The sequence below is a fragment of the Ictalurus punctatus genome, chromosome 7 (assembly GCF_001660625.3).
Source record: "Ictalurus punctatus breed USDA103 chromosome 7, Coco_2.0, whole genome shotgun sequence".
NCBI classification, from domain to species: domain Eukaryota; kingdom Metazoa; phylum Chordata; class Actinopteri; order Siluriformes; family Ictaluridae; genus Ictalurus; species Ictalurus punctatus.
Window position 1 is genome coordinate 18414197 of NC_030422.2, and position 58403 is coordinate 18472599.

The 58403-nt window shown below is 37.5% G+C and overlaps 1 protein-coding gene across 1 annotated transcript; it reads left to right on the forward strand.

The window, feature by feature from the left end:
- The first annotated feature begins 9196 nt into the window (after window positions 1-9196).
- Window positions 9197-45575, forward strand: znf638 (zinc finger protein 638). The gene is made up of 25 exons (XM_017471595.3): window positions 9197-9595; window positions 24595-26110; window positions 26887-26948; window positions 27065-27103; window positions 27241-27611; window positions 27751-27962; window positions 31352-31504; window positions 31966-32064; window positions 32145-32200; window positions 32304-32497; window positions 32602-32633; window positions 32910-33044; window positions 33155-33286; window positions 33448-33489; window positions 33851-33988; window positions 35808-35936; window positions 36048-36073; window positions 36239-37691; window positions 37809-37868; window positions 37955-38890; window positions 38972-39278; window positions 39438-39743; window positions 39893-40015; window positions 40805-40926; window positions 45169-45575. Exons 1-25 carry the CDS (start codon window positions 9474-9476, stop codon window positions 45235-45237), a joined length of 6834 nt encoding a protein of 2277 aa, XP_017327084.1. The 5' UTR covers window positions 9197-9473; the 3' UTR covers window positions 45238-45575.
- Window positions 45576-58403: the final 12828 nt, after the last annotated feature.

A 58403-nucleotide genomic window follows, 5' to 3' on the forward strand; every position in this document is an offset into this window, starting at 1 on the left:
GCACTGCTATTTGTCCATTGTGTAGAGTAGAAAGACTTTAGCTTTAGTGCCTGAACTATACAAAATGTATACCAAATGAAGGAAATATTTAGCATAAATAAATATAATATAATAAAATAAAAACAACATAAGTGACAAAAACAACAATATCAACATTAAAAGTAATGTTGAAGTCTCTTACGCACAGCTGACCTATTCTGGGCCACAGTGTTTGATTTATTGTTCACCTACTAAATTGATAACATAGATAATAGAAAGACATGCTGTATTTTTCATCTAGTGCATCATTTATCATAATGTTCTATAAATATATTTGACCAATTTGCATGTTTACAAACCCAAGTTTTGTTTCCTACAGTAATCTCTTTAATAGTTATTTTGTAAACACTTTTTATATTGAATGTGATAGCTAGTTGTGTTGGCATACAACTCATTACTGTGTATGTTTAAGGCACAAATTACTTTTGTTTTTACTGTCTTCTGATGATTTTTCATCTGAACAGATAATTGTGTCTTAATGAGGCAGAGAAGCAGAGCACTAGTTCATAGATTTGTTCATTATGGTAAATGGTCTGCACTTATATAGTGCTTTTTTAATTTTCGCAGTTCCAAAGTGCTTTACACTGTGTCTCATTCTCCCATTCACACACACACTCACACACCAATGGTAGCAGAGCTCCCATGCAAGGCACTAACTTACCATTGGGAGCAACTTGGGGTTCACTGTCTTGCCAAGGACACTTTGGTCATGTGGGCCAGGAATCGAACAGCCAACCCTACGATTAGTGGACAACCCGCTCTACCACCTGAATCACAGCCGCCCACAATTAATGTGCCATGCTGCACAGTCTTGGATTACATTCACTTTACAAAGTAGACTTGCACATTAAATAGCTTAAATGGATGAGCAAAGTGATTCAGTTATATTTACATGACATGCACACTCAAAGCTTTTTAAATATAGAGCAAGGTTTCTAGACTCTGCCATACCATTCCTTTTTTAGTATGTAGATGTTCTTATGTAATAATTTTCCCTTATGTTCTGAAGGGGCGTAAGATGTAGACTACTGACTGAAACACAACTCCAGGCAAAAGGAAAGCAGACACAATAGATCGGGCTATACACAATACTTTAGGATGTAGATGTTCCCATAATATTGTTAAACATATGTATGGAAAGTAACTAATAAGTAACACCATCAGGCTCAATGTAATGTTTCTAAAAGCTGTAATTTTCTGATGGTGCATTTTTCTCCTCTCTCCCTCACCTGGATTAGGTTTCTTTAGCTTTGCTAAAGTAACCACACCACAGAACAATATTAATACAATCAACCCAGAAAAAGGTATAATAAATAAAATTCTAGCAATTTCTTTTTGAATAAACACATACAGTCCTCCAAAAGCATGGGATGTAACCCAAGTGAAACTCACCCACACTATTTTGTACTGGAATTGTTTCAGCTTCAAGTAGAAGATGGGATGAACTACAGCCATATACTGTTCCACACAGATCCAGGTGTGGAATTGAGCTTGTGCCATTAAGCTAAGTGTCCAAATGTAAGCTTTGATAGAATATAAATAGGAGTTTGGTATGTAAATTATGTATAGGCTATTAAGAAACAATCCTATGCAAAAAATAACAGATGTGAAGATCAAGTTAAAATGCAACAGGTCAGAGAATGCAGTGCCTCTCTGTGTGGTTGTTGCCTTCTTGATTAGCCAAAGAGACCAAATGTTGATGGGGAGGATGATAAAGACTATCACCACCATCATAATGTGGGTGCCATAAAAGCACAGAGGGTCATGGTATGCAGTTTTCATTAAAGTGTTATTGGAACAGTTGGTTGAGATGGAGGTGCAGTTGTCTACACTGAGTGCCATGATAATTCTAGGAGTCTTTTTTCCTGTAGATGGAAAATAGTGAGAATATATATATATATATATATATATATATATATATATATATATATATATATATATATATATATATATATATATATATATATGTAAAATTGGGTGATCTGCATCAAAAGGTGCCATGTTCTAAGTTGTTTAACACATTTGTGTAAATATCAGGAAATAAATGCTGAAATTTTGATCTATCATCTTATATTTATCTTTTGATCTCAAACCCAAATGTCTTCAGTGTACAGCAAAAACAAACAACTGGTCTTGACGTTACAATACTTTCAGAGGGGACTATATAAAGAATCATATTTGTGTTATGGTAATTGGCATTTCTAAAACATGTTTAATGCATATAAGCATATAATGCACACAGCTTACCCACATTTTAATGCAGTTTGTGATACAATTTCTTGTTTCTCTTGAATTTTTCATAGATCTAGGACCTGTACCATGAAGCCAGTTTAGGTGGCTAGCCAGGTAAGTTTCATTATAGTTTGTGCCAACTCTGGGTTTTAGGTACCATGAAAGTGGCTCGACTTTTACCGGTGTTCATCACCATAGTAACTACGCTCCATGGCTGACCTGCTCCGAGGCAGGTTATGTTCTGGGTAAGAGAACTCAAACCCAACTTGGACCAAATGGCTGTGAGCAATGTGACATACGTGACGCAATTAGTTCATATTCCCAGTGCAAACTGTAAGAAGAGCACGTCACAGAGAAACATTTATTTAAAACAATTTACATTTATATTAAATGAAATGATATGAGGTGCATGGTGGCTTAGTGGTTATCACATTCACCTCCCACCTCCAGGGTTGGGGGTTTGATTCCCGCCATGGCCCTGTGTGTGCGGAGTTTGCATTTTCTCCCCATGCTGCGGGGGTTTCCTCTGGGTACTCCGGTTTCCTCCCCCAGTCCAAAGACATGCATGGTAAGCTGATTGGCATGTCCAAAGTGTCTGTAGTGTATGAATGGGTGAGTGAATGTGTATGTGAGTGTGCCCTGCGATGGATTGGCACCCTGTCCAGGGTGTACCCCGCCTTGTGCTCGATGCTCCCTGGGATAGGCTCCAGGTTTCCCTGTGACCCTGAAGGAAGGATAAGCGGTATAGTAGATGGATGGATGGATGGATGGATGAAATGACATGAGAGAGATTGTGGTTATAAGTTTTCAATCTGTTTATTCTCATTGTGAGGCTATAAAAGTAAACTTATGCATTTACACAATCAGCAATTTTCCCGAAATTTGGCAGCTACAACAGTGTTGCTTTTTGCGGGTAGTGTTGGTTTAAATTCCTCATATTTCTGTAAAACAACTGTTTGGTTTTCAACCGGAAGTATGCACACATGCTTCTTCCCCATGTTGAACACTATTGGCTGTTCGGTGCCGATATCACGCATTTATGTGCACACACTCATGGACTAATCATAGCTTAAGGATCAAAGCCTGAGTATGTTGATAACCAGCATCAAGGTACCAATAAAGCCTGATTGGATTGGTTTGGTTTTGTCAACTCGAAACTAATCCCGTAACCCTGAGTTTGTTCAACTATCTTCATGGTACAGGACCTTGATGTTAACTTTTGTAAAGAAAAAAAAAAACTACACCAGTGAAAAAACTCATCATGATATGATGAACGACTTCAAAAAATCAGTAAGGAAAACCATTAATTAGCTCAGTGCTATGTATCATTCTTAAAACTGAAAATTAATAAATTAAGAAAATTTACAACAAGTCTCACTTTCACCCATCAGTGTTTTCTTGTAATAAAAAAAAAATCTGTACTACTGTAAAGTATGTGAATAATGAATAAATTCAGTGGTAAGTTCACCATACCTTAAGTTCGATCCTTTCTGGGAATCACAATACGACCATTGTGACTGGTCCTTTGGCATAGAAACAAAATTCAGACCAGTCATCTATAAGATTTGTGTATACCTACAATGTAAGTAGTAAACAAAGTTCACATTAGGTCTAAATATTTAGAGAAAAATAATAAAAAGCTTACACACCGTCCAGTTACCCCACATTTAACTTCAGCTTATTTATTGAAGAAGCATGAGGAAAGGCAAGCCACTAATGCAAATTAGTGAAAATCATTGCTGTCTTTTTATACAAAGCTGCCAGGCATTTTTCTCAGAGCAGGTGATTAGTTGACTAGTGATATGGACAGATCAGCATTGACCACTGAATGATAAAACACTCAATGATTCAAATAAAACCTAACCTCATGCACATTTGTCATAACTGTTTTTTTTTTTCTTCTTGTCTATAGTTTATTTCTGTTGTTTTTTACTAGTCCTCTCCATTACTGCAATCACAAACACCCACCATGTTTTGATGGATCAATGTTTCTGAACAGTTTTAGATTTGTCACGGCATTTGAAAATATTAAAGATTTTATAAACCCTTTTATTACTGTGATTGCTGTAAGAAATTAATTATAGAATGTTACTTTTGCCAACAACTTAATATGTGTTCAAGTCCTGTTATTGAAGTTGATTTATTGATGCCATAAATAGGTATGCTACAAATACCTGTAGCACAAGTGCAGCATATCATCCAAGATGAAAGTAGAGGCATGAAAACATGTGTCCCAAATTACCAAACATGTCACTAAAATGGTTTTCACTGTCTTTACAAAAGGGTAAGCCATGATTCCTTAGAATATGAAGTTATTCTATATGAATTTTTTTTCACATGTAGATATTCAACATATTGAGCATTTCAGAAATGCATTATGTGCTGTGAATTTTGTTTTATTAATGGAAAGAAACCTTAGAAAAACCTGGAAATTAAAAACCTATCCCAAAATATATATTTTTTATGCTTACAGTATCTCACAAAAGTGAGTACACCCCTCACATTTTTGTAAATATTTGATTATATCTTTTCATGTGACATCACTGAAGAAACGACACTTTGCTACAATGTAAAGTAGTGAGTGTACAACTTGTGTAACAGTGTAAATTTGGTGTCCCCTCAAAATAACTCAACACACAGCCATTAATGTCTAAACCTCTGGCAACAAAAGTGCAATCTATCATTCTAAAAAGTGGAAATGAAAAAAATGAGGAAAATTTTTCAGGTTTCCAGAATTGCAGGTTCACTTTCACCCATCAGTGTTTCCACACATTCCAAAAAAAACATTGAATACAATGGTTACGGTAAAGTTAGTGATACAAGGCTGCTGTAAAGTAGGTAAGTGATGAATATAAAGTCACAGGTAAATTCACTATGCATAAGTCCCATCCTTTTTCTGAGAATAAGGTATGAGAACATAATGACTGCTCCTTTAGTTATAGAGACCAAATTCAGACCAAACATCTATAAGATTTGTGTATACCTACTATGTTCACATTTAGAACATTTTAAAGATCTTATCCAGTTATTCCACAACTAAGTTAAGGTTTATCCTTAACTTAGAAGCATGAGTAATTTCTGCACTGTTCCAAGTAGTGTTCCTTTAATATAGACCATGGCCTGAGAAAGACTGCAAAGAGAACAAAAGTCTAAAATAAATAATGAGATATTTATATCCCCATTATTATGCCTGGTCCATGTTGTTGATAAGGAAATACTCTATGGAAAAACCTTTAGCTGATTGCTATGATCACAGTGGTTTCTTAAATAAATACTGCTTATAAGTAAAAATGCTGATGCAAATCAGTGCAGGTCATTGTTGTCTTTTTATACAAAGCTTTCAAGAAAACATTTTTTCTCAGAGCAGGTGGTCATTTGACTAATGATATGGTATCGTTTGACTAAATAATATGCCTAAATGGATTTGACTAAATTGACTAATTGACTAAATTGACATTTGACTAAATGGATCAGAATTGACCACAGAATAACTAAACACTCACAGATTCAAATCAAACCCAAGCTCAAGCAAAGGCATATTTAATAATAAATAAATAAATAAATAAATAAATAAATAAATAAACAAACAAACAAACAAGAAGAAGGATGAGAAGAAGAAGAATACAGCCATATTGATATTTTGTTGTTGTTGTTGTTGTTGTTGTTGTTGTTGTTGTTTTTACTAGCCCTGTATATGATTTCAGCAATGGAGGGGAGTCCTCTCTCCATTACTCAAATCAAACACAATCATATTACAAATTTATAATAATAATAATAAAAATCTATATATGAATATAAATAAAATCCTTCAGTGAGTATCTTGTACCTCTAGTGTGTATCTTTTATCTGGGAAAATAATTTAAGGTACCTGAAAAAAAAATATTTAATTGGACCTTAAGGACCAGTAGTTTAAAAAAAAATAATTAAAGGTACATCATATACACTTTTTTTACACAGATTTTTTTTAAAGGTACAAACCATGCATACACTTAATGGTACCACCCCAGCGACAAGTAAAAGTACTTGCTGTTTTCTCAGGCCCTACAGGAGTCCATAACTATATAGTACAAATAATAGAGAAAATCATTTTTTTTAAATGTATAAAATACAGCTAATTATATCGAAAACTCTTACAGATCCCGCCAGATGGCGCTGTCCGACCAAACGTTGAGAGCACTATAGCTTCTGTTAGGCTTTTTTATTTTAAATTAGAAATAGTAGAGTAATCTGTTATAATTTTGGATGATGTGAAGTAGGGTGAGTTCAGGTATACTGGAACATCAGGTAAACTGGAACAGTTTACTTATTTATCTTTCTGCAGCAATAAGTGAAAGTGAAGACTTACTAAACCCTTGCAGTAGCTGACAAATAACATGACATAATTCATGTGACAACAATTAAAAGGTGTGGTCAGCATCAAACCTAATATACATACAGTGCCTCCACTCCCATTAATTAGTTCTCTTTTTGGTGGCTTGGTGGTTAAGGCTCTGGGTTATTGATCAGAAGGTCAGGGGTTCAAGCCTCTCACAAAAGTGAGATGCATTGCCAAGCTGCCATTGTTGGGTCCTTGAGCAAGGCCCTCTCTGCTCCAGGGGTGCTGCATCATGGCTGACCCTGTGCTCTGACCCCAGCTTCCTGACATGCAAAGAAAAGAAAAGAATTTCACTGTGCTTATAAAGACTCATTATCATGCCACATTGGATTTAAGTCTGGGCTTTGACTCAGCCATTACGAAACATAAACCTTCTTTTTTCATTTGTAGTTTTTTCCCTGTGCATTGGCTCATTGTCCTGTTGAGACATATAGTTTTGCAGATAAATGCATATGTCTGGCTGACTGGAAAAGGTTCTTCTCAATAATTTGCTTATATTTTGCTCCATACATTTTACCTCTTATGGCAACAATTAAGCTTTCCAACTGAAAAGCAACCCAAGAGCATGATGGATGCTCAAACACCAACGTGCTTAATCACTGGAATGGTGTTATCTGGATGTTGGCTGTATTTGTCTGCTTTGGCTTTAGACCAAATGGCTCAACTTGAATCTCATAAGACCACAAAATCTGTTTTCTAACATTTCTAACATGGCCTTTTGCAGAAGTGGCTTCCTTTTGGCAAGTCTGCCATAAGGGCTGGATCTGTGTAGCGCTGATGTGAGGAGCTCTGAAAATTGCCCAAAGGATACATATTTGAACATCGATAAATTTATTGTATGTTTTTAGCTATCTATCACAGTATATTGGAGTTGTAATTAAATAATGAATATGAGGTCAAAGTACTGACTTTCAGCTTTAATTCAAGGGTATTTATGAAAAACTGCTGGAAAACTGGTGAAAGTGACACAAGCAGTTTCAGCTATGAAAAATCCATGGCAATACTGCTGTATGCGCAGTATATACAAGGATGACATTTTTAACACAGCCAGTAAACAGCTTCTGTTACATAGTTAAAAAGAGCCAACAAAACCAGCAAAATATAATATGGTGCAAGTCTGAATGAAAAATATATACGTGAATTGAGATTAATCTCCTAATGTAAAGGTCGCATGTCTCAGCCCTGTGAATTAAAGCGATGCCAGCCTATCGTGTCTCTTAGCTCAAGCATAATGATAATTACAGTTAGTGCTCTCCTCCAAGCACATTTGGCATTCTTATGATGCTTCAGTGGCAGTTCTGTAAGAGACCTCCCATATTGGTAGCTGCTGTGCGAAAGGAAGGGGAATAAATAATGAGGTAGAAATTGACAGCAACTAAATTAAAATGTGCAACCTGGAGGGGCATGGAACAAATGTTAAACTATATTAGTTAGGAATTTAGTAGACTCAGGGGACCCAAGTACTTATGACATATGTCATATGATATATCAGTCTTTAATATATAAAAAAAATTCTGTGGTATTAGAGGAGTAAAACATTTAGTGGCATGCTGTTGTAGACAACTGATTTTCATTGTGTCACGCTGCATCACACCATCCCTCTGTTGATTTTTTACCCAATCCAATTTACACCCTTCATATTTAATACCATACACATACAACATTGATCGAGGTTAATAAAGATAAGCGCAGCACCAAGAAGCAGTGAAAGACATAGCTAATGTAGAGAATGGGGATTAGCCTGTGGAAAAACTTGTCAGTGGGTTTGTCTCAGTGGTGGTCATTGTGCTGGTGGGACAACGATAATCTTTTGCATCCCCAGTGACAGCTGGGTGGGATTTTACAGGCTTTATCATTGTACACACTGGGCATGAGTCCAAATGAGTTAAAATTCAACTAGACCAAATATTTACTGAGAGAATGAGCAGAAGGATTAACTCAGATGAATAGTATAAAGCTAAGCCAAGGTAGAGGAAAAATATAGGGACCCAAGAAAGTGTACCATGTTTGACTCTTTAAATGGTCTATTACTGCCAGAACCCAGTCCTCTATAACTCTGACATAAATAAAAGGACAATGTGAAGTAGAGTACAGTAACTTTTTTCCAGTATTTTCCTTCATAATATTTTATGCTTATTTCAACTTACATTCCATGTGTACTAGCTTTTGAACCCCCTCTCTATTTCTCTCTCTCCTTCCCCCTCTCTCTTTCCTGCCCTTCACTCTGCAGGCATTTAGCATGTGACACCCAGCTCCAGCTGAATACTCTGGGTGTCTGGGGTAGCGAATGATTGAAATGCTCTCATGGCTCTCGCTCAGACTAAGTATGAAATATCCTAGATAATGTACATGAAATGCTACGCAAACTCTTGTTGGATCAATTTGAATTTATTTTGTTCATCATGTAACTTATACCGCATTTTCTGCAAATTAATTCTTATAAATATTTTTTCTTAGTTGAAAAAATGACTGTATTTTGTAGCCTTTTATCTATTACAAATTAATGCTCATTGGATATTCTTCAGCAACATTGTTCCTTCTGCTCAGCAGGTAGTAGATGATGGTATAATGATATATTTTTGTGAAAATCATTAGTTGATTTTTGGGATGAAGTTCATTACTGGATTTTACTACTGAGATCTCGCTACTCACTCTGTTTTGATTGATATATTTAGCTTTTGTGATAAAACTTTCAAGACTTTTGTGGTACAGTTTTCTTTTTTTGGTGGCTTGTTTTTGTAAATATGAAGAGTGACTGCATTGAAACCAGGTAAAAAGGAGTGAGTGGCTGCATTTGCCCATCACATCCCAGGACAGAAGAGAAAAAATGATAAACGGCAAAAAGAAGCTCACAGCCCAGAATGGAGTGGCAAATACAATCATAAGTAACAGCACAAACAAACAAACCAACAACTTGGCACTTCTAATCAGACCTGATGCTCCTAATCGGTAAGATATATAGTCTTGATTCAAACTATCTTTTCCAATTACATGAGTTTGACATGGATTTAAATTTGTTGGGCAAACTAATCCTAATTAGAAATATAAAGGCTGGACTGTTAAACCAAACCAAATAACATTTCCATGAAAGACTAATAATAATGTTGTCTAATAATAATGTTGAATAATGTGTGAGTCCAGTTGTGTATTATAATTTCACTAACAATGTCGGGTGTCTGTCTTTCAGGTATTCTCTCATGTTTCACCATTGAAAAATTTGTGTTTGCTGTTAATGTTGTCCGTGTTTGTGTTAATCAAAAGTATGATGAAGTTCATTATTTAATCTTACTCCTCTGAATAACTATTTATAGTTTAAAAGCTGCGTCTTCTATCTCCTACCATATTTGAGTGCACTGCTAAAATTGTAAATCAGTTTGAAACTGTTTGTACTAGAATAGGGTAAGACTACTAGTATAGAATTATTACTGTACGATGTATGTTTTATAGAAGTATTTCTTTTAAAAGGTAGGCATTTTTTTTGATAGATAGATAGATAGATAGATAGATAGATAGATAGATAGATAGATAGATAGATCATTTTATACATCTATTAAATTCACCTATTACAGCAGCAAAGAGAATTAGAAGAAACATTTTAAATGAAGCAAACAAACAAACAAACATATATGCAAATCAGTGCAGGTCATTGCTGTCTTTTTATACAATATATATATATATATATATATATATATATATATATATATATATATATATATATATATAAAAGAAATAGGACCAATAGGACATGGTGCTGTTACATTCTAAGATTGCATGAAATATTGAGACTATACAGACGGCAGACAGATTCCCAACTGTTGTCTCATTATTTTAGTCTGCCTCTCTGACCCAACTGCATTTTTAATTAAGGGGCAGAATTAGCACCACACTTAATGCTTGTTTGATTGGAAATGTTTGCGTAACTAACAGGGTGGAAAGAGCTGAATCATTTCAACTGAAATATTATTTTTGGGGAACACAATTACCATAGACATTATGACACTGATTTTTACAGTCATAGTTCTGCAAACTTTGATTGTACAAATCTAAAGCACACATTTTATGTCTCTTACACCTTTAACTGTCTGGACTGTGACAGTACATGTCTAGTGCTGAGCATTTAGAACAGCAGAGTAGACAGATCTGTATAGAATCATTTATTAATTATAAATTCTGAATAGATTCTCTCTTTGTGTCACATGACACTGAAGAATTCATTCTTGTTTAATACCTCAGACAATGATTGTCATTTTGATTTAAGAAAGACATTATATAAAAGCACTATAAATGAAACACCTTTTCCCATGTGAATCTGTTGTTCTGGTAGCAGAATGGTGCAACCTGTGCTAGTCTATGATGTGCACACATAAGGCTGTGTTCTTCTCTCTATCTTATTTCTGCCTCACAATAACACAGTTCTCTTCTGCTGTCTCTGTCAGCGACCATCGTTCACTGAGCCTGCGATGTCAAACAAAGTCCTACCATGCACCGTTGTTAGCCTGTAAAATTCTTAGATATATCAAAGGACACAATTCATTGTCACATAATATCCCTGGTTGACTATGACATTTTCTCTGCCAAGCCTGGCCAAGCCTGATGTCTACAGGTGACAGAAGCCATTATAAATAATAAGTACTCTGACCTGTGATGTTAATGGAGTAGTGGTTCTCTTAAATACGGTTGTCTGTAGTTGTAAAGTTATTTAAAACATTATGCTAATTCCATTTTTGGCATGTTACATTTGCTCAAAATGGCTGTGTGGGATACTAGCATCCTGAAGCTCAAAAGTGTTCACCTTGGAATCCTCATCCACACTGTCACTCTAAAACTTTTGACTTTTATTTGCAGTATGCACGAAAATTTTTTGAATGATCAAAAAACAGGTTTTATGAGAATTCCATGATTGCGAGATATTGAGTTTTAAGGTCAAAGCAAATTTAAACTTTTCAACTTTATATTCAGCCTTATTTATAACATAAATGTTTTGTGGGGTTTTTTTTTTCTTTCCTAGACAGGTCAGTTATAGACAAGGTTTCAAAAGATCAACTGTTGAAAGGCCTAGGATTTTATCATACTGATTTTTAAAAAAGGTTAATCTCTTGACACACTCTTTAATGCTATGGTGCTGACTTTAAATACACCCATGAGGTAAAAGGCCAATCATGCCAAACAGCTAAGCACAAACTCAATAAAAGTGTAACATAAACCACACTGTCAGGGCGTGAGTTAGAGGGCAGATGAAATTTAAGCATGCTGAAATGCCATGAACATATGACTTCCATGATCACAAAATGTATCAGCCATATTTCTGGCTTTCTGATGTGTACTTTATAGTGTTTCGTGGCTGCTGATGAATAGTAAATAATAGTTGAGTATATAATTATCACAATTATTAATAATATAGTCGTAATATACAACATTTGCTGTATGTTTCTCTGTCTGTGTCTGTGTTTATGCCTGTAAGAAGCTGTAGTGTGTGTGTGTGTGTGTGTGTGTGTGTGTGTGTTTATGTAATGCAATATTTTGCCAAGATGCATGCATGTGTTGAGACTGATATCCTGATTTATGAGACTGTGATACCAACTAATCTATCTTTAAGCCATCCAAATTAGGCCCTGGCTTCATTATAGCTTTCATAGCAGGCTTCCTAGCATTAAAGACATTGAAGGTATGTCACAGTACTGCTAAAGTGACAAAATATGAGGCAGGTTTTCCACTCAAGTTCCATGAGAACAGCTCAGCATTTATTCTGAGGCAGAAGTATATGTGTTAATTGCAGTCTGGCTTGGTCACTTTATGCAAATTGAATTTTGATTTTCATAAAATAAGCAGATCCAAAACTAGCTCCAGTAATAGCAGGTGTTGTATATCTGAGTATATCTCACAGCACTGAAACATTTATTTTGCATGGTATTAATAGTTATATTGATAACTATTATCAATATGTTATAGTTTATATTTAAACTATTAGAGATTTAATAGAGATTTAAACTTTTATAGTACACTCTAATTTTATGTCACATACATACGTGATCAGCATTTATTTGTCAAACAAATGGCTTGTGTGACCTTCACTTTTTATGACTCTCACCATGACCTCAGATGGTTGGATATCTATATATGGGATCCATCATACCATTTATGAGTTCACCCTGCTCGCATGTGTTTTCGTGTTTGCTTATGGACACAAGAAGCTGTGTGTGTGTGTGTGTGTGTGTGTGTGTGTGTGTGTTCTACCGCTGAGAACGAGCTAAAACTATACAATCTACCTTCTTGCTGTCTGATGCTTCACAATATAATTGCAAATTAGCATGCTGAGGTGATTAACCTTGCTGCATACACATAAATTATGTTCCTAAATTAAATTGGGAGAAAAATGTGTAAATACTTCATCACTTAAAATATCCGATTGCATGTCAGTGAGCCACCTGTGTATTAACTTCTCCTTCTCTATATTATTGTATGGGAAGGCGTATTAAAATTATATATCACTTTTATATCATATGTATTATAAAGAGTATATATTTTTCTGTTGCGATTGTTAAATTACATTGAGGATATTCTATTATGTATTATTTCTTTAAACAAATAGTTATTTTTAAAAATAGATGCAGCTACATTACCTATACAGGGAAATAAAAATTCCCTGTCATAATATCACACTTGCAATTATGTTAAAACAGGCAATTTAGATGTGTGCAAATATTCACTTATCCATAATTAAGTGAAGTATGTTTTAATCATTTATTCACTCTTATATGCGTGGAAGCTAATAATAATAATAATAATAATAATAATAATAATAATAATAATAACATGCTTGGAAGTTAACCAAATTTCATAATTAGTGTGGCATTAAATCTAGCCAGTCATGCTAGTCATATTTTGTGTTATAACGCATATAAAGCTAGGCTGTGCAATTGCCAGCTCAGAGAGTCAACAGTAGCTATAGTTTATGCTACCAATCCAGCTAAGAACACATAGACGGGCACAAAACTAAACAAAACCACATGACCCTTTTGATGTTTGTATCTGGTGCTATTTTGGGGTTTTCTTTGTATATTTCTTTATCAAATCCGATTTGTGTTCTACGTCCTGTTTTTTATCTAATGTTGACAGGCTAGTTTGCTGTTGTTGAAGGCTCTACTATGCTCTTTCAACACTCTCTCTGTGGATGGTCACCCCTGATCCCAGTCCTGCTGGGTAGCAATGTTCACTCTGGTGACAATGTTATACAACTCAGCAGCTCCAGAGCACAGCTTTTGTGGGATCAGCCTTGAATGGGACACTTGTGGAATATGTTTTGATGTGGCTCTGGCAACCAACACATTAATTCATGTGAGGCAGAGGATGTGAAATGTTCTTCTGCAAATTGCTTTCAATAAAATACTTCTACCAATGATGCCTCTAGCATTCAAAACCTGAATGCTAATACTTTTAATGTGAACGTCTACAACATGATAAATCAAACAGTGTATGTAATATCCAAGCGTTTAATTCCTATTCATGTTGTTAATTATCATATTTGTGATGTATCTGGGCAGTATGTCAGTACAGAGCAGCAAAGATTATCTATCTCTTTAATTTTACATGTATAACAACAGTGTTATATGACATTAAGACCAGGGTGCAAACTGCTGTGTTGAGCTGAGTATCCAATGATCGCTATGTCAGCAGGGCTTTACATGTAGCAAAGGATAGAGTCGGGCTCAAACCAGAGGTGATGAGTTCTACGCGTTCCCAATAATTTCTAGGGTACTTTTGTTTTTATTATGTCTGATTATCTGTCTGACTAACAGGCCACAGGAGACCCAAAACATTTGTTCTTAAGCTACTCCTGCCAGACAGACAGGCTGACAGACAGAGACAAATGGCAAATGGTGTCAAGCTACTTCCACAGCATGCTGCCTAGCAGATATGACAAATGTCCAGTGAGTGAGATGTGGGTAAGTGATAAAATGATAGAATGGTTGATGACTATAATACATGCAAAATACTTTTCAACTACCTATATCTCTCTCTGTCACTAGTGCTTACATTCTGTTTACTGATATCTGTTCTTGGCTACTTCAGTGATTACAGTCTGTCACTATGCAGGCCTTGGATGTGTACCACTTAAAGAATATGTACAATCAGGAAGAAGATAACATGATGGAGTAGTAGGGATATTTTATTACTAGTGCTGAGTAATTAGAAATTAGCATGTTATAATAGCAGTCATAGTTCAAATGCGAAACCGTATGTGAATCCATGTGACCTGATCACTTACTTGCACTCACATGACCTGACTCAGTACAGTTAATGAACAAAATCATATTTTAAAACTTCACGCGGTTTTGTCTATTGGAATTGTTTCAGTCTGATTTATAGTTCGTGGTTAATCTTACAATTGTTCAAATCATACTATTAATCTATCATTTATTTTTGTGTACATAGTGATGAAAGGGCAAGTCATGACCTACTCATATGGATGTTAGAGACACCTTCTGATTCATAACATTGTTGGCATGCTTTGGCTTATTTATTGCTGTCTCTGCACTAACATTGACTTGACATTGTCAGGGATATTATTCAGTTTCCCTAGTCTCCGATGAAACATGGCTGTCAGACACATAGGGGGCAAGGGAAGTTGGGCTGACTGCACTTTTGACATTTGGAAATTTATAATATTTGGAGACCTCTTCTTGCTATCAATTCAATAAGAATTCATTATGAAATCCATTTTGTTTGTAATGCCGAGCTCTATCCATCTATCCCGATTCGCTTGGTAGAAATTAAATATCCACAATTTCACTGCTCTCTAGAAAAATGAAAAGTTGCTACTATGCATAGTATATTTGAGGATACCTAGTGAAAGCAGTAGAATGCTGATGTCAGAAAGGGTGGAAATGAATACGACACAAAAAAACATTTTTCCCCATATACAATAAATGCTCTACCGTTACTGCTCATCTGAATATGCAACACTGAGAGGCTTGAAAGCACAGTCGCTTCAATCGGCAGAATCGTTCTTGTCTGGTTTAGTTTGTACTTGACAGACTGTTATAAGATTGCTAGCGATAATATGCATTCACCTTAAAAAAGTATGGTGTCTTACGAGCTTCTGTTTAGGCCTTTGGTCATTCTCCCTTCATGCCCATGCCCTGGAACATGCAATTTCAACATATAAAATATTGGTTTTCACTTCTACACTAATTATGTTTATAATTTTGGTCAGATTCAGCATGTAAGGCTTAAATATATAAAACTTTATATGAATAGAATTGTCATTCTCCTAAATTCTAATAAAAGTACTGATATCGTTTATTAGACTAAAACTGCATTTTATCCAAACATAGCCAAAATTAGAAACTAGTAAATACTTATAGTTTGCAATATTGACTCTTCTCCATTCTATGAAAAAAACCCTACCTGTTACACTGGCTGTCTATTACCTTCATCATTAGCATCTTTACTCTTAATCCCATGGATTACTCACAGCTAAATTGGCAGAAAATGTTTACATTAACCTTAAACACTGAAATAGTGTTCCAGAGTACATATAAATACTAATAAAACAACTATAAAAATAGAATTATGCAATTTCAATATGCAATAATTTCATCCACTAATTTTATTGATTGAATGATTGTTTATTCGTTTGTTTGATTGAGTTATTAATATTTATTTCCTGATTTATAGACTGCAGTTATCAGACAGAAGCTCTAAACCTCCTCAAAACTTCGTTGACCTTAATAATCAGTGCATTTTTTCATGTTTGGATATATTGCATGTTTAGAAAGGATAATGACATATTGGGGCAAGTTTCTTGCCAATATTTAGAATAAGTCAATGGGTATACTTAGCAGTATTTAAATGAATAATACTGTCGATATTCCCTTCATATTCTTAGATAAAAGTTGAGAAGTAATGTTAGAATGCAAGAAATGCAACTAAAATGGCAGTATTAAGACAATTTAGGTGAAAACAAGAAAATCATTATGCACCAACCAAAAAGCAGTCACAATCAGTGACACTGTGGCAGACTTGTTTAGAGAAGAAAACCCTGCCATCTAGTTGACATTATGAGAGAGGCCAACACCTGACTATATCTACCAATGAGTCTACTGTACATACCAGTGGACAACATGGCACCATTCACTAATGTCTGCACAGTAGAGACCTTGGAGCCAAAGCATGCGCAGTAGATACAGCTGGATAGGCAGTGGGTACGCCTCTCACCTGCTCATATTAGTGATGGACACTCGTACGTCTTCACGTATGCTGATATTATACCTCGAGGTGCATTACACTCAACCGGCATCCATTATTTTCATACAACAGCACAGTCTGGAGTGTGATATTCAGCTTGTAGCACAGCGTTGTACCAAAGATTACAATGTTTAATTCATTAATGAATGACGCATTGCACTTTTTAACAGTTTATAGTTAGATTTAATGTTGTGAAACATCCACGAGAGAAGTTAGTTCCCGTTCTCACCTATGTAATAGCTGTGATAAACAGTCTTCACCAATCTCTCGCTCTCTCTCTTAGTGATAGGAAAATTGGATCATTTTACTGACTTGGATCTGTGAATCTCATACAGCAAAATAAATGAATCTTTATTTAAGTAATTTGGGTCATTTAAGCAAACTTAAATTAAAATGTTACATTTTCAATAGCCAACACATCTACTTATGCAAACTTTGGTCAGATTCTAAATAAGGAAAAAATTAGAATACAGCCCAGGACAAATGATGAGAAACAAAAATGACTAATTCACCATTCAACTGGGCCTTCTGGTCTGAGTCGTTTGTTCTTTTGTCACATGACAGCAGCCAGAAAGGTTGTCATGATACCATAAACATTTCTTACCATACTATACCAGCTGAAGTATCACAATATTAAGTAGTGTCACAATATCATGCAATATTGTGTTCATACATAATTCAAATCTACAAAATGAACAAAATTTACAGAAATACACAGATATAAATGTAAACAGACAACCAGATTTTCCTCTAAATACATTATTAATGAGAATGAATAACTGGGTGTTGGAAAAACTGAAGAACAGTCATGCAATTGGGAAGCAACTAATTCAATGTGCCACATATTTAATCTATTATGAAAACATATGAAATCATGCAAATGGAAATTGTTCTCAGAGAAATGAGAATGAACACAAATTAGGAATAAATTACTGAATTTAGAAATTCAGTTTGAATTTGAAACACGGTTCATTTAATTATTAACTCACAGCGGTCAGCGTAAGGTTAGCTTGCTTGGTAGCAAATAGGAAATCTTTAAAGATTAAGATAAAGAATTTGGGTTAAATGAAGTGTCACTAACCTTTGTGTATTCTGCAAAAGCAGTGTGATGTGTCATTTTAGTGAAAATAGTATTAACTGCTGCACATACAACATTATGTACGGTACTACCGTATCGGCAATACTACCGTTTAAAGAATACAGTGACATTGGCGGTATTTGAAGCTTTACTATCTCGATACTTCCGTAGTACCGGTATACCACGCAACCCTAGGCTCCTGTAGCCTCTTTCCTCATACCTTTTGTATTATATGATATTTTCTGAGGAAAGGATAAAAGTAAATCCACTGTAAGCAGGTATCTTTATTTATCAACGTGATTTTCCACATCATACAAATAAAACATTAAACAAGTTTAAAGCATTAACAAACCCTTTATTACCAGATTCAATGTTGTGGAAGAGGACTATCAGAAATTCACAAATTTATAACTTATGAGAAAAAAAACTAACCAAAATTTAAGACGAAAAATGCGTTGTGTAACTGTAAGTGTAAAAATAAAACCTAACTACCGGGTTGGGAATTATGAACTAATTTCTGTAACCAATACGCAACATGCTACGTCACGTGACAAATGAACAAAAGACCAGATGCAAAATAAATGTATCTGAAATGTTGGAAAACAACCAAAGGAGAAATACGAGAGCGTTTTATAATATTTATTGTTTATATCTATATCTCTATATCTATCTATCTATCTATCTATCTATATATATATATATATATATATATATATATATATATATATATATATGTGTGTGTGTGTGTGTGTGTGTATGTATGTATGTATATATATATATATATATATATATATATATATATATATATATATATATATATATATATATATATATATATATATATTTCAGCCACTCGCTCTTCCCTCCGCGCAGAGAGCGGCTCTGCAGCAGACCAGATCAAACAATCCCGATACATGGGGAAGCAGGGGGAGGGGAAGAAGTTATATATTTATCTATATCTCCGTGGTACCCGGTTACATATGTATCTGTGATCGTTTGATCTGGTCTGCTGCAGCGCCTTTCCCTGCTCGGTGTAAGCGGAGGAAAGACTCTGCGCTGAGAAAGGAGCGAGTGGCTGAATAATTCCTGCGCACGGGAAATGTGGATCTTCAGCGACTGCAATTTGGGGAAAATTTCACCCTAACAGGTTTTAAACACGAGGTATGTCTTATAGAAAAAACACAGCGCATGATGGCCGAGCCACCTGTGTGTAGATGTTATTTACCAGCGACGGGAACATAACATGTCCGAGGTCTTGTCCACGGCCTGGTGAAGAGCCTGCCTGAGTAGGCCAGACCTACAGGCCTGCCAATGGTTCAATCTTTCCTGTTTTGTATGAACCACCTCTGGGTGTTTTGTGCCGCCTTGTTTCTGTATAACTTGTCAAAAAATATATATATATATATACGAACATGAATAACTGCTGTCGTGGATACCTGTATTATTGGGTCGAGCCAGCTGTATAGAGTTGCTAGTTATTAAGACGCGAGCTAGCGCTAGCATTAGCCCTGTGACCACGCAGCTTTTCTGTTAGTAGTTCAGTTCAATGACTCGCAATGATTCCACTGCATTTAACATTCTGATTAATTTCCAGATGTTGAGTGTGTAGAGAGTGTATGAAGTGATCCATGTTGTTGCGCATGGAGCTGAGGACACAGCGAGGCAGACAGCTTGGCTGAGTGAAGCTTTTCTGCCTGATACACAATACTGTGCCTCCGGGTAAACTGACAGCGTGCATGTCAAACCCAGCAAGAAACCATTTAACTTGTCACACAGCCTTAAAATCTTACTGGTGGCCTCATGTCTACCTCAAACTGAGACTCATTGTGTTTGAGGTTATCAGTGATTTCTCCTTTACTTCATCTGCGTAGGTGATTGTTTGTGTGAATAAAAATAATCAGTCTATAGTGCAAACTCTCTGGTTACAATAATGTGTCTGTAGCATTAATGTCAATAATGTAAACAATGTGTTATTTAAAAATGAGCCCAAATCTGTTGTTTTTGTATCACTTAAATATCTTACGACTTATAAACTATAGCTTTTTGTGTTTTTGCTTGCTCAGGTTAGTGTTAAGTGTCCATAAAACCTAGTGCATATGACAGGATTTTAGCCCTGAATTTCTCAGTTGTAAATTTTTCCTGACTCGGCAAATACCCGATTAAATATAAATAAACGCGATGATTCCTGCTGGCGTGTGGTATAAAAATAGCTACTTTCTTGTACAATACCACCAGCTCTTTTAACATTTCAGACAGTCCTCACTGTGTGCATGTCGCCTAACAGTATTTTCTCCAGAGTTTTTTATTATTATTATTACTTTTGTATAACTACACTCTAGTGATTGTTGAGGAGACCTTCCCCCCATGTAAAGTGCTTTGAGTGTCTAGAAAAGTGCTATATAAATGTGAGGTATTATTATAAAATAGTGACTCAGTCAAGCAGTCACATGTTCGAGTTCTCACATTTAGTTTTCTGAGAGTGGGATTTAGGGATCAGGTATGCTTCAGTGGGGATCTCTCCAGGTGAAACATGGTGTACTGTGTGACCCCCCTCTGCAAATGATTGTGTAGTGTGTACACCCCTCTGTCCACCAAACAACTGATTAAAGGTGTGTAGTGTGAAAGGGGACAGCAATTTGAGAGTCGTGTAGTGCACACTTAACACTGCAATTTTTAACTGTTAAGACATTGGGGTTTGGAAAGTATTCAGACCCATCCAGTTTTTGCACAATTTATTGTGTTATAGATTGAATTTTAAATGCTTGTAATTTAACTTTTTCGGCCAACAGTCTACGCATAATAATCCATAATGGTGCAAACAAGTTTTTAGAAATTTTTGCAAATGTATTAAAGATCAAAAACTGAAAGTATTTGGACCCTTTATTCAGTACTCTGTAGAAACACCTTTTGAGTCTTTTTGGGTAAGTCTCTACATGCTTTGCACACCTGGATTTGGGCAGTTTCTCCCATTCTTCCTGGCAGATTCTCCGAAGCTCAATCAGATTGGATGGGGACCATCCTCCACAGATGGAGTTGATGTCCGCGCTTTGGCTGAGCCACTCATGGACCTTCAGAGATTTGTCCCAAAGCTACTCCAACATTCATTGTCTTCGGGTTGCTCTCTGTTTTTTTGCTGCATTCATCCTTCCCTTCACTTCTGAGCAGTCTCTCCGTTCCTGCTACTTAGAAGCACCTCCAGAGCACTACCTGGGTTTTTGCCAAATGTAGTGTTGGGGTTCAGCCCAAAAAGTAAATTTTTTTCCTTATCAGACCAGAGAATCTTTTTCTTCAGACTCTCGGAAAATGCCTGCCATATGCCTTTTACTCAGGAGTGCTTTTTGTCTGTCCACTCTACCGTAAAGGCCTGATTGATGGAGTATTTCTGAGAGGTTGTCCTTACTATAGGTTCTGCTGTTTCTGTGGAGGACTTCTGCAGCCGTGTTAGAGTGACCATTGGTCACCTGCATGACCAAGACCCTTCTAGCCCGGCTACTGAGCTTGGCCAGATGGCCAGCTCTAGGAAGTCCTGGTGGTTCCGGAATTCTTTCATTTATACCATTTATACCCTTGCCCATATCTGTGTCTCGACGCAGTTTGTTTGTGGATGTCTGCAAGGGAACAAAAAATGACTTCATGGCTTGGTTTTTGGTCTGACATGCACTGTGACCTTGGGACCTTATACACACAAGCATGTGCCTTTCTAAATGTCCAGTCAGTTGAACTTGCTACAGGTGGACTGCAGTCAAGTTCTATGGACATCTCAAGATAATAAAAGCAAACAGGATGCACCTGAACTCAATTTGGAGTGCCATAGCCAAGGATCTTTATACTTAGTTAAATGAGAAATTTCAGTTTTTGATTTTTAATGTCGTTATGGATTATTGTATGTGGATTAATGACCAATTAAATGTAATAAATTTTAAAGTAAATCTATAATACATTAAAGCATACAAACAGTGAAGAGGTCTGAGTACTGAGTCCAGTGAATATAACTATAGTACTTATTTTACCCTGGTTCTTGTAAACCATGGTTAAGTGGAGTACACTGAGTCAAGTAAGAATAACCTACTGTATGAGGGTATTTGTCCTCACATATAATAGTATAAAAGGGTGATGGAGAACAGACCTGTTGGTTGTTCATTATCATGAATACTGAAACCTCAAAAATGGAGTTTATTGTTTTTCCAAAGCGGTAAAAGATGATGTTTCACTTGTATTAGACTTTGGTGCTATAAAAGGAATGCCTAGCCTGATCCTTAACATTGACCATTCCAACATTAAAGTATGCTGCAACATTTTGATTGGATGGATCATGTGTGTTTGATATGGATTGGAATGAAACACTGGCTGCCATATTAGTGATCAAAGGTAAATAGCATTTTAAACTAAATTTAAGTTTTCAATCAAATAGGTCTTCTCCATGTATTTTTCAGTCTGTCTCTGAGTTACTTTGTCACTCATTTTATTTTGTATACTGTTCTGCTTTCCCCCCCCAACAAATCAGTGGGTGTTTCCGATCAAATGGCTTCCTAAGTTTATTTGTAAGAACATTACCTGGATTTTATATATGCACTATATAGCTTAAAATATGTGCACACCTGAACATCACACCTATTTGAGCTTGGTGTAAATCCCAATCCAGAATCATGGGCATTAGTATGGAATTGGCCCCCTACTTTGCGGCTACAACGGCCGCCGCTCTTGTGGAAAGGCACTCTACAAGAGATTGGAGTGTGTCAGTGGAAATGTGTGCCGATTTAGTCAAAAGAGCATTGGTGAAGTCAGACGTTGATGTAGGATGAGAAGACCTGGCTTGCAGTCAGCATTCTAATTCATCCCAAAGATGTTCATTGGGGTTGAGGTCAGGGCTCTGTGCAGGTCAATGGATTACTCCACACTCATCAAAAATATGACTTTATGGACCTCGCTTTGTGCACAGGGGCACATTCATGCTGGAACAGGGAAAAGGGCCTTCCCACAACTGTTGCCAAAAAGTTGGATGCATACAATTATCTAAAAAGTCTTTGTATGCTTTAGCATTATCATTATCCTTCACTGGAACTAAGGGGCCCAGCACAAACCCTAAAAAAAACACCAGCAGCTGCTCGGCCATGGAAACCCATCTAATGAAGCTCTCAACACACAGTTCTTGTGCTGATGTAGCTTTCAGAGGCATTTCGAACTCTGTTGCGAATGATAACAGAGCTTTAGCACATAAACTGGTGGCCCTGCTCTGTGAGTTTGCATGGTCTGCCGCCTCATGGCTGAACTGTTACTGCTCCTAGTAGTTTCTGTTTCACAATAATAGAACTTAAAGTTGAGTTTGTCTATGGAGACTGCATGGCTATGTGCTTTATTTTATGCACCTGTTAGCAGTGCGTATTGCTAAAACACCTGAACTCAATAATTAAGAGTTGTGTCCACATACGTTTGGCCATACAATTTATGTCCTTATTAGGAGTGTAATGACAATGCATATGATACAGTTTCATTTCATACAAGGCTATTGATTCAATACACCTGGATATTGAACAGTACATTCAACAGGCTTCAAATTAAACTAGGCTATTCATAAAATAAAACGAAACAGCCCTTATATTACATGAGGTGAAATAAACTTTTAAATCAAGCCCACACTCCCATATCTGAAAAAAGGAACTTATTTCGAATTAGGAGAGGTTTAAGGGGTTTTGAAAGAACGAGCTTTTATTAGCTTAGATAAACAGCAATGCTACATTTAGCAGCAAGCAGGAGCTGGAAAATTCCCCCAAATCTTTAAGGTCTGGTGTATGGGAACACTTCGGCTTCCTGATAAGTTACGATGCTAACAGTTTTGGACCAAACACAATAGTATTCAAAACACAGGCCGCTAAGTATGTGTATACAAAACTGGCACTAATAATGCAAACCTACGGCTAATAATGTGTGCGCATGCTTGCACGCAAACTCAATGGACAAAGGAATTCCCTGAAATCAATCCTAAAGATTGGTTGGTTTTAGGCATCATAGATGATTTGCATAGAATTGAGAATCTCAATTTGGCTGTTAATTGTTGTTTTGTCTTCATGTCACACAATTGTCTAGAACATTAATGGTTACCTGTTGCTTGATAGTATGAAGGCAGGTCTAGCACTCTTTCTTAGAATGTCATCATTTTTGAAGCCCCATGGATGAGTGCCAAAATGTCTTCAAAACTACATTACATTGAATATGCTTCCTACTAGACATTCAATGATCTGCTTGACTGCAAAACTTATTTGATTTATTTAATTGATCTAGGGCGTATTCGATCACAACTTTTAAAACCTGTATATTTTCCAGTTAATGCCCTAAGCTTGAGGTCATCTTATTCATAAAATCATGCAAAAATATTCCCCTGTCCATTCTCTGCTTACATTTGGTGTTTTTCCCCTTCAGTGAAGACCAGTAAAAGAGAGTCTACATTGATTCTGGATACAGTGGGAAGATAAAACTTAAATATATGTGACGCAAACAGGGGTGGGGGTAGGGTCAGGGATTACAACCTTCTTTCCGTTACTCTTTCTGGAGTTAAAAACGGCAAGCCAGTAACCCTGTCTGTGTTTGTTTTTTTGTTTGTTTTTTTTCCCTTCAACTTTTTCAGCTTTGCATTGTTCTTGGAAAGTTGTGTGCCCCCTGTTACGAATTCCCTGAGCAGCTTTGGGAGTCTGCCTTTCTTTGGCCTTGTCTCCCTCCAGTTGGCCCATATAAAGGCTCAGTTGGCACTTCACCAGCTGAATGTGATTACTGCCAGAAACTTCACTCCTCCTTTTACTGGTATACCTGCCCTGGCCTTGCTTGACTTGATCAAGGTTACCATGTCCCATCCCATGTATAATCCCCGTGGGGGACCATTCTCCAGTGGCCAGAGGTCCATTCCAGCAGGGCAGTACGCTATTGGGTCACAGTCTGGCCTGGACCTGGCAGGAGCTCGCCTTGCCCCTGACTCCATGTCTAGTCCTCGTGGGGGAATGACGGCAAGCCAGCAGATGACGTTTCCTTTGAGTCAGCGTCAGCCGCAGATTTCCCACAACCTTGATTCATCTATAGATATGAACATTCGTGAAGCTCTTGAGGAAGTGCGTCTGGTCTCCCAAATGCTGCATCAGCCAAAAACAGATCCCCGCCTGAAGAAAGATGTCAGAGATAAAGTACTTTCTCCAGGAGGTGGTGGTTATGCAGCAGCCAGCATTCCAGGAAGGTCTGACGATGGGGACTGGACTGGATACCAGGCTCCCAGCAAAAAATTTTCTTCCCCAAGTATAGGTAATTCCTCCAGTTCTTCACAGCGGTTTCAGTCTTCGGGTTTTGGCAGCAGTGCAGGACAGAGTGGTTTGGACAGCCAATCTCCTTCAGAACATCACCCTACACGTTACACACCAGAGAGTGCCAGCAGCATATTAGCAAACTTTGGACTCTCAAGTGAGGACCTTGAGCTTCTTAGCCACTATCCTGATGATCAACTAACTCCAGACAACCTGCCTTTTATTTTGCGAGACATCCGCATGCGCAAGGCCAAGAGGAACATCTCTGACCGTGATACAAGATCATCTGATCTTCTGGTCTCTGATGCACGACAAGGCCAAGTTATTGATTATGGACATTCTAGTAAATATGATTTTCCTGAGGAGAAACCTGACAGCTATTCACATGAGCACCTTACTAAAGAATCCATCAAGTATGGGAGGGAAGTTACAAGTTCCTCCTTCAGTAATGCTGACAAAAGTAAGCGTCCACAGCAAAACCTGGCTGCTCCAGTTCTTGCACAGGCTTCAATTATGGTTCCAAAGCTTCAACCTCCAGTGATGGCTCCAAGACCTACTTTACAAAGCCTGGACATCCAAGGTGCCAAGACAATTCCAAGAAGACTGCCTCCTTCCACGGCTGTACCATCGCCCATCATTCGGCCACCACAGATTCCACCCGCAGCTGCTGGTCCTCTACCTTCTCTGGTCCCGATGATCTCTGGAAGTTCATTTGCATTTGCTCCACCTCTGATTACTACTTCGACTGCAAAGAGGTTACCAACGCCGACCATGATGAATGATTACTCAGCTGCTAGCCCAAGAATCTTTCCTCATACATGCTCTCTATGTAACATAGAATGTGTCCAGACTAAGGTGAGTATTTTCCCTTTCTGTACTGTTTCATTCTTGAAGGATTTCTATTAAATTTATTGTATAAATTGTGGTTTGTGTGAAGTGACTCATTGTTTTTCAGTATGTTGCATCAAAGTGAGCCCAAAATGTAGTAATAAAATAAATGTACCTTTAAGTTAACTGGAAACATATAAATAGAATTGCTGTGATTTTGCCAATACAAAGTTTGAAATAATGACAGCAGTTAGAAGAGGCCAATGATTGAGGTGTGATCATCCTAAGTGAAATGAAGTTGAAGATACGATTCATGAATTACTACGCTTCGGTTCTTTTTGGAAAGAGGACTGCTACATACTTCCCGAAGATGTTAACGGGCCACTGAACGGATGAACCGTGCTGGAACAGTCTGATCTGAGTCCTGGGTTATTGACTGTATGTGACTGATGATGAAGAACATGCAAACAAGTTGATGACCTGTGAGAAGATCTCTCCAAGGACCCCCCCCCCCCCCCCCCCCCATTTTAAAGATTACAATTAAGATGGGTTTCAGTGTATAAATGTGTTGTTGTTGTTTTTTTGTTTTTGTGGATGGCAATTATTTCTTAACAATATTTGATTTATAACAGTGTCTGTTTATCGTGCTATTGTATTTTATTTATTAATTGTAGATTATTTATTAATTCATATTTTTATTATTAACTTTCTTTTTACTGCTATAATATCTTTCCAAAGCTTTAAGTAGCAGCAGACTATGGCTATGCACTGTATATTGAAGTATACTCTTTTTTTAATGACAGGATTGGATCAAACATCAGAACACACCCCTTCACATTGAGAGTTGTAGACGTCTCAGAAAACAGTGAGTCTGAAATAAATAAATGAATACCTTTTTTTTCTCCAAACTTTCTTTATTGATTATTTTAAAGATTCCTTGGTATTTAGTTGGAGTTTACAAATTTGCATTATTTTTTGTAGATATCCTGATTGGAATGCAGAGACAGTTCCCCTTACAAGGTAAATGATACTGTTCTGTGTCTTCATTTTACACTGATATATTGAGCCATAGTTATATAAAGCCCTATTATAGGACTGAGCCAAAGTTATAACATCACAGTCCAAAACATTAAACTTGTTCACACTTCCTGTTCTAGAACTCCTAGCCCCAAACACCACCATGGTTCATCTAGTCGTCGTCAGCGGTCTCGCTCAAGGTCACGAAGCCCTCGGAGGTATCGCCGCACACGTTCTCGAAGCCGTTCCCGGTCCCCCCCTAGGAAAACCCGTGGCTCACCCTCATACCGACGGAGGTCTCGCAGCCCCCCACACCAGCGATCTCGCAGCCCCCCACACCAGCGATCTCGCAGCCCGCCATGCCAGCGGTCAAGGTCACCGGGCTACAGCAGTAGTAGGCGCTCTCCTCCACGGAGTGCTCGGCGAGTAAGCCCCCGAAGGAGCAGTCCTTCTCGCTTGCAGAGATCAAGCAGCAGTGAAAGACTAGCAAAAAAACTTCTTGAGTCTTCAGGTAAAATGAAGCAGTACTGTCTTGCACATGGTGTAACTGTGTGTGTTTTATTTTATTAGTTATATTACATATTTTATTGTTTTATGTCAATTGTAGTCAATTCTTAATCACATTGACCGTACATCTGCCTTTTTTACAGAATTATCTTCAGTATCGGACAGTAGTACTCTGAAGGCAATGGTGGAATCATTGGCCCCTGCACTGTTGGCTGAATTAGCCAAGAAGAGAAACAGTTCCTTGTCATCTTCATTGAAGAGTAGTAGCAGTAGAAAACGGTCATCATCTCCATCTAAAAGAAGTGAATCCTCCAAGTCAAGCAACTCCTCGGTCGTGAGGACTACTTCCTCCAAGGTAGTCGATGACATTTGTGTATTTTGCCTGAATTTGAATAGGGCTGATTTGAGAGCTCCAAGTTGTGCAACAGAAAATTATCCACCCTGTTGTCAGGAGATCACAGGTCTGAAATTTTGCCAAAATTATGCTGGCTGGGAGTCCAAGAGAGCAAAATTGGCTGTCAATCAGAGCAACTAGTCAATTTCTGAAGGTATCTCGGAGTTCATGTATGCAGAAGAGGTCAAATCAAAAAAGGACTAAGACAATCATTCTTTCTGTCTCTCTCTCTAAAATATATTTACATGTATCTAAATGGATAAATTAATATGAGAAAAATATATTTGGAGTATATTCCCATTGATATTTAAATTTTTTTAGTACAAATATGAGATCTGAGGTAACACAAAGGCCAGATTCCCTTTGTTATTTATCACAATGGGTTAGACCAATGAATATAGAGGTGATGTGCAGCAAAAGGATGTTGAGCTTGACAAAATGGGAAGTGGCTATAAGAAAATAGCACAAGCATTGAAATGCCCATTTCCACCATCAGGACAATAATTAAGAAGTTCCAGTCAACTGGAAATGTTATGAATCAACCTGGAATTGGACGTGTGTCTATATTGTCTCAGTGCACTGTGAAGAGGATGTTTCAAGTGGCCAAAAATCTCCAAGGTTCACAGTTGAAGAATTGCAGAAGTTAGTTGCATCTTGGGGTCAGAAAGTTTCCAAAACTACAATCCGCAATCACCTACATCACCACAAGTTGTTTGGAAGGGTTTTGAGTAAAAAAAAAAAGACAACTCCAAAAACATCTTGAGCATCTTGAGTTTGCCAGACACTACTGGGACTTCAAATGAGATTGGGTTCTATGGTCAGATGAAACCAAAATAGAGCTTTTGGCAATAAACACCAGAGCTGGTTTTGGCGCACTCAGAGAGGTAGCCATTATGGAAAAGTACCTCATGCCCACGGTTAAATATGGTGGTCGCTCTTTAATGTTTTGGGGCTGTTTTTCTGCCAGAGGACCTGGACATTTTGTTAGGATACATGGCATTATAGACTCTGTCAAATATCAACAGATATTAAATGAAAGCCTGACTGCCTCTGCCAGAAAGCTTAAAATGGGCCATGGTAGGATCTTCCAGCAGGAAAATGATCCAAAATACATCAAAATCAACACAAAAATGGTTTACTGACCACAAAATCAAGGTCCTGTAATTGACCATCCCAGTCCCCTGACTTGAAACCCATAGAAAACCTGTGTGGTGAACTGAAGAGAGAGTCCACCAGTGTGGACTTCGAAATGTGAAGGATCTGAGGAGATTCTGTATGGAGGAATGGTCTCAGATCCCTTGCCATGTATTCTCCAACCTCATCAGGCATTGTAGGAGAAGACTCACAGCTGTTATCTTGGCAAAGGGAGGTAGAACAAAGTATTGACTAAAAGCGTGCCCATAATTGTTGCACACCAATGTTACATTTTTTTGATAAACCTGTTTTGTTTGCAATTGTTTATCCATGATAGCAGAGTATTTTTGTGATTAAATTTTTTTTTTTATTTTTATTTAAACAAAAGATCAAAAGGTTAAACAATGACGTTTTCACAGCCTTCTACCAAGGGTGCCAATATTAGTGGAGGGCACTGTATGTGTGTGTCCGTGTAAATATATTTACACAATATATATAATATTTGCTATTATACAGTATCTCACAAAAGTGAGTACACCCCTCACATTTTTGTAAATATTTGATTATATCTTTCATGTGACATCACTGAAGAAATGACACTTTGCTACAATGTAAAGTAGTGAGTGTACAGCTTGTGTAACAGTGTAAATTTGCTGTCCCCTCAAAATAACTCAACACACAGCCATTAATGTCTAAACCGCTGGCAACAAAACTGAGTACACCCCTAATGAAAATGTCCAAATTGGGCCCAATTAGTCATTTTCCCTCCCCGGTGTCATGTGACTTGTTAGTGTTACAAGGTCTCAGGTGTTAATGGGGAGCAGGTGTGATAATTTGGTGTCATCGCTCTCACACTCCCTCATTCTGCTCATTGGAAGTTCAACATGGGATCTCATGGCAAAGAACTCTCTGAGGATCTGAAAAAAGAATTGTTGCTCTACATAAAGATGGCCTAGGCTATAAGTAGATTGCCAAGACCCTGACACTGAGATGCAGCACGGTGGCCAAGACCATACAGCGGTTTAACAGGACAGGTTCCACTCAGAACAGGCCTCGCCATGGTCGACCAAAGAAGTTGAGTGCACGTGCTCAGTGTCATATCCAGAGGTTGTCTTTGGGAAATAGACGTATGAGTGCTGCCAGCATTGCTCCAGAGGTTGAAGGGGTGGGGGGGTCAGCCTGTCAGCACTCAGATCATATGCCGCACACTGCATCAAATTGGTCTGCATGGCTATCGTCCCAGAAGGAAGCCCCTTCTAAAGATGATGCACAAGAAAGCCCGCAAACAGTTTGCTGAAGACAAGCAGACTAAGGACATGGATTACTGGAACCATGTCCTGTGGTCTGATGAGGCCAAGATAAACTTATTTGGTTCAGATGGTGTCAAGCGTGTTTGGCAGCAACCAGGTGAGGAGCACAAAGACAAGTGTGTCTTGCCTACAGTCAAGCATGGTGGTGGGAGTGTCATGTTCTGGGGCTGCATGAGTGCTGCCGGCACTGGGGAGCTACAGTTCATTGAGGGAACCATGAATGCCAACATATACTGTGACATACTGAAGCAGAGCATGATCAGTATGCAGTATTCCAACATGATAACGACCCCAAACACACCTCCAAGACAACCACTGCCTTGCTAAAGAAGCTGAGGGTGATGGTGATGGACTGGCCAAGCATGTCTCCAGACCGAAACCCTTTTGAGCATCTGTGGGGCATCCTCGAATGGAAGGTGGAGGAGCACAAGGTCTCTAACATCCACCAGCTCCGTGATGTCGTCATGGAGGAGTGGAAGAGGACTCCAGTGGCAACCTGTGAAGCTCTGGTGAACTCCATGCCTGAGAGGGTTAAGGCAGTGCTGGAAAATAATTTTGGCCACACAAAATATTGACACTTTGTGCCCAATTTGGACATTTTCACTTAGGGGTGTGCTCACTTTTGTTGCCAGCTTTTTAGACATTAATGGCTGTGTGTTGAGTTATTTTGAGGGGACAGCAAATTTACACTGTTACACAAGCTGTACACTCACTACTTTACATTGAAGCAAAGTGTCATTTCTTCAGTGTTGTCACATGAAAAGATATAATCAAATATTTACAGAAATGTGAGGGGTGTACTCACTTTTGTGAGATACTGTATATTATATATAGTGTATGTGTATATAGATTTATAGATGGTTGATGTATAATTTTTTTCCCCCATTCATGTTCTGTGATGTGTAGAGTGTGAAACCTAAGAAGCCAGCTGGTCCTGGGACAACCTGTCTGTTAAGATTTAAGGGTATTCCTTTTCTGACTACTCACCAAGAGCTAGTTGATGCTGTTGAACCTTTTGGGAAGGTTCACACTGCCATTCTCCTTAAAGCCATCTCGGAGGTATTGTGAATTGTGTCTTATGATTTTTAAGCTCAGCTGTTTACTGTGTTTTCAGTTGCGCTTAGCATTAAAACACAACTTTAGCATAGATTTCTAAATTCCAGAGAAATTTATAAGATCATAACGAAGGTATCCATCACTCTTGTTTTTGTGAGACTCTTCATAGACTGGATCCTAGTCTGGAGATCTTTTGACCATAAGACTTCTTTTGATATTTCAGATCTTGATTCTTGTACTTCTGCTGCTAAGCAGAAATTGTAGGTTCTGTGATCCTTTGTGATTACTGGTTCTAAATAAATACCATAGTATGCACACTACTGTTTTAGAAGTCATTAAATTGAATAATGCTTTTATGACAGATGTTCAGAGGTTTGTGCATTACTGCTGAAGTATCTACTCTATTTAGGTATATCTGATATAAGAACTGGCAGTATATTTTTAAAACCTTTTCTCCATTCCAGGCTTCAGTGTGTATGGAAAGGGAGGAAGATGCCAAAGCTTTGGTCAACTGTAAAGATCTGAAGCTGCGTGGAAAGCTTATTGAAATCTGTATGGAGAAGGTATTGTCTATGCAGACGTTATTAGGCCTCATACATATAAAGAAAGATGAGCTGTCTCACCAAATGGTTTCTTTGTATAGGAGGCCAGGGATGAACTAAGGGGTCCTGAACATGAGAAGAAACCTATTGCTAAGAAGTAAGTTTTATTGTTTACAGTTGCTTGACTTTATCAAATAGATTTATATAGAAACCCTGCTGATTAAAATCCTGTGATATTAAAATTTAATTGTGCACCACAGAAAGGAGACCCAACATGGCACAAGCAAGATGTCACAAGCAATAAAAGCTAAAGATGTGCCTAAGATATCACAAACAACTAAAGCTAAAGATGTATCTAAGACTCCACAAGTGTCTAAGCTTAAGGAGGTTCCTAAGCCGCAGACAGCAAGAGGGAAACAGAATGTCAAGGTCAAGCCTTCTACAAAAGGTCCAGGTCAGTTTCACCAACTGTTACCATCACTGTTTTTTCTACTGTTGTTCTACTGCTACTGTGAGTGACAGTTTTTTATTTTTATTTATTTATTTTTTGTTATCTAGGAGCAACTCCAGTAAAAAAGATTATAAAGAAGGTATGGCAGTTTACTCACTCTCATTTGCTTCTTGCTTTTGTTTACAATAATCAGTTTTCACTGGAGCAAAATAATTAACTTTTGAGTATGCCATTTGTAATTTATCATGGTGAATCCTATTATTGTGGATTATTAATCCTCATATTGTGGATCAAATGTAAATAATAAAAAGTACTTATTATTACTGAATTACTTTACATATTACTGAAGTAATACATAGTCAAAACTAATAATAAGAGAGGTCTTAAATTAAAACTCTGTTTTCTACACCCACAGGAAGTCCCATGGAGGAAAAATATAGTTGAGATAACTGGTCTTCCAGAGAAAGAAATCACTGAAGAGGATCTCACAAATCTTGCTAGTCCCCATGGTTTCATTTCAACACCGGTCATTGCTGTCACTCAGCACAAGGTACAGATACCATACAGACCGGCAGAGTGTACATGGGTAGTATTAATGATGATCTAATAAAGTTTTTCAGTGGAATGGTTTCCTGATGAAAAAATGTGTTCTTTGATCAGGCATACCTGGAAATGCCTAATACAGCGGCAGCTGAGGCACTGGTTAAAGCATATGCAGAGACTCCAGCAAAACTACAGGAGGAAGAGATAAGCATCACAATGATGACCAAGCCTGTTGATCTTAATTATACAGTAAGCTCATGCCCAAAGTATCGCTTAATTCATGGAATATTTTTTTAAGACCTTGTGTGTGGGCAAAACGATCTGCAGTGGAGGACATAATGAACATTTTTATGGAAGTATGATTGGTTTTAGGTCATAAGAATAAATTTCTGTGTCTCTTTCTTGCCCAGGAATCATTATTCAGAGTACTGATGGGATTGGATATGTTGTCTGTGAGTAAAAAAACAAGCCGCTTTTTCTTATGCAGTTTTTCCTCATTACTGGATGTTTTAAATGCTTTCAGACCATTGTCTTGTGTTTATACATTGGAAGTTGTTAATGACTTTAGAAACTTAAAGTACTTCGTAGACTTCCAATTTTGCTGTTGCTAATGATACAAATCTTGCTTTGTGATCATAAGTGACAAGTTAAATCAAAGGCATGCTTGAGCAGAGATGCATTCTGCAGAAATTACTCAGTAGTCTAGATGGTGAAACAAAGTATAAACAATAATAAGTTACCCCATTTGCTAAACAGTACTAGAAGTTCAAGTCTGGGTTTTTTAATTATTATTTTTTGTTTGCATTTGCATAGCCCAAGGAACTTGCAATGCTCCCTGAGCGTCTCCTCACAGTCAGTAACGTACCTTATAAGACTGGAGCAGTCACTGAAATTCACAACCTCATCAAACGTTTTGGTTCCTATAAGCAGTCTCTGGTCCTCAATGGAAGGGTAAGTATATATTCTGATCACCGTAACATTAAAACCACCTGCCTAATATTGTGTAGGTCCCACCGTGATGCCAAAACAAGTCTGACCTGTCAAGGCATGGACTCCGTAAGACCTCTGAAGGTGTGCTGTGGTATCTTGCACCAAGACGTTGGCAGCAGATCTTTTAAGTCCTGTAAGGGGCCTCCAAGAATCAGACTTATTTGCCCAGCACATCTCACAGATGCTTGATGGGATTCAGATCTGGGGAATTTGAAGGGAATTTCAACACCTTGAACTCATTCTCAAACCATTCCTGAACAGTTTTTGCAGTGTGGCAGTGACCTGCCATTTTGGAGATACTTTTACCCAGTTGTCTTGCCATCACAATTTCATCCTTGTCAAAGTCACTCAGATCTGTTGGTGCTAATGTAGAACAATTTCTAAATATACACCGGTCAGCCATAAAATTAAAACCACTGACAGTTGATGTGAGTAACATTATCTCGTTGCAATGGCACCTGTCAAGGGGTGGGATATTTTAGGCAGCAAGTGAACAGTCAGTTGTTGTTGTTGTTGTTGTGTGTTAAAGTTGATGTGTTGGAAGCAGGAAAAATGGGCAGGTGTAAAGAGCTGAGCGACTTTGACAAGGGCCAGATTGTGATGGCTACACTTCTGGGTCAGAGCATCTCCAGCAGGTCTTGTGCGGTGTTCTCGGTATGCAGTAGTTAGTGTGTACCAAAAGTAGTCCAAGGAAGGACAACTGGTAAAATGACGACGGCATCATGAGTACCAAAGGCACATTATTGTGGGGGCATTGGTGGCTTGGCGGTTAAGGCTCTGGGTTACTGATCAGAAGGTTGGGGGGTTCAAGCCCCAGCACTGCCAAGCTGCCACTGTTGGGCCCTTGAGCAAGGCCCTTTACCCTCTCTGCTCCAGGGGTGCTGTATCATGGCTGACCCTGCGCTCTGAACCCAGTTTCCTGACATGCTGGGGTTTGCGAATAAAAGAATTTCACTGTGCATATGTATATATGATAAATAGAGATTCATTATTATTATTATTATTATTATTATTATTATTATTGGCATGGGGAGCGAAGGCTACCCCATTTTGTCTGATCTCACAGAAGAGCTACTGTAGCACAAATTGCTGAAGAGTTAATGCTGGCTATAATAAAAAGGTGTCAGTGCACACAATGCATCGTAGCTTGCTGTGTGACCGCAGACCGATCAGAGTGCCCATGCTGACTCCTGTCCACTGCTGAAAGCACCTGGCGGAGGAAGTGTGATGCTCTGAGCCATGTTCTACTGGAAAACCTTGGGTCCTGGCATTCATGTGGATGTTTGATACATACCACCTACCTAAACACTGTTGCAGACCAATAACACCCTTTCATGGCAATGGTATTCCTAATGGCAATGGCCTCTTTTGGCAGGATAATGTGCCCACACAGCAAAAATTGTTCAGGAATGGTTTGAGGAACATGACAAATTGTTCAAGGTGTTGACTCGGCCTCCAAATTCCCCACATATCAATCAAGTCCGGTCCATGGAGGCCCCACCTCGCAACTTACTGGACTTAAAGGATCTGCATCAACGTCTTGGTGCCAGATACCACAGCACACCTTCAGAGGTCTTGTGGAGTCCATACCTCGACGGTTCAGAGCTGTTTTGGCATCACAGATGGGGCCTGTACAATATAAGGCAGGTGGTTTTACTGTTATGGCTTATCGGTATATGTTCCAATGACTGAGGTCATTGTACATTTTCACTGTGGCGAGTATGATATTCATAGGTCTAGGAAACCTTTTCACTTATTACTTTTCTCTTTTTATTTCTAGATCATTTTTGAAATGGATAGTGCTGCTGTTGCCAGGTCGGTCTATAGTCGGTTCCTAAAGTTTCCTTGCATCATACAGAATAATTCCCTCTCATTCACCCTTGCTAAAATGCCCAGGGCTGCTGACCAGGTATTTTTGGCTTTCAATTCAAGATGATCTGTGAATAATTAGTTTTGCTAATGTGATGCAATATTGATCAGTGTTGAAATTATGCACAATTTTGTCTTGTTTGCATTACAGATTAAAAAGAAATCTGATGTTAGAGGGTAAGTGAATGAACAGCATGCTCACTACCTCTTTTATGGGTTTTCAAAAGTGATTCATGTTATTTATCTAAAATAATAATTGTCAAATAAATTGCTCACCATAAGTAAATTTGGTAAACAGAATGTCTAAGTATATAAATAAGATAAAATTTGTCTTCCATTTAGGTTTAAACGGGTTGCCAAAACTCTGAGTACAGATGCAGTTACCCCTACAACTACAGTTCCCTCGCCTACTTCAGTCAAAGTAGATATTGATACTGATGTAGACAGAGCTAAAGCAGAGGCTGGTCTCATGAAAGGCACTGCAAATGATGTCAATGAAACTGAAACTAAAGCAAAGATTGAGATGGACACCAGTGCTACACCTACTAATGAAATAGCAATTGCAGTGCAGGCCCCTGGGGGTGAATCCAACTTACTTAGCAAAACAATTCCATGTGACTCTAATGACTCTCAAATGGACATCCCACCTAATGAAACAGCTTTACTTGAAGGCAGTGAATCCAAAATCGACATCTCTGAAAGTGAAAATAAGATTGACCTTCAAATGGAAAACATTACCTTTGTGGACACCAAAGAACCAGAGTTAGTGCATGGAGATGTGCTTGCAATCACAACTGAAGACATTCTTTCTTCTATGGACACAACTGAGCAGACTGAAGATATGCCAATGAACATAAATGAGCATTCTGAAAACTTACAAATGGACACAAATGAGCATGCTGAAAAATCAAAAATGGATACAACTGAGCAGGCTGAAAATGCCCCTGTGGAGACAACTAAACATACAGAAGAATCATCTTTGGACAGACATCATCCTTCACAACCAAAAGATGCTGCAAAGGCTGGTGACTTGTCTGTGGAACAGAAGGAAGTTGAAGACAATAAACTAACTGTTGGCAGTGTTGCTCAGTTGCCATCAGTAGAGGACACTGAGACAGCAGCACTAACTGGTAATGACAATGAAGAAAGGGCTTTGGAACCTGTTGTTTTGGAAAATGAGCCACAGCAGGCCCCCATAGAGGAGTCCACCCAGGAGAGTGAGGCCACTCAGGGCAATTTGAGTCCACAGAGTACTATAAACCAGAATGAGGCTCAGTTTAAGGATGACCTGAAGGCATGTAAACCCGTTCTAACTGATGCCACTCTGCAGTCTTCTGACCAAAACCAGGCTGGAAAAGCTACAACTCAGCAAGAGGCTCGTCCAGTTGATGACATGACACTGGGCTTTCCACCTGTTACACCAGAGATCCTGAAGGCTCTTGAAGCAGCAGTCCATCAGTGCCGTCTGCAGTCCTCCATGAAACGTGCTGAAGAAGCCAGTCGGAAAAGTGAGGTGGAGAAGAATTCTGCAGAGAAAGATGACAGTCAAAAGACCCAAGTTGAAAAGGGAACGAAACCCCAGAGTTCACGAACTACTAGAAGCCAAACTAGAAAAACTGAGTCAACAGAAAGGGAGCTTTCTTCCAGACAGAGAGCCAAGCGTAGTCCAAAAGATGGGTCTCCCACCACCAGTAATGAAGGGTCAAGTTCTTCTACTTCTGTATCTCGCAAGACCAGGCCAGAAGTTAGCACAGCTGTAAGGCGGTCAAGGGAGCGCGAGGACGATGGCTACAAGGTAAGAATGACTAAAGATTTATTTGAGGCTTCGGCTTTTACAAATCTGTTTCAGATATGAAATCAAAGTATTTTTACAGTAGCATCTTGGAACTTTGATTCATTTGTTTCTGCATAGACCCGTAGTAGCAGCAGAAGTACACGTTCCTCAAGGAGTGATACAAAGAAAACTGGAAAGGTGCGTATGAATATCTAATTGTTTATTGCCTTCCATTTATCTACATATATGATTTTGATGCTTATTAATAAGGCAATCTGTTTCAGGCAAAAGAAGTGGTGCAAGCTTTTGAGGAACCTTTTCCTTTCAACCTTGATGAGTTTGTAACTGTGGATGAGGTTGGAGATGAGGCAGAGGAGCACACGCTACCTAGCTCAGGACACTCTGAATTAAAAATGTCAGAGGATGACCCCAAATCCCCCATGACCTCATCTTCACATGAAAGGAAATCCAGTGCTGAAGCTAGTTCAGAAAAGTTCAAGAAGCCAGCAACTTTAGCCACACCGGAGTCCAGACCGATTACAAACACTGAAGCAGAGGAACAGGAAACTGCACACATGGAAAATGAACCAATAAACACTTTGCCAGTCACAGAGGCGAAAGGGGCAGAAAAGCTTGAAGGAGTTCCAGTTACTACTGATGTCCTGCAAGAGACAGTTCACCAAACTGTATATGGTGAAGTAGAAAGGTTAACATCAGAACCAGCAGAATCTGAGGATAAAGACAAGGAGTGCCTTGCTCAGAAATATTCTGAAGAGGCCGCTCTCATCAATGAAGAGACATCAGATAAAGGAGCCTCTAACTTGCACTATTCCAAGCAATTTGATTCAACTGCCCTTACATTAAACGATGAGCCTCTTCAAGTCTCTGAGCTACAGGAACAGAAATCTCCTGCAGAGCACCAGTCTGAGACGTCAGACCCTGCACTACATGAGAGAGAGAACAAGGAACTTCCATCCCAAGATGCCCTGGTAACCCTTGATGAGGTGGGTGGTGAAGATGGAGATTTTGCTGATGAAGCTGATGAGGAAGAGCTTCTGAAACGCCAGGCTGGTGAGAATCCGGAAGCACTATTAACTGTCGATGAGGTGGGAGGTGATGAAGCTGAGGAACAACTGGAGAAAGCACTCCAGGGCCTGGTCACACTTGATGAAATTGTTGAGGAGGAAGATGAGGATGATGCATGCTCTTTTAACCCTGAGGTCAGTATTTTTTTTCCATTTCTCAGTTTTCAGCTTTAATTGGTTTGGTTCTGCTTTGTGTTTACACACTGCTTTCTGCAGACTCTTGTTACGCTGGATGAGGCGAGAGGTGATGAGGAAATGGATGAGAGCGAACAGGCTAAAATTAATCCCACCAGCTCTGAAGTTGATACATCAGCTCAGCCTGAGGTTCCTGTGGAATCATCTGTCCATGAGGCGGATGCCTGTAATATAGAAGAACTACGCAGAATGAATTTTGTGACTGTGGATGAAGTGGGTGAGGAAGAGGAGGAAAAGCATGAGCCATTGCTTGAACAGAAGGTGGAGGAGGAGAAACCCATCACCAGGAGGGGTGGAAGGCCTAAGAAGAGATCTCGGCAGACACCAGGTCATCTAAGAAGCTTTTCTTGGTTGCTTAAAAACGTTACTAAATTAATCAGCTTAGTTACTTAATGAAACGACATCAAGCATTTTTATATTGTTCCATGTAAGTATATGCATGAGTTAGCAGTTAATCTAGCAGAATTTTCTCTGGTTTTGTCTGTAGTGAGGAAGTCTACCCGAGGAAAGAGGGGGAGGTCTAGTAACCAGGTAGAAGAACTCCCTGAGAACACCCCAGAGGAGGAACCAGCTTCCGTCGATAATATACCCCCCTCAGTCACACCTTCAGTAGACAAAAACATCAAACCAGAAGAAGAAAACTTGAAAGCAGAGGTAACTTCAGGTTCAACAAACACACAGGTTGCTGGAACAGAGGAAGAGAAACCTAATATCAGCAAACAGGAAGATGAAGTCACAATCAAGGAGAATGCTGCTGATGAAGCTACAACTGAAAAAAGAGCAGCAATAAAAGGTATTTAAGAGATGCATTTCCATTGGCATAGTCTTACTATTTAAAGTCAGCGTTAAATTTTACCTTATATCCCCAATCTTTCCCACAGATGTCTGAACAGTTACCTAGTTTTCTACACACATGTATGTTTTTTTTTATTTTTATTTCAGAGGAATCTAAACAGAGGCGTGAAGATGAGCTAAATCAGGAGCCAGACCCTAAGAAGCCTTGCTCACAGCCCTCCACAACTAACGACTTCACTCTTCCCCCCTTTAGCCCAGATAACCCTATTGGTAAGATGCTACAAACATAAAATGTACAGACGTGTGTATTGAGCACTCTTGACAGGAAATGGTATAGGAGAAGTATTTAGGAATTAAGTTATCTAAAATCAACGACAGTTCTAAAATAAACAGCTCACATATGGTACAGATATTTCCTACTAGTTTGAGACAAATAATGACAACGTATTTTTTTCTTAACAAAATTCGCCTTGTTTATATATTTTTAGAAAAAGACAAATGAACCAGGCAAAACTTGCCCGGGTTTCATGTCTTTACAGAAGAAGGCTAACAAGGTATAGCTCATGAACAAAAGATAAAAATTTAAATGCTCAAAACATTTCATGAAATTTAACCGCATATAAATGTAGTACTGCATTAAACACCAATATTAAAGGAGTACATATGTTTTGTTTATTAATGCGTTGAGCAAAACGCTTGGCACATTATTCAAATACCAGGCTTTCAGATATTTTGCTGATTTGTCAAGTTCAAAGGGAATTCAGAAAAGTTTAACTTCAAGCAAAGAAAATCAGCAAACAGTGGATAAATGTAAATAAAATTCTTACCTTTTGGGTTTTGTCTTTACAAACTGAAAGAAAAAAAAAAAGACTGCCCGTCCTTATTGAGTAAACGCTTGATATTGGAGCAGAAATGCCATAGTCAAGGATAAGAAAAAGTAGCAGTTGTAGAAAAGGCAGGCAAACAGAATGATTTGTTCAGGCCTGGTCTCTCTCCTTTTCCCCTTGCTGTAGATTACCTTAACACATTTTGAATATTGTGCTTTTGTGTGTTCTTCAGGTGTGGACTTTGTGGTGCCCAAGACTGGTTTCTTCTGTAAACTCTGCTCTTTGTTTTATGGAAATGAAGAGACTGCAAAGAAAACCCACTGCAGCAGTTTACGACATTACCAAAACATGCAGGTAAACCATTACAATGGCTCATGAATTCTTCTATATTCGGTGAAGTGCACTGTTTTATATGGAAATAATTTGCAGATTATTTTGCATTTCGGATCTTACGACCCTGTCATATTGAAGTAGCAATTACCCTGTTTCCTATTTAATTTCTTCAGCATCACGCATGGAGCTTCCCAAAATTCAAATGGGGAATCACAATTCTCTTTGCATTTGCATTTCCAATACCTTTTACAGAAACTTGTCAGTGTTGGGGTGGAGTATACTATGGGGTGTGTTTTGTATTTGGAAGTGACCTCAATCACAGTTGACTGCATTTTAGAGCAACCAAGAAGCCTCAACAATAGTGATGCGTCGTTCACGAAGAAGTCGGCTACTCTCACTTATAGACGGTCTGTGTATGCCTTGACTATGAGCCTATTTATTTATTTATTTATTATTGTAGGGAGACCAACATTTATGGTTTAGTTGTTGCATTTGTATGTTTTGACTGCATTTTATGGCAATACGGAACACACGAGGGAAAGCACATGAAAGACTGTTATGTGCAGTTCACGTTTGCAATTATTTATGCTTTGCTCCTACCTTTTCTAGTTAAAACTTGAACCCTGGTCTTGTGAGACATGCATATGAGTATTTTGCAGTTCTGTGTCAATAGATGGATCAGTCAATCATAAAGGCATTGGGTGAAATGGGCTGTGCATCCTCATTTTCTTTTCCATTTTGTATTTTTTTTTATACTCAATTTTCTTTTTTCATGTGTTGACATATTGTCATTCTGTTTGGCCAGAAATGTTTAGTTTGCTGTCCAATTAAAACTTATTGCATATAACTGCATCTTTTTATGTGCAGCATCTCACTAGACTGCAGACTGGTCATGCATTTATTTTAATGTTGTATCAGTTGTATAAAGTACGTTTATATACGCAGTAGGGTTGTCATAATTCCATAAACATATCTTACAACACTATACCAGCTGAAGTATCATGATACTTTGCAATATTGTGTTAATTCATAATTTAAATGTACAAAGTGAACCAGATTTACAGGAATTCATAGATGTAAGTGAAAACAAACCAAATTTTCCTCTGAATATTTTATTAATGAGAATGAATAATTGGGAAAAACTCAAGAACAATCATACAATTGGCAAACAACTAATTCATATATAGCTTGTTCAGCTAATTTTGGTATTTACACACTGCAGTTCGTGTAACGGTAGCTAGCTTACTCGCAAACAAGAAATCTTTAAAGGTTAAGATAAAGAATTTAGTTTAAAAGAAATCTCACTAACCTTTGTGTATTCTGCAGAAGCAGTGAGCTGTGTCGTTTGAGCGAAAATAGTATTAACTGCCGCACATACACTATTAATTACGGTACTACCGTATAAAGATATATATATATATATATATATATATATATATATATATATATATATATATATATATATCTATATATATATATATATATATATATATATATATATATATATATATATATATATCTATATATATATATATATATATATATATATATATCTATATATATATATATATATATATATATATATATATATATATATATATATATATATATATATATATATATATATATATATATATATATATATATATATATATAAATAAAATATACACAGTGGCATCGGTAGTATTTTGAAGTTTTATTATCTGGATACTACCATAGTACCAGTATACTGTGCAACCCTATTATGTAGCTGGATGCTTATAATCAAATGCAAGCCCCCACCAATATTGGAACCCTTGGTAAATATGAGCAAACAAAGCTGTGAAAAATTGCCTTTATTGTTTAACCCTTTGATCTTTTTGTTAAAAAAAAAATCACAAACACTCTGCTCTCAAGAATATCAAACAATTGCAAACATATGGGTTTATACAAAAAAGAAAGATTTGTTCAATGTGTGTGCAACAATTATTGGCACCCTTATATTTGAAGTATTTCCCAGTAATTTCTTTTTTTTTTTTTTAGCACAGAATTGTCTTTATTATTTAGAATAGTATTTATTTATTCATTTTCATATGGTTCATTTACATGTGATTCATTTTGAGATTCATATTCATGAGATTCATATTCAAGTGATACATTTACATGTGATTCATTTACTAATTTGCTTCTCTTTAAATCCAGTTTTAGACTGGAAAGACCTTTGTGATATTACAAAGGTCTTTGCAGATTATTACTTGCTACACTGTATGAGATAACCCCAGTAAAATTGCCTGAATTCTATAATATAATTTGTTCACCATGTTAGGTTTAAATCCTCTAAAAACAGATTCGCAATTAAATAACATTACATCCTTCAAAGCATTGGCATGTTCTGCTTACTATCACAATCCTCCAAACTCCCACACCCAAAGTCTCCATAAACAAATGAGACAGCAGTGTATCCTACAAAAACCGAACGTTGTCCACAATGTGAAAACAACTCTGAGAGTAAACTGAACTAACCAACAAAATTACCAAGACTGAAAAACAGTCTGCACACAATAATAATGTCCTTACCTTTTAAAGACTTGTAACAAATAATATAACAGTGTAGCATGTAAAGCCGAGGAGATAACGCTAATAAAATTAAATAAACCAAAACTCTAACCCGGTCAGAGCCTCAAAACAGAGAAGCACATTAATACAATTCCCAGTAATATTTCAATTTTTTTTAGTACACCTGGGTGACTAGGAACAGGAGTTCAGCCATGACTTCCTGTTTCACAGGGGTTTAAATATGAGGTAACACAGAGGCCAAATTCCCTTAGTCCTTTATAACAATGGGTAAGACCAAGGAATATAGCTGTGATGTGTGGCAAAAGGTTGCTGAGCTTCACAAAATGGGAAGTGGCTATAAGAAAATAGCACAAGCATTGAAAATGCCCATTTCCACCATCAGAGCAATAATTAAGAAATTTGAGTCAACTGGAAATTTTATGAATCAACCTTGAATTGGATGTGTCCATATTGTCTCAACACACTTTGAAGAGGATGGTTCAAGTGGCCAAAAAATCTCCAAGGATCACAGTTGGAGAATCGCAGAAATTGGTTGCATCTTGGGGTCAGAAAGTCTCCAAAACTACAATGCGAAATCACCTACATCAACACAAGTTGTTTGGAAGGGTTTCAAGAAAAAAACCCTCTACTCTCATCCAAAAACAAACTCGGGTGTCTTCAGTTTACCAGAAACTACTGGAACTTCAAATGGAATCAGGTCAGATGAAACCAAAATAGAGCTTTTTGGCAATAAAAACCAGAGCTGGTTCTGGTGCACAGACAGAGGTAGCCATATGGAAAAGTACCTCATTCCCACGGTTAAATATGGTGATGGCTCTTTAATATTTTGGAGCTTTTTTTCTTCCAGAGGACCTGGACATTTTGTTAGGATATATGGCAACATGGACTCTAGCAAATATCAACAGATATTTAATTGAAAACCTGACCGCCTCTGCCAGAAAGCTTAAAATTGGCCGTGGTTCGAACTTACAGCAGGAAAATTATCCAAAATATACATCAAAATGAACACAAAAATGGTTTACTGACCACAAAATCAAGGTCCTGCCATGACCATCCCAGTCCCCTGACTTGAAAACCATTGGAAAAACTGGGGGGTGAACTGAAGAGGAGAGTCCACCAGTGTGGACCTCAAAATTCGAAGGATCTGGAGGAATGGTCTCAGATCCTTGCCATGTATTCTCCAACCTCATCAGGCATTATAAAAGACTCAGAGCTGTTATCCTGGCAAAGGGAGGTAGCATTGACTAAAAGGGTGCCAATATTAGTTGCACACATACATTTAACAGGTTATTATTATTATTATTATTATTTTTATATAAACCTGTTTGCAATTGTTTTTTGAGCAGAGTATTTTTGTGAATTTTATTTTTTTAAACAAAGTCTTAAAAGTTTAAACATTAAAAACAATTTTTCACATCCTTCTTTGCTCAGATTTACCAAGGATGCCAATACATGTTGTATCATTTGGACTATTAAATTATAATAGTACTATATAATGATATAGTATATTATACTATTAGTATGGAAGCATCCTGTCCACTGTCTTGTTAGAAATGTTGCCAGCTCTGGTGTTGCTCAATTAATAACTATTTCTGTATACAGATCTGTTACAAAATAGATATCCCCAGACATTGGGCTCATGATTGTCATTGTTATATACATTCAAGAAACTAATAGTGTTTTGCCTTTTTTTTCCTCCTCTTGCAGAAATATTATGAGAAGCTCAAGACTCAGCAGACTCAGACACCATCCACTAATAATATTTCATCTGATTAAATGGATGAATTGGTTCTATATTTTACTTTCTGCTAATCCTGGTAAACGGGTCCAATGTTTAGTTGTTAAAAATTATAGTTGTTTTTTTTTGTTTTGTTTGCTGACTGCTTAGGTTCATACTGAAAACCTGATTCAAAATGGAAAGTAATGAATTCATTTAGACATTACACAGGACAATAAACATTTTAGTAAATGCCTAAAGTGTTTTATTCATTGTTTCAATTAATTCACACTTTAAGTGTATAACCAAGTAAGCATGTTTATTTTATTTTAATTATTTACCACAAATTAAAACAATATAATGTACCATGACACATTAAAAAATTTTAACTACCATACCAGTATGTTTAATGTGTCTATATTTAACCAGCTTGCTCTAAACAGATCAGTTAGAAAAATTACAAAATAAATATCAAACAATAGCAACAGTAAATCCTGTTTATGAACCGCATAAAGACCACAAGAAAAAGGAAAACATTGACAGGCACAGTTTCAACAATAACTACACTGTTTTTGGAATCTGGTCCTATTGTGGAAAGTATATCATTTGTAAAAGACCAAAATACAAACCTGCTGTAAACTGTAGCCTGATAAAAATTCCACCTACTTTAATTTCTGTGCATGTAATATGTATAAGAAACATTCATGTTTCTTTGCACTACACTGTAAAATATCATTAAAGATCAATGTTAAATGAACTATGTGTTCATCATGATGATCCAAAAATGTCCCTAATCCCATGTGCTGTTCAGTTTCTCAATAATGGCCTAAGATTATCACCACCCTGTGTATTTTCCCTCCACTTCTAAGTCAGCTCTTAAAACTCATTAGCTTAGTCCAGCCTGAAGTAGGTTGTACTGGGTGAGTTATAGGAAGGAAAACACCAACATGTGCAGGGCAGCTCTACTCCAGGACCAGAATTGAGAAGCACTTTAAACTAAACTAAACCTAAATTGAAATTATTTTATGAATACAGGATGACATCAAATACCTTATATGGGCTACCTGATGACCAGATTTTAAAATACAATCAGCTTTGTGAACATTTCTGGAGCATAGTACACACAGACTTTGACCTCTTAGCCATCAAGGAAAAGTTCTCTTCTTTTTTTTATTTTTTCTTTCTTTATTTTTTAAATCTCACTGCACACAGTCTATAACAGGTGTGGCAGCATTCAGGAAATGATTATAGTTATATTAAAGGTCTGAAACATCATATGAGCTGCTGATATGTAACTGAGGGAAATTCCACACACTTATCAGGTGATGTTTACTGTAAACGATGATAATTGTAAAAGTTATGTCAAAATTATGGCAATATTTTGTGATTCCTGCTTGCCAAAATAACTTGTGTATACCGAGATAGTTAATAAGTAAGTAAATGTTTAAAGGCTCTGCCTAATGTGGGTCTTTTCTTTTTATATATATATATATATATAAACCTTTGGATTTCATAAGCAGCAGCACCTGCTAGAAAATGACAAAATAAGTCCAGAAAATATAACACATTCTTTAACAGTCCTTTTTATACCAAGCATCAACAGATGGATGATATAGCATGAAATATAATCTTGTGTTAATTTGTGTGAAATGTATAAATGTTTTCAATATAATTGGGCATGAATGAACATTTTTGTATGAATCTGAGTTCAATTGTCTATAGGCAGTCTAAAAAAACACTTCTTATTTCTCCATGTTGTTATCTCAGCAATTTGTCAAGGCTAATAACAAATATCCAGTTTGGAAAACAATTAACTTTATATATATTCCTAGATCAACAAAACCCCTGAACCATAAAATCATTATATAAAATTATACATTGATGTTATCACTGACAAACAAATACTAAACTGGTCAATTTATTCTCAATCAGAAACCAACACAAATCAAGTTGAACTTTAACTCAAATCACTTCTAATAAATGTGACTGTGTAATGACAGGGCCTTGAGCTGGTGCCTTACTATAAATAAAATTAAAAATAAAAGTTAGTGACCCACAAGAAAACTACTCAAAGTGAGGTTTTTCAATATCTTTATTTACTGTATTTAAGTATCAAAAGTACAATTTTCCATCTTCTACATGCTTTATGTATTTATATTTGTATATTTTTTTTAAAAAATTACCAACACTGAACAAAAAAGCTCTGTCTAATATCGTATTTGTGCTAAACAAAACTGTTATAAAACAAATGACATCAAACATCATTTTTTATATATATAACTCGAGGACAATTGACAAGACGCGCACGGTGGCTTAGTGGTTAGCACACTCGCCTCACACCTCCAGGTCCTGCCGGGGCCATGTTTGTGCGGAGTTTGCATGTTCTCCCCGTGCTGCGGGGATTTCCTCCAGGTACTCCAGTTTCCTCCCCCAGTCCAAAGGTGGTAGGCTGATTTGGCGTGTCTAAAGAGTCCATCGTGTGTGAATGTGTGTGTGATTGTGTGCCCTGCGATGGACTGGCACCCTGTCCAGGGTGTACCCCGCATTGTGCCTTATGCTCCCTGGGATAGGCTCCAGGTTCCCTGTGACCCCGAAAAGGAGTAAGCAGTAGATGGATGGATGGATGGACAATTGACAAGACAACTTTGCTTTAGATTTAATCATAGGCAATTTATATTTTTATTATGCTGAATGAAAGCACAACCATTAAATTATGTCCATAGAAACGTTTAAAGAGGCTGAATCTGTGCCTTTTGGTGTTTAAAAAATGCCAAGATTTCAGTTACCTATGAATGGATGTTTTCCGAGGCGCTACATCATTTGAGCAAGGTTGAAAGTATGAGCTTGTTTTTGAGCTTTAACAAGAAAAGCAGAATCCAACATGGCAGCAATTGCATGATATTCTTACACCCTGATGTGTCATGCTCTACCATGTTTCCACATGTAGGACAAGCTCGCAATGAGGGGCATTTTAGGTTTTGAACCAGAGGAAGGATTATATCTTCACATTTTAACAGCTTCTCAATTTTGTGTTTAACACAGCTGCTGTTGTCACACTTGTCTGTTGGCCCTTTCCAGGTCTTCAGACACTCCCAGCAGAACTTAAATGCCTTATGACTATCTGATAGACAGATGGTGTGGTGTGCACACAGATTGGTTAAATCCTGTCTCTCAACATATGATTTGCAACCAGGGCACTTAAACAAGAAAAGAAACATTATTATAAGTATGTATATGTATAACATATAGCTATGAATAGCTCAAAATATCACTACATACCTCTCGAATTATCTAGTATGCTGAAGGGAGATCAGAATAAAAATTTGACTATTTGAAACTGCAAAAGTTTTAATATAAATTAATATAAACTAGGCCTAAAAAAGTATACCTCTGACCCTCATAGCTATTCCAAATGAAGCACTCAATTGTACAGAATGGCTTTGTATGTTGTAGCACTAAGATTTTCCTTTACCTGAATCAAGGGGCCCAGACATGTTCCAGCATGACAATGCCCCTCTGCAGAAAGTGAGGTCTGTGAAGAACTGGTTTGATAAGGTTGGTTTTGAGGAACTGTACAGAGCCCCTCAATGAACACCTTTAGTATAAATTGGAATCAAGGATGCACACCAGGCCTCTTCGCACAGGATCAGTGGCAAACCACTTGTGTTCTTGTGGCTGAATGGACAAATCTCCACAGCCACGCCTTACCAGAAGTGTGGACATTGTTATAGCAGCAACATAGGAACAACTCAATATTAATGCCCATGGATTTGCAGTGGAATATATTTGTCCACATACTTTTGTCCATATAGTGTACAGTGGAGAGTAACCTTTTGCCACACATCACAGCTATATTCCTTGGTCTTGCCTATTGCTATGAATGACTAAGGGAATTTGGCCTGTGTGTCACCTCATATATATATATATATATATATATATATATATATATATATATATATATATATATATATACACACACACACACACACACACACACACACACACACACACACACAGAAGGAAAATGCTGTTTTGGTTAGACTCTTTGAAAACTAAAAGAAGTTGATGGTACAACTGAAGGAATAACTCAAAGTTTGTGCATCAGGAATGGTGAGTTATTCAATTTGTATGACTTAAAGGGAAAAAAATTCTCCATGGTCATTTTTGTGTGTTGTTCATGTGCTCATATTTTCAGTCTACAAACAGCGGGATGCAGTGTAATACTATCAGAAAATTCTAAAAGCAATTGGCCACACGTTTCCAAGGCATTCTCTTGAATGTTTATATTTACATCGGTTTTCATTCATTTTGTAATATAGACTATATCGCCAAAACTATGTGGACACCTGACCATCACACCCATATGTACTTGTGGAACATCTCATTCCAGATTGAGTCCCACTTTATTGTTATAATAAACTCCACTGTAGAGCTTTTTACTAGAGTTTGGCTGTGGGGATTTGCCCATTCAGCCACAAGAGCTAAGAGATTGAGTCTCCAGCAAAATTACAGCAGAAAGAGATAAGCATCACAATGATGACCAAGCCTGTTGACCTTAATTACACAAGTGCATACCCAAAGCATTGCTTGATTTGTGGATTTAGGTTTTTTAATTCCGATCTGCAGTGGAGGACATAATGAACATTTTAATGGAATTATGATTGGTTTTAGGTCATAAGAATAAATTTCTGTCTCTCTTCCTTGCCCAGGAATCATTATTTAGAGTACTGATGGGATTGGACATGTCTGTGAGTAAAAAAACACAAGCCTTTTTTCTTCTGCAGGTTTTCATCTTTACTGGATGTTTTAAATGCTTTCAGACCATTGTCTTGTGTTTGTATATCATTGCTTTGTGATCACAAGTGACAAGTTAAATCAAAGGCATGCTTGAGCAGAGATGCATTCTGCAGAAATTACTCAGTAAATAGTGAAACAAAGTATAAACAATAATAAGTTACCCCATTTGCTAAAATGTGGCCCAAGGAACTTTCAACGTTTCCTCACAGTCACTAACGTACCTTATAAGAGCAGTCACTGAAATTCACAATCTTATCAAACGTTTTGGTTCCTACAAGCAGTCTGTGGTCCTCAATGGGAAGGAAAGTAAATAATGCAGCACAATGTCTAAATATACACTCATGTGAAAAAATAAGTTTGAGTCGCTTATAAGGTGCATTTAGAAGACAACACCTGCCAGATTCACTTAGGTTTTACGTTAGAGTAATCTCAAACATTTACAGCATTTCAGCATTGAGAAGTGAATTAAAAATACTGTTGCCAACTAAACGGAGGTCTTCCTGCGGTTTTCCGCCAAAATAAAAGACACACGGTCTAACGCATAAAAGTGAATTAAATCAGAAATACATTACTATTGTTATATAACTATTTGTTCTCTGAAATAAAAATAAATAAATTAATAATTATAATAATAATATTAATAATAATAATAATAATAATAATAATAATAATAATAATAATAATAATAATTATTATTATTATTATTATTATTATTATTATTCAGTGCAATAGTAATATTACAAAATAGCAAAGATTAAAAAAATTTTTTTTTTCTTTACAAAAGTGTATGTACATTTATAACACTACTACCCTGGCATTAAATTACAAAAACATCTAGTAAACATTGCTGTGAGGAGGTTTCTAATAAGCTGCTGAGGGAGTGATTTGACATCTTTGTCTCTTCTGACTGCTGTAATCCATCTCTCTATATTTTTTCCCCTCTCTTGGAAAGTCTGGAGTACATGGTAATGCAAAAAAGATATTTGCTATTGTCTCCCATATTCCTCTATATAGAAGTTTACCCTGCTATAGTTTACTTACGTATGCATGAACACAATCCATTATAGCTGATGTATTGTGCATGATTGAAGTGACGTGCAGTCTTAACATTTTTGGGAAATGTCTTGAATATTGTATTAAAAAATATTGAATTTGCTGATACCTGCAGATACCTCGAAAAGGCCTTGTCTTTGCCAATATGCTCATTGGCAAACTGCACTCTTGCTTTAATGTTCTTTTTAGACAGCAAAGGCTTTTTCATGGCACACCTCCCATGCAGATCAAATCTGTGCAATCTCTTTCTGATTGTAGAAGCGTGCACTTTGTCACCAACAGTTGCAAGACTTATTGGCAGATCCTGTGATGAAATTTTGGGGTTCTTGGAGACTTATTTTTGCATCAGACAGTCTGCTCTTAGGCTGAATTTGCTGGGACGGCCAGTCCTGGACAAATTGGCAGTCGTTTGAAATCTGCACCATTTGTAGATGATTTTCCTTACAGTGGAATGATGTATTTCAAATCATTTGGAGATCTTTTTTAATCCCTTGCCAGACTCAGGCATCCACAACTTTTTTTTCTGAAGGTCTTACAGAGCTCTTTAGATCTTGGCATGATGACATCACACACCTCAATAGCAAAGGGAACACCAGACTCTAGATATGAGAGGGGTATAAATGATAAATGGTAAATGGTCTGCACTTATGTAGTCTTTTATCCAAAGCGCTTTACACTGTGTCTCATTCACCCATTCACATACACACACTCACTCACCACTGGTAGCAGAGCTGCCATGCAAGGCGCTAACTTGCCATCGGGAGCAACTTGGGATTCAGTGTCTTGCCCAAGGACACTTCGGCATGTGGAGTCATGTGGGCCGGGAATTGTGGACAACCCACTCTACCACCTGAGCCACAGCTGCCCATTAAATAAAGAATATATAATGTTACACACACATACACATACACATACATACATATATATATATATATATATATATATATATATATATATATATATATATATATATATATATATATATATATATATATATATATATATATATATATATATATATGTGTGTGTGTGTGTGTGTGTGTCAAAAAAGCCAACAATTTCCATGGGGTGTACTTGTTTTTAACATAACTGTATATATTCTAATGACCAGGGTACATTTTCAGGGAACTTCCAATCAGTAAGTGCAGAGTATGATATTTATAGGGCTATGAAACTTTTTCACTGATGTTACAAGGTATGTGAATGAACAGCATGCTCACTACCTCTTTTTTAGGGGTTTCAGAAGTGAATCATGATAATGATCTAAAATAATAATTGTCAAATATATTGCTCACCATAAGTAAATTTAGTAAACAGAAAGTCTAGAATTCTATAAATAAATGTAAATTTGTCTTCTATTTAGGTTTAAACGGGTTGCCAAAATTCAGAGTATAGATGCAGTTACCCCTCCAACTACAGCTCCCTCACCTAATTCAGTCAAAGTAGATATTGATACTGATGTAGACAGAGCTAAAGCAGAGGCTGGTCTCATGAAAGGCACTGAAAATGATGTCAAAAGAAACTGAAATAGAAGGACAGAGAAGGACACCAGTGCTACATCTACTAATGAAATAGCAATTGCAGTGCAGGCCCCTATGCCAAGCAGAATTACCATATAAAACTTTAGATTGACTATCCATAATTATATTTTAGATAGTTACAATTGTATTTTTATGGGTCATAATTATTAATTCTGTTATCTGAATTGAGTTTTGTCCTAGTACAATTTGCTTTCTTATGACGTGATTGGGATTTGGAAACCATGGCAACTGCTATTCTGAACCTTTTGGCCTCTCGGAGTTGCTGTTTCTCTGTTATTGTTAAAGAATATACTGGTGTGTGATACGAAATGTGGACTGTAAACATACAAATTATTTTTTTTATGGATTGATGAACTTGACGTGTGTGGCACTTTTCAACAGCTTTTTCTCAATTCAAAGATTTTGTAGATTAGCATTTCTTCAAACATTATTCTAGATTATTTATTTTCAGATTAATAGGCACATTTAATTTGGTATGTAGGTTTTATTTTGTCTTATCTTTATCCGAACTGCACTAATTGATTGGTTAGAAAAGGAGAGGTGGGGATTAGCAACGGGGTGATTTTAATACACAATTTAGATATGTATAAAGGAATTGTGACTAGTCAGAATGTTGATTCAAGATATGTTTATTGAGATTTGTCCTAGTCAGAATGACATTTGCAGATCTCTATAAATAAAGATTGCCCTAGTCAGAAATCTATTTAAGATATCTATAATTACATTAAAGATATATTTAAATAAGATTTGACTAGTAATAAATTGAATTCAAGATATCTTTGTATTTTGACTAGGTATATGTTAGTTTCAGATATCTAAAAATTATTTTTGGATATCTTTAATGATGAGGAATTAAAGATATCTTAAATCTGAATTATGACTAGTCAAAAACCAAGTAGAGATATCTAGTGAGAATTCAATTAGAGATATCTCTAATTAGAATCATACATAGTACAAAATTATTTATAGATATATTTATTGACAACTTATACTAGTCAAAACTCATTTGTAGAGATCAGAAAATATTTTCCAATGTAAGTCAATGGAATTATATGACTAGTCAAAATAACACTGTAGATACCATCAGTCTATATTATGACTAGTCATAATTATGTTGTAGATATCTTTAATGTCTTATATGGACACAACTGAGTATGCTGAAAATTTACAAATGGAAACAAATGAGCATGCTGAAAAATCAAAAACAAACATCCTTGGAGGGACAGCATCCTTCACACCCAAAAGATGCTTCAAAGACTGGTGACTTGTCTACAGAACAGAAGGAAGTTGAAGACAATAACTGACAGCAGTGTTGCTCAGTTTCCATCAGTAGATGACACAGACAGCAACACTGATTGGGAGTGACACTGAAGAAAGCACCATGGAACCTGAGGTTTTGGAAAATAAACCACAGCGGGCTCCCATAGAAGAGTCCACCCAGTATAGTGAGGCCACTCAGGGCAATTTAAGGTTCAGTTTAAGGATGACTTGAAGGTGTGTGAACCAGTTCTAACTGATACCATTCTGCAGTCTTCTGACCAAGCAAGGGGCTCAGCAAGGGGCTCTTCTAGTTGATGACATGACACTGGGCTTTTCACCTGTTAGACAAGAGATCTTGAAGGCTCTGGAAGCAGCAGTACATCAGTGCCATCTGTAGTCCTCCATGAAATGTACTGAAGAAGAAGTCAGTTGAAACACTGAGGTGGAGAAGAATTCTTCAGACAAAAATGTCTCACAGGTGGACAGGAACATAACTAAAACTGACAGTCAAAAAACTCAAATTGAAAAGGAAATGAAACCCAGACTCTAGTAGTTCCAGAAAATAGCCAAAATAGTTCTAGAACTACTAGAATGCAAAAAAAAAATTGAGGTGGGTAGTGAAGATGGAGATTTTGCTCATGAAGTTGATGAGGAAGAGCTTCTGAAACACCTGACTGGTGAGAATCCAGAAGCACTATATGTAAATGTCGAGGAGGTGGGAGATGATTAAGCTGAAGAGGAACAATTGGAGAAAACACTCCAGGGCCTGGTCATGCTTGAGGAAATTGTTGAGGAGGAAGATGAGGATGCTGCATGCACTTTTTCTTTTATATTGCTCAGTCTCTTGTTTTAGATGCTTTGGAAACATCAGTGTGACATGATTAAATACTTATCGAGTGAGATTTGTCTGCTGTCTGCTAAATGCCTAATACTTACAGTGGGGGAAATAAGTATTGAAATAAGTATTTTTTTCAGTAAATATAGTTCCAATAAGGCTATTCACATGATATTTCCACCAGGAATCAGTATTAACTAAAGAAATATAAAGAATTCACAACATTAAAGTCCATAAATAAAGTTGTGTGTAATAAAGTGTAATGACACAGGAAAAAAGTATTGAACACGCTAAGAAAAAGCAGTTCTCCAAGGCAAGGTAAGACAAGGATTCAGCTGAAATAAGTAAGTAATTATACCTCCTATCTGTGCAAATTAATATCAGCTGAGTTAGTAAATTGATGGTCTATAAAACAGTCTAAAAAAGGTCTAAAAAAAAAAAAAGGTGTCACACAAGAAACATCTCATGATGGGTAAAAGTAAAGAGCTCTCACAAGACCTTCCCAACCTTACTGTTGTGAAACATTGATGGAATCGGATACAGACGTATTTCAAAACTTCTGAATCCTTCAGTAAACACCATTATCCGTAAGTGGAAGCAACATCACTCCGTCATCAACCGGCCACACACAGGAGCTCCTTACAAGATTTCTGACCAGGGAGTCAGAAGAGTAGCCCAAGAGCCAAGGACCACATGGAAAGAGCTCCAGAAACACTTGGAGGCAGCAGGTACCATCATCACACAGAAAACAATAGGCAATGCACTCCACTGCTCATGCTCACCCTGCAAGACTCCATTACTAAAGAAAAGGCATGTCGAATCTCTTTGAAGTTTTCTACAACTCATTTAGACAAGCCTATGAAATACTGGGAGAGTGTAGTCTGGTCAAATGGGAGCAACTTTTTGTCTGTCATACTACACACCATGTTGGTAGAAGAAATGGCACTGCACATCACCCTTAAAACACTACACCAACAGTGAAGTTTGGAGTTGGAAGCATCATGGTGTGGGTCTGTTCTTCATCGCATGTTACTGACAGACTTCATATAATTGAAGGAACGACAAGTGGAACCCTTTACTGAGAGATTCTTGAGAAGAATCTGATGCCATCCACCAGGATGATGAAGATGAGACCTGTGTGGACCTTCCAGCAGGGCAACGATCCAAAGCATACAGCAAAGGAAACTCTCAATTGGTTTCAGAGAAAAAAATGAAGGTGTTAGAATGGCCCAGTCAATCATCTGACTTGAATCCATTTGAACAAGATTTAAAGACAACATGTTTAGAAGAATGGGCCAAAAATCACACCTGAATACTGCGACCGATTCATTTCTTCATACAAGAAGCGTCTTGAAGCTGTCATTACAAACAAAGGGTTCTCCACTAAGTATTAAATACATTTCAGTTAGTGTGTTCAATACTTTTTTCTGTGTCATTCCGCTTTACTACACATAACTTCATTTATGGACTTTAATGTGTGGATTTCTTGAGTTAATATTAAAGTCTGGTGAAAATTTCATTGGAATTATATTTACTGAAACAAATGTTGATGTGTTCAATACTTCTTTTCCCCACTGTATATTGATTTCTTTTGGTGGTTTTTTGTACTTCAGGAAAAAAATTACTGTTAGTCCTTATTGAATAAACACTTGCTGATGGAAGGGAAATACCACAGTCAGGATAAGAAAAGGCAGCAGTTGTAGAAAAGACAAGCAAACAGAATGATTTGTTGAGCTATGCTTTTCTGCTTCTTCAGATAATGCAGCAGTGTCACGTAATGGAGGATGAGACGGATGCAAGTGCCAATAAGAGCTTTACTCGACGAGAGATAGGCAGACAAATCCAAATCGTGAAACACAGGCGTGGTCAGAACAGGCAAAGGGTCAGGCGATCGGCAAACGGGCATGAAACAGGCAAGGCAAAGCACAAAACGAGACACTGGAATCGAGATTAAAACTAGAAACAAGAACAAAACAACACCGGCTTGGTATGGTGAATACACTCAATTCTTCACGAAGTACATACAGTGAGGGAAAAAAGTATTTGATCCCCTGCTGATTTTGTACGTTTGCCCACTGTCAAAGAAATGATCAGTCTATAACTTTAATGGTAGATTTATTTGAACAGTGAGAGACAGAATAACAACAAAAAAATCCAGAAAAACGCACGTCAAAAATGTTATAAATTGATTTGCATTTTAATGAGGGAAATAAGTATTTGACCCATCTGCAAAACATGTGACTTAGTACTTGGTTTAAAAACCCTTGTTGGCAATCACAGAGGTCAGACGTTTCTTGTAGTTGGCCATCAGGTTTGCACACATCTCAGGAGGGATTTTGTCCCACTCCTATTTGCAGATCTTCTCCAAATCATTAAGGATTCGAGGCTGACGTTTGGCGACTCGAACCTTCAGCTCCCTCCACAGATTTTCTATGGGATTTAGGTCTGGAGACTGGCTAGGCCACTCCAGGACCTTAATGTGCTTCTTCTTGAGCCACTCCTTTGTTGCCTTGGCCGTGTGTTTTGGGTCATTGTCATGCTGGAATATCCATCCACGACCCATTTTCAATGCCCTGTCTGAGGGAAGGAGGTTTTCACCCAAGATTTGACGGTACATGGCCCCGTCCATCGTCCCTTTGATGCGGTGAAGTTGTCCTGTCCCCTTAGCAGAAAAAAAACCCCCCAAAGCATAATGTTTCCACCTCCATGTTTGACGGTGGGGATGGTGTTCTTGGGGTCATAGGCAGCATTCCTCCTCCTCCAAACACGGCGAGTTGAGTTGATGCCAAAGAGCTCCATTTTGGTCTCATCTGACCTCAACACTTTCACCCAGTTGTCCTCTGAATCATTCAGATGTTCATTGGCAAACTTCAGACGGGCATGTATATGTGCTTTCTTGAGCAGCGGAACTTGCGCGCGCTGCAGGATTTCAGTCCTTCACGGCGTGGTGTGTTACCAATTGTTTTCTTGGTGACTATGGTCCCAGCTGCCTTGAGATCATTGACAAGATCCTCCCGTGTAGTTCTGGGCTGATTCCTCACTGTTCTCATGATCAATGCAACTCCACGAGGTGAGATCTTGCATGGAGCCCCAGGCCGAGGGAGATTGACAGTTCTTTTGTGCTTCTTCCATTTGCGAATAATCGCACCAACTGTTGTCACCTTCTCACCAAGCTGCTTGGCAATGGTCTTGTAGCCCATTCCAGGCTTGTGTAGGTCTACAGTCTTGTCCCTGACATCCTTGGAGAGCTCTTTGGTCTTGGCCATGGTGGAGAGTTTGGAATCTGATCGATTGATTGCTTCTGTGGACAGGTGTCTTTTATACAGGTAACAAACTGATATTAGGAGCACTCCCTTTAAGAGTATGCTCCTAATCTCAGCTCATTACCTGTATAAAAGACACCTGGGAGCCAGAAATCTTTCTGATTGAGAGGGGGTCAAATACTTTTTTCCCTCATTAAAATGCAAATTAATTTATAAAATTTTTGACATGCGTTTTTCTGGATTTTTTTGTTGTTATTCTGACTCTCATTGTTCAAATACAACTACCATTAAAATTATAGACTGATCGTTTCTTTGTCAGTGGGCAAACGTACAAAATCAGCAGGGGATCAAATACTTTTTTCCCTCACTGTAGACACACGAGGCATTTAAGTCACAAACGTCATCAGTGGGGTATTCCAGAAAGCAGGTTATGTGACTTTCCTGGGTAAGTTTACTCATAGTAAACGGATAACCTC

What these genes read in the sequence shown, in the direction of transcription:
- znf638 (XM_017471595.3), top strand. Translation starts at nt 9,474, where the DNA reads ATGATAAACGGCAAAAAGAAGCTCACAGCCCAGAATGGAGTGGCAAAT. An exon ending in CTGTTGATCTTAATTATACA is followed by an intron (nt 33,287 to 33,447) that starts GTAAGCTCATGC and finishes TTTCTTGCCCAG; the next exon opens with GAATCATTATTCAGAGTACT. An exon ending in AAGAAATCTGATGTTAGAGG is followed by an intron (nt 36,074 to 36,238) that starts GTAAGTGAATGA and finishes TCTTCCATTTAG; the next exon opens with GTTTAAACGGGTTGCCAAAA.